The sequence below is a fragment of the Bos taurus genome, chromosome 6, assembly GCF_002263795.3.
Source record: "Bos taurus isolate L1 Dominette 01449 registration number 42190680 breed Hereford chromosome 6, ARS-UCD2.0, whole genome shotgun sequence".
Taxonomy (NCBI): domain Eukaryota; kingdom Metazoa; phylum Chordata; class Mammalia; order Artiodactyla; family Bovidae; genus Bos; species Bos taurus.
This window is the reverse complement of record NC_037333.1, coordinates 25,257,174-25,318,121: the sequence shown is the minus strand read 5'-3', so window position 1 is coordinate 25,318,121 and position 60,948 is coordinate 25,257,174. Positions and strand designations below refer to the sequence as shown.

At 39.8% G+C, this 60,948-nt stretch overlaps 1 protein-coding gene across 1 annotated transcript; it reads right to left on the bottom strand.

The window, feature by feature from the left end:
• Nucleotides 1-16,077: 16,077 nt before the first annotated feature.
• ADH1C (alcohol dehydrogenase 1C (class I), gamma polypeptide) lies at nt 16,078-36,720 on the bottom strand (the record flags this gene model as incomplete). The annotated part of the gene is given in 9 exon segments (NM_001206387.1): nt 16,078-16,350; nt 18,577-18,715; nt 19,439-19,574; nt 25,265-25,525; nt 28,111-28,330; nt 28,427-28,514; nt 31,098-31,236; nt 32,012-32,113; nt 36,630-36,720. Coding segments are annotated over 9 exon segments (1,128 nt in total). The 5' UTR covers nt 36,648-36,720.
• Between the last annotated feature and the right edge of the window lie 24,228 nt (nt 36,721-60,948).

Below are 60,948 nucleotides of genomic sequence, written 5' to 3'. Positions count from 1 at the left end.
TAACAAATTTATTTATTTATTTTTTAAATTTTATTTTATTTAACTTTACAATATTGTATTGGTTTTGCCATATATCAAAATGAATCTGCCACAGGTATACATGTGTTCCCCATCCTGAACCTTCCTCCCTCCTCCCTCTCCATACCATCCCTCTGGGTCGTCCCAGTGCACCAGCCCCAAGCATCCAGTATTGTGTATCGAACCTGGGCTGGTGACTCGTTTCATATATGATATTATACATATTTCAATGCCATTCTCCCAAATCATCCCACCTTCTCCCTCTCCCACAGAGTCCAAAAGACTGTTCTATACATCAGTGTCTCTTTTGCTGTCTCATATACAGGGTTATTGTTACCATCTTTCTTAATTCCATATATATGCACTAGTATACTGTATTGGTGTTTTTCTTTCTGGCTTACTTCACTCTGTATAATAGGCTCCAGTTTCATCCACCTCATTAGAACTGATTCAAATGTATTCTTTTTAATGGCTGAGTAATACTCCATTGTGTATATATACCACAGCTTTCTTATCCATTCATCTGCTGATGGACATCTAGGTTGCTTCCATGTCCTGGCTATTATAAACAGTGCTGCGATGAACATTGGGGTACACGTGTCTCTTTCAATTCTTGTTTCCTCAGTGTGTATGCCCAGCAGTGGGATTGCTGGATCATAATCTAACAAATTTAAAAAGAGGTTTCTCTTAAAATACTGTGTTGCTGTGACACCTGGTTCCTCCTGAACTTAACTAGTCTCAAACCTTGAGCTCAAACCTTGAGCTAACCAATGCATTTTTCTTATAGAAATGTTTATCTTAAGCTATGTTAATGTGCTATGCATTTACCCCAGGCTCTGTCTTCAAGTCGGTTGTGCCTAATGGCTCAGAACCAACTTGAGATACTAGTATGTTATACTCAGACATTGTTCCCCTAATCTATGTAAATGAAACTATTTTTAATCTGTAATTACTATTTGGTAATCTGCCTTTCTACAAGATTCAGGTCAATTGTTTTATGGCCAGGGATGACTCGTCTGGTGCCAAGATTATCCCAAAATACATCTTATGGGTGAGGGGCCTCGTGCCATTCTTTGAGTTTTAAGACATTCCTTTCTTTCATTAACAGACTGCTAGTAACTATATAGGAGAAGGCAATGGCAACCCACTCCAGTACTCTTGCCTGGAAAATCCCATGGATGGAGGAGCCTGGTGGGCTGCAGTCCATGGGGCCACGACTGAGCGAGTTCACTTTCACTTTTCACTTTCATGCCTTGGAGAAGGAAATGGCAACCCACTCCAGTGTTCTTACCTGGAGAATCCCAGGGACAGCGGAGCCTGGTGGGCTGCCATCTATGGGGTCACACAGAGTTGGACACGCCTGAAGCGACTTAGCAGCAGCAGCAGCGCAGTAACTATAGAGCATCCAGCTAAAAACTAGCAGGTGGGTATTCTTTCTGCCCCCTTCTGATGTCTATGTCAGAAGCTTTATCTCTTTTATACTTTAATAAAACTTTATTACACAAAGCTCTGAGCGATCAAGCCTCACCTCGGGCCCCAGATTGAATTCTCCTCCTCCGGTGTCAAGAATCCTGGAGTCTTCTGTGGTTCAGCAACAACCTTTCACTAACAAGGGTTTTTGTTTGTGTAATTCATTTGGAACTTACCACATACTCTCTTTTTTGTGGTCTGTTTTATGGGTGGAGACTACTCTCTGGATTAGATTTGAGTCAAGAAATTCAGAAGTCAAAACTGTAGAGTAAAACTTTTCTTCTTCTTCTCTTTTTCTTCCTCCTCTTCCTCTTCTTTTAGGAGAACTGGGTTTGAATCTTTATCCAGGACAGTTTAATGATGGTTATTTTTAGGGATTAAATTTGCTTAGATATTTTTAATCTTGAACATCAGTATTAAGTTGATTTCTATTCAATTCAATCATTATCAATCTTTCTTTTATATCAATCTCTATTTCACCTTGTAGAGCTGCTATCTGTCAAAACATATCTGTAGAGAGACTGGCGTTTGTTCCAGCACTCTCCTCCTCTTCATAGCACAGCAGTCAGACACCAATCAGTCAGCAAAGATGCTCACCTCCCCCAGTATTTCTTTCACTTTTAAAAATATTAATTAATTAATTAGGCTGCATCGGGTCTCAGATGTGGCACCGGGGGTCTTCACTGTGTCATGCCAGATCTTTCGTTGCAGCGTGCTCTCTCTAGTTGTGGTACCTGGGCTTCATAGTTGCTCTGGAGCATGTGGGATCTTAGACCAGGGACTGAACCCATGTCCCCTGCATTGCAAGTTGTATTCTTAACCACTGAACCACCAGGGAGGTCCCATCGTCCCTGGCATTTCTCCTCCACTCAATACCAATCAGCACTGACTGAACACCTCCTCATTCCAGGCACTTGGGTGGGTTCAGCAGAGTAACAAAGATGGGTAAGAGTTGGCCTCTACCTATGCCAGGAGGAAGTATGGGCCAGTGGTTATAACACGGATATAGATTTGGGAAGATCCTATCCTTACTATCAATGTGAACTTGGAAGTATTAACTGTCTTTGTCCGTTTTTAATCTACAAAAAGAGGGTTGAACAAATGAGGTAATCCTTTTAAAGCACTTCTCAGGGAGGCTGACAGATAGGACAACCCTCAATAAACATTCACTACAGTGATTATCCATAAAAAGAAGCTTATAATCTATGGGAAGGAAGACAGGCAGACCAACAAGTCTTGTATGTATCAGCCTGTCTGGGAAGTGCTGTATCATGGGTATAAACTAGTGCTTTGGAAGCAGAGAAGGAGATGGCATTCTGAGTGGAGGGCTCAGGAAGCTTGGTAGAGGAGCCAATGTTTGAGGTAGACTTTAAATAATCTTGGAGAACAGAGAATACTCACTGGGTCATTTCTATTGCCCTTTGTTCAGTGTAAGCAGTATGTGTATGGTTTCCAGAGAATAGGACTTTGATTTTTCTTCTGTCCACGTTTGGAGGCCTCATACAATCCATCATACAGTCAGCTATTTAATCGAGGTTGTCTGTCAATGTGGATAAATCAACAAAAAAGACATATTTCCCTAGAATTGTTGAGGAAACTTCCACGCTGGCTCAGACAGTAAAGAATCGCCTGCAATACAGGAGACCTGGGTTCAATCCCTGGGTTGGGAAGACTCTAGAGGAGGGCATGGCAACCCACTCCAGTATTCTTGCCTGGAGAATCCACATGGACAGAGGAGCCTGGTGGGCTACAGTCCATGGGGTCGCAAAGATTCGGACATGACTGAGCGACTAAGCACAGCACAGCACATTCTGTCAATGTGGATAAATCAATGAAAAGAACACATTTCCCTAGAATCACTGAGGGAATTATTTCATGACTAGTTCTTTGCCATATAAATAAGCTTTAATTATGTAGTTGCTGAGAAAGGACTGAGGAACATTCATCCACTAGAGAGGCAAGGGTGGTCATACAATTTCAAGTTGCTTCTAGTTTGGAAGGGTCTGAAGGAAAGAAGAAAGTCCAGATCTTGTGTTCGCTGTACAAGGTCCTTCACAATCTGATGCTAACCTTCTCATCCACCTGACCCCTTCCTACTCTCCAATACAGCACCTATGTTCTTTATAAAGCTTTTATTATTGTACCCCAAACAGAAACCCATCCCTCATTTAACCGTTACCCATCATTTTCCTTATTCTCTTTTCTGTCCTCTTAGTCTATTCAAAGTGAAAGTCACTCAGTCGTGTCCAATTCTTTGTAACCACATGGACTATAGCCCCCCAGGCTTCTCTGTCCATGGGGATTCTCCAGGCAGGGATACTGGAATGGGTTGCCATGCCCTCCTCTAGAGGATCTCCCAGTTCAGGAATCGAATCCAGGTCTCCTGCATTGCAGGCGGATTCTTTACCAACTGAGCCACCATGGAAACCATTCAAATCCTACCCAGATCTTGAGACTGAGGTCAAAGGGGCCTTCTATGAAGATTTGTTAGCTCTGTTTCATAGTCATCTTGTCAGCACCAGCAATACTTTTGTGTCATATGGGACACATTTTTTGCTTTGAACTTTTAATTTTGTGTTGGGGTATAGCCGATTAACACAGGTTTGATCCTTGGTTCAGGAAGATCCCCTAGAGAAGGAAATAGCAACTCATGCCTATATTCTTGCCTGGAGAATCCCATGGACAGTGGAGCCGGGCAGGCTACAATCCACAGGTCACAAAGAGTCGGTCAAAGAGATTGAAGTGACTTAGCATGCATAGCCAATTAACAATGTTGTGATAATTTTAGGTGAACATCTAAGGGACTCAGCCATGCATATGCATGTATCCATTCTCCCCCAAACCCTTCTCCTATCCAGGATGCCACATAAGAGCAGAGCTCTTGTGCTATACAGGGGACCTATTTTTTTTTTTTTTTTTCCTGTTGTTTTCTATATTTGACATAGAGATCAATTACTTACTCTACTGGAAATTTCTGGTCTGGGGCCTTCTTAAATTTCATTTATGTTCTCAATGACATTTAGTAGCATGTATGCAATAGGTGTTTAATAAATAATTATTGGGTTCTTGTGCTTAGTTACCTTAGAGCAAGCTTGTGCTAACCATGCGATATCCAAGGAAGTCACTACTACCTGGCCTTAGACATCTCCCAGTGTGAAGTCTGTAGGTTAGCAACACTATTAAATGCTCACATGACTGAAAATGCTTACATTCTGCTCTTTAATGCTGAACCCTCTGTCTGGGAAGTCCAGTTTTCTGTCTATCAAACTCTCTGCCCATTTTTGGATTGGGTAATTTTTTTTTTTTTTTTTTTAGTTGTATGAGCTCTTTGTATATTTTAGAGTAAGCCCTTCTTGGCTGTATCATTTGCACATATTTTCTCCCAGTCAGTGGGCTATCTTTTTGTTTTGTTATGGTTTCCTTTGCTGTCCAAAAGACAGTAAGTTTGATTAGGTCCCATTTGTTTATTTTTGGTTTTTGTCTCGGGAGGCTGAAGAAAGAAAACATTGGTATGATTTGTGTCGGAGATTGTTTCACCTACATTCTATTTTAGGAGTTTGTGGGATCTTGTCTTATATTTAGATATCCTTTAAACCATTTTGAGTTTATTTTTGTGTATAGTGTGAAGATGTGCATGCAGCTGTCCAGCTTTGCCAACACCACTTGCTGAAGAGACTGTCTTTCCCCATTGTATATTCTTGCCTCCTTTGTCAAAAATTAATTGTCCATAGGTGTGTGGGTTTATTTCTGGGCTCTCTGTTCTGTTCCATTGATCTGTATGTCTATTTTTGTACCAATACCATGCTCTTTTGACTACTGTAGCCTTGTGGTATTGTCTGAAGTCTGGAAGGGTTATACCTCATGCTTTGCTCTTTTTCCTCAAGGTTGCTTTGGTAAATCTGGCTCTTTTTATGGGTCTAAATAAATTTTAGTATTATTTGTTCTATTTCTGTGAAAAATGTCTTGGGTAATTTAATAGAGATCACATTTAATTTGTAGATTGCTTTGGGAAGTATGGCCATTTGAAAAACATTAATTCTTTCAATCCAAGAGCATAGGATAGTTTTCCATTTCTTTGAACCATCTTTAATTTCCTTTATTGATGTTTTGTAGTTCTCAGCATATAATTCTTTCATCTCCCTTGTGAGGTTTATTCCTAAATATTTTATTTTGGGGGGTGCAATTTTAAAAGACTGCTTATATTCCTTTCTGATATTTCATCATTAGCGTAAAGAAATACAACTGATTTCTGTATGTTAATTGTGTATCCTGCTACCTTTCTGAGTTTATCAGTTCTAGTAGCTTTTGTGTGGAGTCTTTAGGGTTTTCTGTATATATTATCATGTCATCTGCTGATGATAAAATTTTACCTCTTCTCTACTAATTTGAATGCCTTTTAGACCTTTTTCTTGTCTGATTGCTGTGGCTAGGACTTCCAATACTATGTTGAAGAGAAGTGGTGAAAGTAGGCATCCTTGTCTTGTTCCAGATTTTAGCAGGAAGGCTTTCAGCTTTTCACTGTTGAGTATTGTATTGGCTGTGGGTTTGTCATAAATAAATTTTGTTATGTTGAGATATGTTCCATCTACCCACTTTCATAATGGTTTTTATCATGAATGGATGTTTAGTTTGGTCAAATGCTTTTTTCTGTATCTATTGAGATGACCATGTGGTTTTTGTCCTTTTTTAATTTAGGTAGTGTATCACATTGATGGATTTGCATATGTTGAGCCATTTTTGAGACCCTAGGATTAATTCAGCTTGGTCATGGTGTAAGACCTTACTTATCCGTCATTGGATTTGGTTGCTAATATTTTGTTGAGAATTTTTGCACCTATATTTATCAAAGATATTGGCCTGTAGTTTTCTTTTTGGTAGTGTCTTTGTCTAGTTTTAGTATCAGAGTGACGGTGGCTTTGTAGAACGTCTTTGGGAATATTCCTTCCTCTTCAATCTTTTGGAAGAGTTTGAGAAGGATTGGTATAAGTTCCTCTTTGACATTTGGTAGAATTTCCCAGTGAAGCTATCAGGTCCTGGAATTTAGTTTGTAGGGAGTTTTAAAATTACAATCTTTTTTCACTTCTACTGATTAGGCTGTTCAAATTACCTATTTGTTCTTTATTTAGTTTTGGTGGGCTATATGTTTCTAGGAGGTTGTCCATTTCTTTGAGGTTGCCAAATTTGTTAGCATATAATTGTTATAACTGTTCATAGTATTCTCTCACAATTTTTTGTTATTTCTACAGTATCTATTATTATTTCTCCTCTTTGTTTTTTATTTTGTTCAATTGGATCTTCTCTTTCTTGATCTTGGTGAGCCTGGCCAGAGGTTTGTCAATTTTTTTTACCCTTTCAAAGAACCAGTTCTTGGTTTTATTGATTATTTCTATTTAAAAAAAAAAATCACTATTTTATTTACTTATTACCTCTCTGACCTTTTGTACCTCCTTCTTTCTGTTGACTTTAGGTTTTGTTTGTTCTTTTTTCTAATTCCTTTATGTACTGGGTTAGGTTGTTTATTTGAGACTCTTCTTGTTTGTTTTAAAGACACTGAATCAATATGAATGTCTTTATAAGAACTGCTTTTGTTGCATTCTGTAGATTTTGTTTGATTGTGTTTTCACTGGCATTTGCTTCAAGGTATTCTTTAATTTCTTCTTTGAGTTCATGTTTGACCCATTGATTTTTTTTAGTCTCCATGTACTTGTTTTTCTCATTTCTTTTTCTGTGTTTGATTTTCTGTGGCATGTAATTTCATGCCATTGTGGTCAGAAAAGATGCTTGAAATAATTTCTATACTCTTAAATTTGTCAAGGCCTGTTTTGTGCCCTAGTATGTGGTTAATACTTGAGAATGTTCCATATGCACTTGAAAAGAATCTGTATCTGGCAAGAGCTGGTACTTTGAGAAGATACGCAAAATTGACAAACCTTTAGCTAGACTTTACAAAAAACAAGAAAGGGCTCAAATAAATAAAAGAGGAGAAGTTAGAACCAATAACATAGAAATACAAAGGATAATGAGAGACTACTAAGAATACTCATATACCAACCAAATTATCAACCTAGAAGAAATGGGTAAATTTTGGGAGACATACTATCTCCCAGGACTAAATCAGGAAGAAATAGAAAATCTGAACAGACTGATTATAGTAAAGAGGTTGAATCAATAATCACAAGCCTCCTGGAGTCTGGGGAGAATGGATACATGTATATGTATGTTGAGCACTTTGCTGTCTACCTGAAACTATCACAGCACTGTTGATTGGCTATACTCCAATATAAAATGAAAAGTTAAAAAAACTGATGAGGAGGGAACACTTTTAAACTCATTTTCTGAGACCAACATTACCCTGATACCAAAACCAGATAAAGACACTACAAGGAAAAAAAAAAGAAAGAAAGAAAACAGGCCAATATACCTGATGAAAAAGAATACAAAAATTCTCAACAGAATATTAGCAAACCGAATTGAACTGTACATTAAAGGAATCATATACCGAGAAAAAAGAAATAATCACAAATCTCCCTATGAGAAAAGTCCAGGACCAGACAACTACATTGATGAATTCTACCAAACACTCAAGCATTAATACCAATCCTTCTCAAACTCCCCCTAAAAATAGCAGGGGACACTTCCAAGCTCATTCTAGGAGGCCAGCATTACTCTGATACCAAAATCAGGAAAGGATACCACAAGAAAAGGAAATTACAGGCCAATATCCCTGGTAAACATAGATGCAAAAATCCTCAGCAAAATAGTCATAAACTGAATTCAACAATATATAAAAGGATCATATACCACAATCAAATCAAATTTATTCCAGAGGTGCAAGGATGGTTCAACACTCAAAAATCAATCAATGTGACATACTACATTAACAAAATGCAAGATAAAAATTATATAAACATCTTAACAGATGCAGAAAAAACATTAATAAAATTCAACATCTAATTATGATTAAAAAAAAAAAAAAACTTTCAACAGAGTGGGTATAGAGAGAATGTACCTCAATAAAGGCCACAAATGACAAACCCAGTGACACAATACTCAGCAGTGAAACTCTGAAAACATTTCCTTGGAGATGAGAAACAGGACAAGGATGCCTACTCCTGCCACTTTTATTCAACATAGTATTGGAAGACCTAGCCAGAGCAATTAGGCAAGAAAAAGAAAAGTCATCTAAATTATAAAGGGAGAAGTAAAACTGTCACTATTTGCAAATGAGATGATAGTCTATGGAGAAAACCCTAATGACTCCATCATAAAACTGTTAGAATAAATACAGTAAATTTGTAGGATATAAAATCAATATACCTAAATCTGTTACATTTACATACAGTTATAATGAACTAACAGAAAGAAAAAGAAAACAGTATCCTTTACCTGAAACCATAAAAATAGAAGAAAACATAGGCAGTAATCTCCTTGACATTGAACTTGGTGATGATTTGTATGTGTGTGTTTGACACCAAAAGAAAAAGTAATAAAATTAAAAATAAACAAGTAGGACTACATCAAACTATAAACCCTCCACAACAAAGAGACTAATAATAAAATGAAAAAAAAAAAAAAAACAACTTGCTGTATGGAAGGAAATATTTGCAAATCTATCTAATGAGGCTTTACTATCCAAGTAAATATATAAAGAACACATACAATTCAATAGCAAAAAACCAAACAACTGGATTAAAAATGTTCAGAGAACCTAAAGAAATATTTTTCCAAAGAAGACATTCAAATGCCCAACAGACACATGAAAAGGAGCTTGATATTACTAATCATCAGGTAAATGCAAATCAAAACCACAGTAAGATATCACCTCACACTTGTTAGAATGACTATTATCAAAAAGACAAGAAATAAAAGAGCAGGCTTAAGATCCAGCTTTCAAAAAACTAAGATCATCACATCTAGTCCTTTCATTTCATGGCAAATAGATGGGGAAAAAAATGGAAACAGTGACAGGCTTTATTTTCCTGGGCTTCAAAATCATGGTGGACAGTGACTGCAGTCATAAAATTAAAATACTCTTGCTCATTGGAAGAAAAGCTATGACAAAGCTAGACAGTGTATTAAAAAGCAGTGACATCACTTTGCTGATAAAGTTCCATATAGTCAAAGCTATGGTTTTTCCAGTAGTCATGTACAGATATGAGAGTTGGACCATAAAGAAGGCTGAGCACCAAAGAATTGATGCTTTTGAACTGTGGTACTGGAGAAGACTCTAGAGAGTCCCTTGGACAGCAAGGAGATCAAACCAGTCAATCCTAAAGGAAATCAACCCTGAAGAGTCATTGGAAGGACTGATGCTGAAGCTGAAGCTCTAATACTTTGGACACCTGATGCAAAGAGCCAACTCATCAGAAAAGACCCTGATGCTGGGAAAGACTGAGGGCAGGAGGAGAAGGGGAAAACAGAGGATGGCATCACCAACTCAATGGACATGAGTTTAAGCACGCTCAGGGAGATGGTGAAGGACAAGGAAGTCTGCATGCTGCAGTCCTTGGGATTGGAAAGAGTCAGACACAACTGAGTGACTGAACAACAACAGCAAAAACAAGTATTGGCAAGGATATGGAGAAAAAGGAATGCTTGCACAATGTTGATGGGAATGTAGAAATTGATGCAGCCACTATGAAAATAGTATGGAGGTTCCTCAGAAATTTAAAATAGAGCTATCATATGATCCAGTGATTCTAATTCTAGGTATTTAGGCAAAGAAAACAAAAGCACTAACTGGAAAAGATACATCCACCTACATGTTCATTGCAGTACTATTTATAATAGCCAAGCATAGGAAAAAACCTAAGTGTCCAGGTGAATCGATAATATATACTCTACTATGTATATATTGTGGAATTTTATTCAGCTATAAAGAAACTATAAAGAAGAATGAATACTTGCCACTTGTGACAACATGGATGGACAACAAGGATGTTAACCTAGGTGAAATAAGTCAGACAGAGAAAGGCAGATACTAAAAGTCTCCTAATTGGCAAGTTTAGACTTAAATTGAAGAAAGTAGGGAAACCACTAGACCATTCAGGTATGACCTAAATCAAATCCCTTATGATTCTACAGTGGAAGTGACAAATAGATTCAAGGGATTAGATCTGACAAAGTGCCTGAGAACTATGGATGGAGGTTCGTGACATTGTATAGGAGTGATCGAGACCATCCACAAGAAAAAGAAATGCAAAAAGGAAAAATGGTTGTCTGAGGAAGCCTTACAAATAGCTGAGAAAAGAAGAGACGCTTAAGGCAAAGGAGAAGAGGAAAGATATACCCATTTGAACGCAGAGTTCCAAAGAAGAGCAAGAAGAGATAAGAAAGCCTTCCTCAGTGATCAATGCAAAGAAATAGAGGGAAAAAAATAGAATGGAAAGACTAGAGATCTCTTTAAGAAAATTAGAGATACCAAGGGAACATTTCATGCAAAGATGGGCTCGATAAAGGACAGAGATTGTATGGACCTAACAGAAGCAGGAGATATTAAGAAGAGGTGGCAAGAACACACAGAAGAACTGCACACAAAAATATCTTCATGACCCAGATAACCACAATGGTGTGATAATTCACCTAGAGCCAGACATCCTGGAATGTGAACTCAAGTGGACCTTAGGAAGCATCACTACGAGCAAGGCTAGTGGAGGTTATGGAATCCAGTTGAGCTATTTCAAATCCTAAGAGATGATGCTGTGAAAGTGCTGCACTCAATATACCAGCAAATGGAAAACTCAGCAGTGGCCACAGACCTGGAAAAGGTCAGTTTTCATTTCAATCCCAAAGAAGGGCAACACCAAAGAATGTTCAAACTACCACACAATTTGCACTCATCTCACATGTTAGCAAAGTAATGCTCAAAATTCTCCGAGTCAGGCTTCAACAGTTCGTGAACCTCCAGATGAACCTCATAAACTTCCAGATGTTCAAGCTGGATTTAGAAAAGGCAGAAGGACCAGAGATCAAATTGCTAACATCTGCTGGATCATTGAAAAAGCAAGAAATTTCCAGAGAAACATCTATTTCTGCTTTATTGATCACACTAAAGCCTTGGTCTGTGTAGATCACAACAAACTGGAAAATTCTGAAAGAGATGGGAATACCAGACCACCTTACCTGCCTCTTGAGAAATCTGTATGCAAGTCAAGAAGCAATAGTTAGAACTGGACATGTAACAACAGACTGGTGCCAAATTGGGAAAGGAGTATGTCAAGGCTGTATATTGTCATCCTGCTTGTTTAACTTATATGCAGAGTACATCACACAAAATGGTGGGCTGGAGGAAACACAAGCTGGAATCAAGATTGCCGGGAGAAATATCAATAACCTCAGATATGCAGATGACACCACCCTAATGGCAGAAAGTGAAGAGGAACTCAAGAGCCTCCTGATGAAAGTAAAAGAGGAGAGTGAAAAAGTTGACTTAAAATTCAACATTCAAAAAATGAAGATCATGGCATCCAGTCATATCACTTCATGGCAAATAGATGGGGAAACAATGGAAACAGTGACAGACTTTGTTTTGGGGGGCTCCAAAATCACTGCAGATGGTGACTGCAGCCATGAAATTAAAAGATGTTTGCTCCTTGGAAGAAAAGCTATGACCAATCTCAACAGCATATTAAAAAGCAGAGATATTACTTTGCCTCTAAAGGTCCATCTAGTCAAAGCTATGGTTTTTCCAGTAGTCATGTATGCATGTGATAGTTGGGCAATAAAGAAAGCTGATCCCTGAAGAAGTTGATGTTTTTGAACTGTGGGTATTGGAGAAAACTCTGGAGAGTCCCTTGGACTGCAAGGAGATCAAACCAGTTAATCCTAAAGGATTCAGTCCTAAATATTCATTGGAAGGACTGATGCTAAAGCTGAAACTCAGTACTTGGGTCACCTGATGAGAAAAGTTGACTCATTGGAAAAGATCCTGATGCTGGAAAAGATTGAAGGCAGGAGGATTAGGGGACAATGTAGGATGAGATGATTGGATGGTATCACCAACTTGATGGACATGAGTTTGAGCAAGCTCCGGGAGACAGTGAAGGACAGGGAAGCCTGGGTGTGCTGCAGTCCATGAGGTCATAGAGAGTTGAACACAACTGAGCAACTGAACTGACTGAAATAGTCTCATTTGCATATGGAAATTCAAAAAACTAAACGCAAAGATATGAAGAACAGAATGTTTACCATAGGTGGAGGTTGGGGGTGAGTGAAATAGGTATACGGGTAAAAAGTACAAGCTTTCAGTTTATTATTATTTTTTTTTGATTTCTTTTTTTTTATTTTATTTTATTTTTAAACTTTACATAATTGTATTAGTTTTGCCAAATATCAAAATGAATCTGCCACAGGTATACATGTGTTCCCCATCCTGAACCCTCCTCCCTCCACCCTCCCCATACCATCCCTCTGGGTCGTCCCAGTGCACTAGCCCCAAGCATCCAGTATCGTGCATTGAACCTGGACTGGCAACTCGTTTCTTACATGATATTTTACATGTTTCAATGCCATTCTCCCAAATCTTCCCACCCTCTCCCTCTCCCACAGAGTCCATAAGACTGTTCTATACATCAGTGTCTCTTTTGCTGTCTTGTACACCGGGTTATTGTTACCATCTAAATATCCCAAGGATGTAGTATATAGCATAGAGAATATAGCTGATAATATTGTAATGCATTTTTGAAAGTTGCTAGGAGAATAAGCCATAAAGGTACTCATCACAAGTAAAAAACCAATAACAAAAGAAATATTCAGTCCTCAAGTTATTTCTCAATCTCTCTCTCACCCATTCTAAAATTTGGAATTAGCTAGGAAACACTCATTATTTAAACTTAGAAAGTACTAAATTTCTCTTCACTTCAAAGTTGTAGTTATAACCCTTTAAGGCGATTAGGCATCTCCCAAACACTGGAAATTATTGGTTTGTTGGTGAATGGTAGTCTTTAAATATCATTTTTAGGTAAGAATTGTCTGATGACTTCTGACTTGTTCATAATAAACCTACTAAATTATTTGCTGACATGGCAAATACTTCAAAGAGCAAGACTGGACAAGGAAACCTCTGTAATTTCTTTGTTGTGAGTTATTTATTACCTTGTGAGTTATTCAGCAACCTCCAGGTTCTTTTGATGACTGAGATAAGATTATACAGATGATCTTCTGGACCTTGGATCCAAAGTGGATGAAATGAGCAGAACAAGGACACATGCATGATCATTAATTTCATCAAAATGGTGCTTGGCCTTGAGTGCGTATAGTGCTTTCATTCTAGTTTTATTCTTGCCACACTGAGTTTGGTTTCTCTTCCTATGCAATGTCCCGTTTCCTGAACATTGCTGCGTATTTTTTCAGATAAACGTAATTTAATTTATTTCAATAAAATTGTCCATTTAACATTTTTGGGGGACTACTTGGTAGAGGTTATTTGTTCAATAATCATTTGCTAATGGAATTAAGTATTAGGGTGTCTAAGAATATAATTATTAAATACATACTTGCTCTTACTCTACTTTAACTTTTGAGTAATTTTTGAATGCTTCTGTTAAAATGACTTTCTAATTCTAGAGTAGCTTGTATGATTTGTAAAGTAGCAAAGGATTAATTTAATTATATTATTATATAATATAATTTAATTATATTACTTCTTTTTATTTACTATTTTTGGAGGAGCTAAGTCACTGTATCAATGCTATTAAACCATCAACATGCAATTACTCCTCTACAAATTTTGAAAATTTTCTTCATTTTGACTAAGCTTTTTGTGGTTGGCTGAAAGTGAGTGCAAGCTATATATATTCATAGTTAACACTTTTTAAAGGAAACCAGCAAATATGGAACCCACTCCAGTGTTCTTGCCTGGAGAATCCCAGGGATGTGGGAGCCTGGTGGGCTGCCGTCTATGGGGACGCACAGAGTCGGACACGACTGAAGCAACTTAGCAGCAGCAGCAAATTTGGAAATTCTTGATTCTAGAGTCAAAATTATCGCTGAAGGCCAGCAGGACACACTGACCGTGTGCACCATTACAGCATACCAGCCACTCTGTGGTTCCATTTTTCTACTTTGATTTCAATGTCCCCTTCCCTGCCAATGTCAATGTGAATAAAGAGGAAGTTTTGGGTGCAGAAGGCACCCCCACCTCCCTCTCATACACCTCATGGAGCATTGTGCCCCTCTGTGAGAACACTAATATGCTCACCAACCCCGCTCTCCACCTGCTCTCCACGCCTGGGGGGAAGGAACTGGATGCAGACCTCTGTGCAACCAGTAGGATTTTATGCCCACTATGTGACATGGGCCTTTAGAACCATCTCTTTGTCCTCAGTATCTCACATTATCAGCACCAAGATAAAAGCGCTGGAGCACCCATCAAAATGAGAACGTAGTGTTCCATGATGTTAGGACATTCTGAAAACCTAGGGATATTCTGAAAGCTCCCCCAACCCTAAATATCTGCTTCAGTGTCTTTGAGAAGACCATGACACTGTTCCCTACATTTACATGGCAGTTCATAGTTGACAAAGCCTTTTCACTGGCATCATTCCATCTAATTTTCTATGAACCTGTAATCAGTTCATGACTTCTTAAAACAAAGGATAAAATGGGCTTAGAGAGGTTGAGTAATTTACTGAAGGTCACAAAGAAGTGGTAGATTACTTGCTCTGAGTCTAGAGTCCTTTCTACAATATCGAAGCAAGTCACATGTAAACTAAACTAAACTAAGCTAAAACTCTTTACATGAATAAGTTTTCATTACACATTTAGAGATGAAGCTCAAAATGTAAATCTTCCTTAGAGAAAGGATTAACAAGTGGGTACCATAGGCTTTCACAAGTTCAAAACGATTAAATATTTCGGGGTTGCAGACTTAAGCCATGGTAGTTAATAGAAAAGTTCTCGTTCAAAAATACTTTTGCAAAAACATACATCTATATGTGTATGTGCATAGAAAATCCATTGCTTTGGATGTTTGTGCCATTTCTTAGTTACCCATTTTACATGCTGTGTCCACAGCTGCTTTATTCCCATCCCTAGACTTCAAGTTGCCATATTACTTTTTAGCTACCTTATGGCTCATTTTCAGTTAACTACAGTTGCAATGATAATAATTAAGATCTTTTAACCAATAAACTTCTTTCTTGAGTAAAAATTAGGCTTTTTGGAATATGATTCTAAGAATAGTTCAGTTTTCAGATTTAGTATTCAAACTTCACATTTATCACATGTAGTGTGAAATGTAGGATAAAAACACTTCCCTTCACCTTAAACATGTGTGATATTTACCTTAAAAATTTTCCTTCATTTAGAATTTCTGGACCTTCTCCACTTATAAATCAGAGTGTATTCTTTTTCAAACTATAGTTTTTACTGTAGGGTTTTGCTACATTTCCTAAAGAGGAAAATACAGACAGTGGACATACAGGTAGACAATTTTGAGTACAATACACCATCACATGTATGTTGAGGGGAAGTATAATAAGGTCCTTCTCAATGACTACGGCTAAAAGACTAAGGGTGGCAAAGACACAAAAAGTACAAGAAGTCAAAAGAAATACCATTCCTTAGTCTGAAAGGTGACATGATTCAACATGAGCAGAATGATTAAGAAGACTTTATTAGACTCAATTACACATATGATGGTTTATCTAGCTCTCACTTAAATTTTTAAAATTTGCTTGAAAAATGATTTCACATTGATTTTTATTTCTTTTGGAAAGCTCCCATGTGCAATTTATTGGTAGTACCTCTGAAGGACAGAATTATTGATGATGTTTGGCTGATGTTTCAGATGATAGAGGAGGCAGAAGACTGCCAGAAGTGAAGGTGTGTGTATGGTCTCAAAATGTCAGGATGGTACGGACACTGAAACCGAAAATAAAAGATAGAAATTGTTTTAGTGTTTAGATAATATACACTCTTCCATGGGAGAGTACAAAGAGCATTCAGTTTGTCTCTTTGAAAAGCTGTGTTTGTTTCCTGCTATTCCATTCCCATTCCTAATGCACTCAAGTCAAGTAAAAGGTCAGCTCATCTTTTCTTTCTGTTGTCTTTCTCCAACCTGAATCTCAATTATAACGTTCTGAGTGTGACTATCATTTAGGCTTCATTGTGTATTAGATTTTCAAAATATCATTTTTGAGAGTCTACATTCCTTATACAATAACAAATACAAAATAACAATTGATAATTACATGTAATAAGTTCATGCTATCTGTCACTCTGTAGAGCCTCATCATGTATTTAATCATTTAAACCTCTATTTAAACAACACTATGTGGCAGGTTCTAATATTATTTCCATTGTAGAGATGATAGATGCAGGATTTAGAGAGACTTGTACCTTACTTTAAAACATACATCTCGTGTGGGCTCCTGGGATTTAAATCCAAATAGAAAGTTGCACAAATTATAAGATGATAGATAATGTGCCTAAAAGTGCTGATAATGTAATAAAGTTAAGACCATGCTAAAATTTTAACAAAGCTTAGATAAAGAAATGCTTAAGAAAACTTAAAAGTAGAAAAAAAGTTGATTTGTGTTTGGAGAGACTTTATTCTTTGGAAGATCAGAAATGTAACATTTTACTGGAACTAATGTCCTTTCTAAAAACCATCTTCTGATGGACAAATGGTTTAGAAAAAGATGATCTATGTATCTTAAAAAATTATTAGTATATATGTATATATGTGTGTGTATATATATACATATATATGAAAAAATGTATATAGATAATTTAGGAACTAAAGAACAATATAAAGAAGAAAGTAAAAATAACCTGTAATCCCACAACTTAGAAATAATCAATGTTAATATTTTCTTGAATTTTGATTATCTTTTTTCTAAACATATGTTAAGTTTTTATTGCTCTGATTGAAAACTTGGAACAGTATTATATATATAAGTTCTGTATTCTCTACTCTATAACCTAAAATTACATCAGGAGAATTTCCCAATTTAATGAAATCATTTCCTTTTAAATGGCTTAATTAATTTCTAGTAATGTTTGGAATTTATTTAATATTCTTTTAATGTTCAACTTTTAGGATGTTTCCAATTTTTGCTGTTATAGATAATAAACATGCTTAAAGATATGTTCATTTGCATATCTCATAATGTCTGTAGAATAGATTCTGAGAAATGTAACTGTTGGGACATAGGATCTACGTTTCTTTTTTTGAGGTTTCTTATACATATGACCAAACTGCTTTTTAGAAAGGATGTGATCTGGTACTGTTTGGATGCTAGTTTCTTTCCTTCTTCAATTATATTTATCAGACTAAGTGTCTAGTATATATTATGTGTATAGCTGCTTAAGAAATAGTGTTTAAAACCAAAAAACCTGATGAGCAGAAGTGTGAAGTCACAGAGAAAGCAGAGACTGTGGAACAAGAAGGTGGGAGTTAGGTAAAACTACCTATAACTAACTGTGTCTCATTTATAAATGCAAGTGATGAAATTCTTTTTAGGTGTTTGTAAAAGATTAATATTAAAGGTAGAAAATGAAACTGACTTTGTTTTGTAAGTTTTGAAGAAAATGTAGATTTAAACTTTTAAAATAGTATTTTGTACCCTTCCTCTTTGCAATAATTTTTATTTGTGAAAAATCCATTGTAGATGGAAAAATAAGAGTAAAAATAATAGTCAGCATTTTTTGAAAAAAGTAATATATGCATAGAAAATGATGCCTGTATAGCTCCACTGACTTCCATAATGAGTTTTTTGGATGTCTGGAATGTAATTTAAATTTGTAGCTATTAATAGTCAACCATTTTAAGTGGCCAGGCAGGGACTGGGATAACTCCATGTTATATGACTATATGTCTCTGATTCTTTTTCCTTGCAAAGCAGAGAATATTCTTGTGAAGATGGCAGAGGGTCTGATCATTCAGATTTGCTGTGACCAACATAATTTAGCTTCAGCAGAACAAGAAATACAAAGCATTTTAGTTTCTTGCAATATAATCTTATGTGTTCTACACGCAGAGACTGAACTGGGAATGGAAAACCAAGGCAATCCATCCTTGCCTTTCTCTCATCCTTCAACCTCTTTTTCTCTGTTAGTCAAACCCCACCAAAACTTAAAATCTACCTCATTCCAGAGCGAAGCAGGTCAAATCCTTCGTTTATTTTTTCAAGTGGTAAAACATGGGTAATTAACTGATCCAGTGAAAACTTCTTAGCCATGAAATCAGTCACAAGTTTGGGGACAGATTCTTTACTTTTGAAGCCTGAAAAGAAAGTGACATCAATGTTAGATTCATCCAGATATAAGCAGAGGTTTAGAGACAAGACTTTCTACATAAAATTTAAATGAAAGTTTATAAAGTGTCCACAGACTACTGTTGCTGAGGTTAATAAGAGTGTATGTTTCAATATCTTTTTGAAGTGATTTGACTTTTAAAAAAATCTCCCCGCCCAACAAACCAGAGCCTTTGGTTATTAGTTCCCTCATAGAGAAGTTATAGTGTAGATGGTTGTTCTCAGAGTCAAGAAGAGATTCAATAGTTGTCGACATCTGGGCAGTGAGTGCAGACATAAATTGTTGCCATGGGTTTCCTGGATCCTCCTAGGCATCTCAGTGCATTATGCAGTCACCAGTGTCAAAAGAGATGATGCTGAAAGATCCTAGTCAGTTTATGGGGACACCACTAAAGTCTACCTTGGGACTTTTTGGGTACATTAGTTCCACATCTAGTTGATTTGGAGCCTCTAGATACAAAGGAATCTTAGTGCATTTTTAACTACATTGCATTTTAAACCCTTGCCTTGTCGCTTGCAAAAGGGAAGAATTCCTGACCTTAGTAAGAATTTAGCGCTCAAGCCTAACTGCTGCTGCTGCTAAGTCGCTTCAGTCGTGTCGGACTCTGTGCGACCCCATAGACAGCAGCCCACTAGGCTCCTCTGTCCCTGGGATTCTCCAGGCAAGAATACTGGAGTAGGTTGCCACGTACCACCAAAAATAGCTCCTTTCCAGGTACGTCCAGTCAACAGCAACATGGGGTTCATAGAGATATTTTGGGCATGAGGAGGTACTCCTACAATGACGCTTACACCATATGCTTCTTGACAGCACAGCAAGGCAGACATCTGGAATAAAATTAATATGTAGCATCATTAAAGTGGATTCTCTGGTAGTCCCCATTTGTGAAACACAGTATCATGTGCTATGGATCTAGTTAAATTGTGAGTGTGTGGCTGGAAGAGATTGGCTTTTTCTTCACTTCCCATTATTTCCTAAAGCCACTACATGTGGCTTTAGAAGATGCCCAGAAAATATTTTGAATGAAACGGTAGATGAATGAAATTGTATGTTTTATGTACATAAATCTTCTTTAGAAAATAATAAAGATGAAAATACCATTACACATATATAATCTGATTCTTCAAATAAAGGTAACGTTTATCATCATGTGACCCCAGAGCAATCTGAAATGGTTAGTTCATTTAATTATTAAGTAGATATCTTGCACTAAGTACTTTGAACCAGGTATTTTGATGGTGAACCAGATATATGGTCAGTTATATCATCAATATTTCTCTCTTCTCCTCTTGATGGTCTTCCTTTTTAATGGATCCATATTTCTACTGCCCATTTAAATGGGCACCATTTTCCTAATTTATATACATTTACCCTAAAGACCATCTCCAAGAAAAAGAAATGCAAAAAGGCAAAATGGCTGTCTGAGGAGGCCTTACAAATAGCTGTGTAAAGAAGAGAAATGAAAAGCAAAGGAGAAAAGGAAACATATAAACATCTGATCAATGCAAAGACATAGAGGAAAACAATAGAATGGGAAAGACTAGAGTTCTCTTCAAGAATTTTAGAGATACCAAAGGAATATTTCATGCAAAGATGGGCTCAATAAAGAACAGAAATGATATGGACCTAACAGAAGTAGAAGATATTAAGAAGAGGTGGCAAGAATACACAGAAGAACTGTACAAAAAAAATCTTCATGACCCAGATAATCACGGTGGTGTAATCACTCACCTAGAGCCAGACATCCTGGAATATGAAGTCAAGTGGGACTTAAGAAGCATCCCTATGAACAAAGCTAGTGGAAGTGATGGAATCTGGTTGAGCTATTTCAAATCCTAAAAGATGATGCTGTGAAAGTGCTGCACTCAAGATATCAGCAAATTTGGAAAACTCAGCAGTGGCCACAGGACTGGAAAAGGTCCGTTTTCATTCCAATCCCAAAGAAAGGCAATGCCAAAGAATGCTCAAACTACCGCACAATTGCACTCATCTCACTCGCTAGTAAAGTAATGCTCAAAATTCTCCAAGCCAGGCTTCAGCAATACGTGAACTGTGAACTTCCAGATGTTCAAGCTGCTTTTAGAAAAGGCAGAGGAACCAGAGATCAAATTGCTAGCATTTGCTGGATCACGGAAAAAGCAAGAGAGTTCCAGAAAAACATCTGTTTCTGCTTTATTGACTATGGCAAAGCCTTTGACTGTGTAGATCACAACAAACTGTAGAAAATTCTGAAAGAGATGGGAATACCAGACCACCTGACCTGACTCTTGAGAAACCTGTATGCATGTCAGGAAGCAACAGTTACAACTGGACATGGAACAACAGACTGGCTCCAGATAGGAAAGGGAGTACATCAAGGCTGTATATTGTCACCCTGCTTATTTAACTTATATGCAGAGTACATTGGAGAAGGCAATGGCAACCCATTCCAGTACTCTTGCCTGGAAAATCCCATGGACAGAGGAGCCTGGTAGGCTGCTGTCTATGGGGTCGCATAGAGTCGGACACAACTGAGTGACTTCACTTTCACTATTCACTTTTCATGCATTGGAGAAGGAAATGGCAACCCACTCCAGTGTTCTTGCCTGGAGAATCCCAGGAATGGCGTAGCCTGGTGGGCTGCCGTCTCTGGGTTTGCACAGAGTCGGACACGACTGAAGCGCCTTAGCAGCAGCAGCAGCAGCAGCAGAGTACATTATGAGAAACGCTGGGCTGGAAGAAGCATAAGGTATCAAGATTGCCAGGAGAAATATCAATAACCTCAGATATGCAGATGACACCACCCTTATGGCAGAAAGTGAAGAGGAACTAAAGAGCCTCTTGATGAAAGTGAAAGAGGAGAGTGAAAAAGTTGGCTTAAAGCTCAACATTCAGAAAACTAAGATCATGGCATTTGGTCCTGTCACTTCATGGCAAATAGATGAGGAAACAGTGAAAACAGTGTCAGACTTTATTTTTTTGGGCTCCAAAATCACTGCAGATGGTGATTGCAGCCATGAAATTAAAAGACGCTTACTCCTTGAAAGGAAAGTTATGACCAACGTAGACAGCATATTAAAAAGCAGAGACATTACTTTGTCAACAAAGGTCCATCTCGTCAAGGCTATGGTTTTTCCAGTAGTCATGTATGGATGTGAGAGTTGGACTGTGAAGAAAGCTGAGTGCAGAAGAATTGACGCTTTTGAACTGTGGTGTTGGAGAAGACTCTTGAGAGTCCCTTAGACTGAAAGGAGATCCAACCAGTCCATCCTAAAGGAGATCAGTCCTGGGTGTTCACTTGGAAGGACTGATGTTGAAGCTGAAACTCCAATACTTTAGGGCCACCTGATACGAAGAGCTGACTCATTTGAAAAGACCCTGAATCTGGGAAAGATTGAAGGCAGGAGGAGAAGGGCATGACAGAGGATGAGATGGCTGGATGGCATCACTATCTCAGTGGATATGAGTTTGGGTGAACACCAGGAGTTGGTGATGGACAGGGAGGCCTGGTGTGCTGCAGTCATGGGGTTGCCAAGAGTTGGACATGACTGAGCACTGAACTGAACTCCCGTTTTTTTGAAGTATGATTGACAAAAATCGTTTATTTTTAGGTTGTACGCCATGAGTTTTTAGGATGTATAGTGTGATGATTTAATATACATATGCCATGTGAAATAATTACCACAATTAAGTGAACACATTTATAATCTCACACAGTTACTAGTTTTTTTTTGCAGTGAGACCATTTAAGATCTTCCTTCTCAGCAAATTGGAGTTATATAAAACAGTATTATTAACAGTATTATTAACTATAGTTAATAATACTATAGTAACCATGCTGTACATGGATGTCTCCAGAACTTGCTCATAACTGAGAGTTTGTACTGTCTGACATCTACCCATTATTCCTCCTCTACTTCCTCCAGCCCCTGGCCACCACTGTTCTACTCAATGGTTCTAAGAATTTGAATTTTTTTAGACTTCACATATAGGAAAGATCATACAATAATTGTCTTTCTGTGTCTGGCTTATTTCACTTTGCATAATGTCCTCCAGATTTTTCCAAGTTTTTGCAAATGTCAGTACTTCTTTTCTATGGCTGAATAATATTCATTCATATATATACATATATACAGTTCACAAATGTATATTATACACACACACACACCTCACAATTTCTCTATCTATTCATCCATATGGACATTTAGGTTGTTTCCATATCTTGGCTATTATGAATAATGCTGCAATGAGCATGGGGATGCACATGTCTAAGATAGTTTATTTTCTTTGTATATATTTCCAGAAGTGGGATTGCTGGATCACATGATAAAAGATCTATCTTAAATCTTTTGAGGAGCATTTACACTGCTTTTCATAATGGCTGTTTTATATTCCCACCAACTGTGCACAAAATTCCCTTTTTTCCACACCCTCTTCAACACTTGCTATTGCTTTTTTTTTTTTTTTTTATAATATTCATTCGAAGAGGTATGAGGTAATAATCCCTTTGTGATTTTGATCTGCTTTGCCTTCTAATTAATGATGTTTAATTCAGTTCAGTTGCTCAGTTGTTTCTGACTCTTTGTGACCCCATGGACTGCAGCATGCCAATCCATCACCAACTCCCGGAGCCTACTCAAACTCATGTCTATTGAGTCGGTGATGCCATCCAACCATCTCATCCTCTGTCGTCCCCTTCTCCTCCTGCCTTCAATCTTTCCCAGCATCATGGTCTTTTCTAATGAGTCGGTTCTTCACATCAGCTTCAGCATCAGTCCTTCCAATGAATATTCAGGACTGATTTCCTTTAGGATGGAGTGGTTGGATCTCCTTGTACTCCAAGAGACTCTCAAGAGTCTTCTCCAACGTCACAGTTCAAAAGCATCTATTCTTCGTCGCTCAGCTTTCTTTATAGTCCCACTCTCACATCCATACATGACTACTGGAAAAACCATAGTTTTGACTAGATGGACCTTTGTTGGCAAAGTAATGTCTCTGCTTTTTAAGAAGCTGTCTAGGTTGGTCATAGCTTTTCTTCCAAGGAGCAAGCTGTTGGCCAAAAAAGCCATATAGGTGTTGGTGAAAATGGGCATATTTTAAATGTGCTTTGACCTTCTGTGAGCTTTTATTTATTTTTACTCTGTAACTTAAAAAGAAAGCCTTTTCCCTCCAGTCAGGTTTTTAGACATGTGTGTAGTAAGAAAGTTGTTTAGGAAAACACCCCCCACCCCAGAAATATATAGTAGTTGACCCTTTGATTTTGGAGTATGACACTTGGACGATCAGAGAACCTCAGGACATGTGGCTATCAGATACTTAAAATAATCCAATTCCACAAGAGAAAATGGAGGAAAAACCATATTAAAAATGGCATAAGGAGCAAGTGACAGCCTTGGAAAGTGACAGCCTTGGAACATCAGTCGTCTATGGAATAACTGTTCCTGGTCAAGGCTGCAAAGAGCTTTACTCTTAAGGTGCTGCTTCCTGTTAGCAGCACTGCTGGGACTTACTGGAGAACCTAAAGAGAGTGATTGTGTTGGTCTCTGGGGGTTTATTCACTAGGATTCTAGAGAATTCTGCTTAGGGCGAATGTAGCTAGAGATGTGTTCTCTGTTGCAATTGATGATATCTGTAATTATTTGAAAGTAGTATCATGTATGGGGTTTCCCTGATGGTCACACAGTAAAGAAAGCCTGCAGTGCAGGAGACCTGGGTTCGATCCTTGGGTTGGGAAGATCCCCTGGAGGAGGGAAATATCATGTATATTTTAAAGATGATGTAAGTTTTGCACAGTTGGAAATGGTACTTCCTTTTGACAACACCAGATAACATTTATTAAGAGCTTACCACTGACAGGTGGCAGTTGCTAAATATATTACATGTGTCATCTCATGTAATCCGCAAACAACACTACAAGATACATACCACTTAAAATTTTTTGGTGGGAAAACCTGTTGACCTTTTAAATTATTCAGTTCAGCACACAGATTTGGATGCTTTTTATGTACCAGGCACTGTGCTGTCTGCTGTGATAAACGGGGCATATTTTCTGTTAATAAAATGATAAGGAGCCTAAAGTTTCTCATTGGTTTTTTTTTTTTGGTCCAAGTATGGTCTTGAAAAAAGAGAATTCATTAAAACATACAAATATTGTTAAATCATTTTTTGTTAAGAATGTGTTGAAAAATCAAACTTGCCAACTTGAGAACAGAATTTATATTCTTTATATGTACTTGAGTTTGAATTTTTAAAACTAAAAATTAAATTTATGACGGCTCAGTAAACCCCCCCCCCTCTCTAAACAGGACATGATACTCGTACTCGTGACAGTTTTTTTTTGTTTTTTTGTTTGTTTGTTTTTGACTGATGGAATGAGATTCCTCATCATAATAAATTAAGCAACCCAGGTAACAAATAGGAAATGGAAAATCATCATAGTTTTAAAAATATTCTTTCTATATAATGCTTATATTCTGCCACATTAAAGAAAACTCTAGAATGCAGAAGCTTATGTCTTGACACATTTCAAAATACATACCATGGTGTCAAGCCGACCGATGACTTCAAATGAAAAATCTACACCTCCACCACTCACTTCTTTCAGCACCTCCTCGATGGGTTTCTCGTAGTCCTGAGGGTTGATGCACTCCGTGGCACCCACCTGTTTGGCCCTTGCAAATTTGTCTTTGTTGATGTCCACTGCAATGATCCTGGCTGCTCCAGCTGCTTTGCAGCCCATGATAACAGACAGGCCAACTCCTCCAAGGCCAAACACGGCACAGGTGGAGCCCTGGGTGACCTGTGTTTTCAGAAAATGTGAAAATGGATTAAGTAATGATTGTTAAGGGCTTTCCAGGTGCCTCAGTGGTAAAGAATCCGCCTGCCAATGCAAGAGATGCAGGCGCAATCCCTGGGTCAGAAGATCTCCTGGAGAAGGAAATGGCAACCCACTCCAGTATTCTTGCCTGGGAAATCCCATGGACAGAGGAGCCTGGTGGGCTACAGTCCATGGGCTAACAAAGAATTGGACATGACTTAGCAACTCAACAACCACCACCACCAACAACAATTGTTAGAAAGGGCCTAAATTGTATAAAACGCCATGCTTTGTTTTTTTCAGAAGTTACTCAAATTATGTCCAACCTTTTGTAAAAACCTTTTTTGACTTTAGCTGTCTCACACTTGAAATGACGGGTTTGAATTAGATTAGTGTTTCTCTAATGTTCCTGGACATTAGACTCACCTGCTGCTGCTGCTGCTGCTGCTGCTAAGGCGCTTCAGTCGTGTCCGACCCTGTGCAACCCCATAGACGGGTGGCCATCAGGCTCCCCCATCCCTGGGATTCTCCAGGCAAGAACACTGGAGTGGGTTGCCATTTCCTTCTCCAATGCATGAAAGTGAAAAGTGAAAGTGAAGTCACTCAGTCGTGTCTGACTCTTAGCGACCTCATGGACTTCAGCCTACCAGGCTCCTCCGCCCATGGGATTTTCCAGGCGAGAGTACTGGAGTGGGGTGCCATTGCCTTCTCCGTTAGACTCACCTAGGAAGCTTTAAAAAAAATCTCAATACCCAGGTCACAGCCCATAAGCAATTAAATCAGACTCTGTGCCGGTAAGTGGAAAAAGATATGCAACCCACTCCAGTATTCTTGCCTGGGAATTCCCATGGACAGAGGAGCCTGGTAAGCTTCAGTCCATAGGATCACAGAGGGTAGGACACGACTTAGCAACTAAACAACGACAACAACTCTGCAGGCAAGACCAAGTCTCCAAGTGACTCCAGCGGGAAACCCAGGCTGGGAGCCAGCGGACTGGATGACCATTGAGCTCTAGATGCTAGTAACTCCCCTCTTGAAGAAAATCTAGTGCCTCAAATCTGTTGATGCCAGCTTCAGTCCATCACACATACACAAACACAATTCTAGGGAAATTAATAATAAATGGAAGAGAGGAGACTGAGAAAATAATCCAACTGAACCCTCAATAATTAACACCTTGGTTCAAAAACTTTCAGTAGTCATGATGTATAATGAGAGCAGAAAGAAGCTGTGAAGTAGAGAAGAGTTATCCCCAGCTTAAGCAAACTTAACAACAGGGGAAATTTAACAGGTAATTTTAAGATAATACAGCTTGAGATCAATGTGTTCTTAATGGGTCTTTATCTCTGCTTTAAAAAATACACAAATGAAAAATAATGCAATGAAAAGCTGGTTTATATTTTAATAATGGATGAAATCCATTATCACAAGTACCCTTGGCTTCCACTCTGTGCGCAGGTTCAATTAGACAATCTGTTCAGATGATGCAATTGCACAAGGGACTTAGTGCTAAGGTCACAGAAATTTGGAAAACACGCACTCACAATAGCTTAACTTACCTAAGGGACTGTTTAATAAACCTAGTCTGTTATAGTCAGACTTCACTGTGGATAAAATGTTCCTCCTGTACCAAGAAAACATTCTGTGGGGGTATGACACCACTTTTTTACCTTAGAAAAAGATGAGGCTTGTGATTGTGATTTAAAAGTGTTGGTAAATATCTACTGTGGTTTGTCATTCAGCAGGAGTTTTGAGGAGGCTAGTCGCAGTTGTCATGTTAACTACCTGTAAGATGTAGGGCAAATGGCTTTATGTCTCTGGGTGTCAGTCCATAAAACAAAAGGATACTACTAGATTTCCAACCTTTTAGGAAGAGAAGACTTTAAAGAATTTCTTCTTAAAACCTGCCACATTGAAGTTTGGGTGTGTGTGTGTGTTCATGGCTGGGGAGGAAGTATAGCAGTGGAATAAATGCTTCATGCATCATCGAAGCCTTATTGCTTTCCTCGTAGAGATACAGAGAGTGGGCATGTTGGTGACCCTCAGTTTGGAGGTATATCAGGATATCAGGTCAGGCTCTGGAATCTCCTGTTGATCCTAATTCTGGGAGTAGAGGATCCATGAACTAAACTCATAGTCAGCCCCTTCATTTTGTTTACTTTTGCTTCCTCAAAACTTAGCAGAACCTATTGTTCATGGCTCATGTAGGCACTAAATGAATGATAAAATGAACTCCTAGGTCTAAAACTTAGTAATACCACAAAGAACACATACAGAAGAATAATTATGGAAAACACCTTTACTTGTTCTTAACTAATTATCAATAGCTTTTCATTTGTGGTAACAGATACATTTTCTAGGACATGCCCTGAATTCCTTCTGAGGGTATCTTCTACTTTTAATCAACATCCTCAATTCTGTGGAGCATAGCAATGCTATTATGGTAGAAGAGGGGAAAGCTTCCAATAAATGTGAAGAATGATCTCAGATTCCTGTGAGAAATTGCTTTGCTTTTAGCTCGTGACAGTCTGAGTGTAGCTGGTTTTATCACTCATTGTTATTCCTACCTTGGCAATTTTGACTGCAGACCCATAACCAGTAGAAAATCCGCAGCCAATGAGACAGACTTTCTCCAGTGGTGAGTCTGCATGGATCTTGGCCACTGACATCTCATCCACCACTGTGTACTGGGTGAAGGTGCTGGTGCCGAGGAAGTGGTGGATGGGCTTCCCCCTGCAGGTGAACCTGCAGGTACCATCATTAAGGGTCCCCCGAGGCTCCTTCAGCCTGGTCAGTGCAACACACAAACACAAGCGGGTATAAGACAGGAGCAAAACTAGCGTGCAGCTTCCTTCACTGCCAAGGAGAGTAACAGATACTCACTGGAATTTCAGGCAAAGGTTGGCTTCTGGGTGTTTACAAACATTGCACTTTCCACACTGGGGAATAAAGAGTGGGATGACTTTATCACCTGGGGATGAGGATAAAACAGATTCTTCTTAAATTTCTACACAGGAATTAAGAAATTAAGTAAGAACTTAAAGCTTCAGTTCGGTCAGTTCAGTTGCTCAGTTGTGTCCAACTCTTTGCGACCCCATGAATTGCAGCACGCCAGGCCTCCCTGTCCATCACCAACTCCCGGAGTTCACTCAGACTCACGTCCATGTCCATCGAGTCAGTGATGCCATCCAGCCATCTCATATCCTGTCGTCCCCTTCTCCTCCTGCTCCCAATCCCTCCCAGCATCAGAGTCTTTTCCAATGAGTCAACTCTTCACATGAGGTGGCCAAAGTACTGGAGTTTCAACTTTAGCATCATTCCTTCCAAAGAAATCCCAGGGCTGATCTCCTACAGAATGGACTGGTTAACTTAAAGCTTATACATATGTATTAGAGGCACTTGACTTTGAGAAGTCTCCAAGAATAGGGTCCTGTCAGCATTATGTCTTGGTCATTGGCTGTCAGTATTGTTATCGGTTTGAGTTTATATATGCTGAAGACGCCCAAAGAAATTGCAAATGTGGAAAACATGATTTTTAAAAGTAGTTCCACTGTGTTGATAGTTCTCTTTTACTGTGTGCCCTTTCTCTTAGGGATTTTATAGATATGATCTCATTTAATATTTAGTAATTAAACCTTAAATAGTCTTACTACTAATATAAATATATATTTCAGTTGTGAGCAGTCTGCCATAGTTCCACTAGATAATCTGTTAATAGTTTATAGTAATAGTACAGTAATAGTAATAGTAATAATACAGTAAAAATAAGAACCTCAACATCCATTTCCTGGCTTTTCAAAGTGATTATCCTTATCTCTATTATGAAATGAATCCTTCTTTTAAAAAATTAATTCTTTTTTAAGGAAAACAAACAAAAAAAGGACAAGTAAGAATTTAAGACAGTCTTCTGAAAACCTCAACCGTCAATAATGAGTTAGATACTTTCTTTTAGGATAGGAACTGACTTTCAAATGTTTGTAGCTGATGATTTGTAGATAATTTATTTTTACTGGTGGAGGGAGCAGGGGTGAAAAGTAGGGGTGTCATTTGTTATTAATAGATTTCTAACTAAAGGAAATATTAAGAGCTGAAACTCAAACCAGACAACTTATTTTATTGTTTTTGGTTTACAGGTCAATTAAGTGTTTTGTAAGTCGGGAGGTCAAATCTACTAGCTAAAGTGATTTTTTAGAATTAAACATAATTTTTATTTTTAATCATCTATGCTACTTATCCAAAAGACTCAGAAAAATAACATTTAAGAGATTATATGCAATGATGGCATGGAAATTTTCTGTTTATTCACTGTTTACCTCTAAAAATATTTGTATTAATATATAATAATAGGATACAGTAAATATTCAAGAAAATTGGTAACCAGTCACGTTTAATCATGGTTTAAGGAAAAGTGGGGAAACAGTGGAAACAATGTCAGACTATTTTTTGGGCTCCAAAATCACTGCAGATGGTGACTGCGGCCATGAAATTAAAAGACGCTTACTCCTTGGAAGAAAAGTTATGACCAACCTAGATAGCATATTCAGAAGCAGAGACATTACTTTGCCAACAAAGGTCTGTCTAGTAGAGGCTTTGGTTTTTCCAGTGGTCATGTATGGATGTGAGAGTTGGACTGTGAAGAAGGCTGAGTGCTGAAGAATTGATGCTTTTGAACTGTGGTGTTGAAGACTCTTGAGAGTCCCTTGGACTGCAAGGAGATCCAACCAGTCCATTCTGAACCCTGGGATTTCTTTGGAGGGAATGATGCTGAAGCTGAAACTCCAGTACTTTGGCCACCTCATGTGAAGAGTTGACTCATTGGAAAAGACTCCTGGGGGGGATTGGGAGCAGGAGGAGAAGGGGACGCCAGAGGATGAGATGGCTGGATGGCATCACTGACTCGATGGATGTGAGTCTGAGTGAACCCCGGGAGTTGGTGATGAATAGGGAGGCCTGGTGTGCTGTGATTCATGGGGTCGCAGAGTCGGACACAACTGAGCGACTTAACTGAACTGAAGGAAAAGTGGCCATATATTCAAAGGGGAAACCTGTGAATGGGCTCCACGTCCCACCTGAGAAGAGATTATGTTGATTCAGTCCAGAGCTCACAATCCCCACTGTGTGAAGTCAGCCCTGAACAGGTTCAAAACACTGATTATGTTTGTCCCCACTATGTCTAGACATGTTTTTTCTGTCTCATCAGTAGTTTTCTTTGGACCTGGTAGAAGACAGTGCTTGGCAACACTAACATGGGAATTAACTGATAATGAACTCTACCCTGGCAGACACTGGGTCTCTTTCAATCCTCATGTATTCCCAGGATCTAACGTGGTGCCTGACATCTAGTAGGTCCTCAAGAAATACTTGCTGATGTAGAGAATACAGTAGTGCATGGATGCATATATGCCTGAGTCAGGCAGGAAGCGGGTAAAGAAAGAGACCTCTGTCCCAGCTCAGCCTTAAATACGTCATCTCTCATTGCTTCAGTGTCATTATCCAGGCTACATCATCTTAGGGCCCTGAGCCAAGGCACATTTCCTAAGTGTGAATTCTGTACCTGGTCTTACTGTAGTCACCCCTTCTCCAATGCTCTCCACAATGCCGGCTCCCTCATGACCTAAGACCACAGGAAGACGTGTGACCAGAGATCCATTAACCACATGGTCATCTGAGCGACAGATTCCTGTGGCCACCATCTATAGGGTAAAGGGGGGTTGATTAGATTCAGATAAGACTATGACCCTCAGATTGACTTAACATACTCATTTTCCTGAAGTTGCATTGAAGAATTTTAAAGCGTTTTGCTAATAATTCCTACTCTTCCAAATACAGTTTCAAATTATACCTGAAGTTATTCAGCCTGGTAATGCTCCACTTTCCTTTTATGCAGAGTAATCTGTGAAATAATTGTTTCTGAACTATTGAAGTCATATAATATGCAGCCTTTTTGATAGAAATAGAAAATGCAGATAAGAAAATAAAGTTACCTAAGTGCCACCACATAATGCTAATTGATTTTAAATGATATATATTCGTTTGCACTTTTTTTTGTTGTTGTTGTTGTTATTTAGTTGCTAAGTCGTATCTGACTCTTGGCGATTCCACGGACTGTAGTCCACCAGGCTCCTGTGTCCGTGGGATTTTCCAGGCAAGAATACTGGAGTGGGTTGCCATTTTCTTCTGCAGGAGATATTCCCAATGCAAGGATCGAACCCACGTTTCCTGTGTTGGCAGGCAGATTCTTTACTGCTGAGCCACCACATAAATTCTTCTTCGTTTCACTAGGATTATACTGTACATACTCTTTGGTCTCTTTTTAAAAAATTTAACAATTTTGATTTACAGCTTCCCTTGACAACAAATGTAATTCCACTATCTGGATGACTGTATTACAAGTGCTTTGGTTACTTTCATTGTTACATTCTGAAAAATTTAAACCTAAGATTAAATAGAAATGGAAAAAAATTTTACCTTAATACGAACTTCATGGGCCTTAGGGGGTGCAACCTCCACCTCCTCAATGGAAAATGGTTTATTGAGCTCCCACAGCACAGCTGCTTTGCATTTTATTACCTGAAAATTGAGCAGAGAGATGACACCATTGTCCCCCCAGCCTCGAATTCAGGGAATGTGCCTTTAATCTTTTTACATGTACCATCTAGCCCCATGTCTGAAACTTAATATTGTTCCATGAACGTGAACAACCTCTGATTTGCAAAAAGAATAATAGTGACTTTTTATAAAAATGTGTAAGGCAGTAACACAAGGAAAGAGAAACAGAATTAACTGTAGGGAGACATTGAGATAAAAATGTAATATATTCTTCTATGAAGAAAGATCATCATTGTTTTTCCCTCTGAAGGTTCTATTTCCTAATGTGGTTCTGCAATTGGTTGTTTATCCAAAGCTGTTGTCTTGTCCATGAAGTTCTAAATCACTATCATATTACTACCAGATTCAGTGTCTGTTGACATGAAATTCATTTCCCTCTTGCTCAATTCTCCACTTAAGCCAAAATGATTTGACTTTAGAATTCCTAAGCCTCCCAGCCTAGAATTTCTTTCTCTATGTGCCTGCTCTTTTGATTTCTCTCTCTATTTCTTCTATGGGCTCCTTGTTTGCATCACTCATTTGGAAGTTAGATTTGGCAGCTCTGTTTTGTTATATAATTTATGAATAGAGATTTCTTTCAGATTGGATTTGAGCCTAAAATTGTAGAGATTAAAACTACACACACACATAAACACACACACACACACACACTTAAAAATGGGAGAACTGTGTTTGACTTTCTAGCTAGCATAGCTTACCTACAGATGTTCTTACAAATAACAGTTAAGCATATATGTTTAGTGCTTGGGAATGTAACATAAGGGTTGTCCTCACTTTTGCAAAGCTGGTGTAATTGAGAGTTTTTTCTAAAGAGAATTAACAACATACTACAAACATGATAAAAATTCAATTGAAATTTATCTGATAATTTATTTTTACTATATATACACCAAATCCTTCCACTTTGCAAAGTGTTCATCATGGCCAATGCCACAAGAAATATAAGAGTGCTTGGATATAATACACTAATGGTAGAGAGGTATTGAATTTTGGGGTGCCAATGATGTAGCAGGCACAAGTGGCTGTGTTGGGTGAAATACGAGTTTGACTTTTAAACTTCACAGGGTAGTATTACTGAATCATTAGTCTTATTTTTCAGATGAAAAGCTTGAGGCTCAACTGACTCAATAGTTGAGAGTACTTTTCCCAAAGTTACAAACCTGGGTGTCTGAAGAATGAATACCATTTTATCTTTCACTACTTGATGATAGTAAAAGATTAACAAAAGATTAGAAGTTAGATAACAATAATAGCAGTGATTAATATTTAGTGAGTTATTTCTATGTACCAGGCACTATTTTAAATGCTTTCCAGTATTAGTTTATTAAATTCTCACAACCACCTTACAAAAGTAGGTATTATTACTATTGTCATTTAGCATTTGAAGAAAATATAATGCCAGAAGGTTAAACATAAGTGAAGTGTTATCATATAGCTAGCAGTTATTGACATTGTACCTGAGGAGGGGGGATTGATTGCCTGTAATTCATAAATTTAATTAATGCATTTGGCCTACCCTTTTGATCTCTGAACTCTGAGTTTTGAAAAATTAAAATTTTCTTTTTCTTAAGTATTCTTCATTTGAAATGTAATATGCTACTGTAAATGCCAATCAGCAACGCATGAAAATAAAGTTAAAATAAGAAAACTGCCAACTGATCATCTGTATGGTTTCCAACCAGTCTTATTCATATAGGCCTGATATATATATAGGCCTGATATAGGCCACACTATACAGGCCTGCCATTATAGCAAGATATTATATTGCACAATTCACTCCTTACACAGCAAGCCTACTAGAAACAATTGCACAGGCTTTTGCCATTAAGCAGTTAAACAACATGAATTGATTGTATTGAACAACCACGTGTATTTCTCTGTACCTGTAAGCACATTGAACAAATAAACATGAGTCTGTGGAAGGCTTAGAACCAAATATATCTGTTCTCAGTGTAAATAGTGGTTCCAACAGTATCAGTATTATTATTATTTTTTTTGTTTTGTAAAATCACGTTGGCTTTTGCATGAAGATAACATTTCTACGGGAATTCCCTAAATTGTGCCATAATAGGACACTTTAAAATCACAATTTGCATGTTGATTCTGGTTTGCTTTATCTTTAAATTTTTTTTGTTTTTTGATTGGAGTATAATTGCTTTACAGTGTTGTATTAGTTTCTGCTGTACAACTGTGAATCAGCTACACGTATACATATATCCTATCCCTCTTGAATCTCCCTCTTACTACGCATTTCCCCCGCCATCCCACCCATTTAGGTCACCACGGAGCACTGAGCTCGGCTTCCTGCGCTTTACGGCAGCGTCGCACCAGCTGTCTGTGTGGTGTCGCACCAGCTGTCTGTTTCACACACGATAGTGTATATGCGTCAGTGCTCCTCTCTCAAGTCACCCCACCCTCTCCCTCCCCTGCTGTGTCCACAAGTCCATTCTCAACGTCTGCATCTCAGTCGGTTTGCTTAGCCTTGATGATTCTAATGCTTTGAGGTCAATAAAAGTTTTGTCACATTTAACTTTCCTATATTCATAAAAAGAATGATTATGATCAAAGAGAATAACATTTATATTATAAAGAATAATATTAAGTTATATTATAAAGAATAACACATTTATATTATGATATCTTAATATAGACATAACTTCTTGATAAAAACATTTCATTTCTAACATTAGACTTGAAAATTACTCATGACTGGCTATAACTATTTCACATTTACTTAATATAGGAAATATAGATTTTAATATATATAGATGCTCTACATACTTCTTAAAGATATTTAGGTATTGCCCTTCTCAATTGTAGTTTAGTATACTTTGTATATTGAAGCATATATCTTAAGTTGTATTTCACTATAAATTATTTCTAATTTATATATGAATTCTGTTATTCATTAAATAGTGTATCTCTATATATTGCATGGTTGATTCCCAGGTGGCTCAGTGGTAAAGGATCTGCCCACCAATTCAGGAGATGCAGGAGACATGGGTTCAATTTCTGGGTCGGGAAGATCCTCTGGAGAAGGAAATGGCAAACCACGCCAATATTCTTGCCTGGGAATTTCCATGGACAGAGGAGCCTGGCAAGCTATAGTCCATGGGGTTGCAAAAGAGTCAGACACGACTGACCGACTAACACACAGGTTGCTGGCTGCCGGGGTCCAGCCCCGGTGGATCCAGGGAATTCGAAGCGGGGACGGCGTCGGCGAGGATCAGGAAACAATTGCTTAATTAAACGTTAATTAAGGATATAAAGAGTAATAGAATGAGGATAGCTCAGTGAGGAAATTTAGTGGAGAAAAGCGGCTGAAATAAGGATAGCTCAGTGAGGAAATTCAGTGGAGAAAAGAGGCTGAATAATTCAGCCAGAAGGTAAGAGAAAGAACGACATGGTGAGACCAAGTTTTGGTGAACAAGGCCCGCACTTTATTTTCCAAAGTAGTTTTTATACCTTAAGTTATGCATAGAGGATAATGGGGGAAGGGGTAGAGTCATGCAGCAAGCCAGGCTTTCTTCCTGCAAACTTATCATATGCAAAAGCTTAGGTGATTTGCATCATCTTCTGGCCCAGAGGCCTGTTTCTCTAAAGGTGATTATTCTAAAGTCAGGCGCCAGCCTCCAAAAAGCATTAGATAAAGTTGCATTCCTACAGAGCAAAGGTGTGGTGGGCTATAACAAGAAAAAGAATTAACTCAAGGGTCCCAGGTTACAAACATTAAAGCTACTACTTACACCAATTATATTAATCAATACACTGCCAGGGACACAGCAGATAAGGGATATGGAAACTTAGCAGCAAATATTGGCCCAACAAGTGAAAATCCCTTCACCAATACAATTTCTAATCCATCTTTTAACTGCTCAAAGGAATCTGTATTTAGACAGTTTAGAACATCTCATGCCTCTCACAGTTGGGAGGCTCTGAACAATCACGTGTGGCCGGAAAAACCTATTCAGGCAGGCTAGAGGACTTTCAAAGGAGTTTGTAGGTTAAACACTGTCACACTCAGGAATTATTAACTGGAGCTGTAAGCTAACTCTTTTTTTCAGAGAGAGGTAGTGGGGGACAGCCCCCCATAAAGTCAGAGGTGTAGGTGAAAGCACAAAGCAGAAAGTAGGCAGACTCTGGTTTTGGGGGTAGATGGGGGACTCCTGAGGCTTGATCCCGCCTTTGCGTATGCCGAGCCTCCTTCCTCATGACCTTTGTCATGGGCGGAGTTCCTCACACTGGCTATGGGCAGTGATAGAATTCCAGTTGAGCTATTCCAGATCCTGAAAGATGATGCTGTGGAAAGTGCTGCACTCAATATGCAATATGCACTCAAAATGCAATATGCTGGCTCCCGGCAGCTGGCCTCCTGAATAAAGGAAACTTTCCTTTCTAGCCAATGCTTGTCTCTCGAGCAGTCAAACATGAGTATTACATTAATTAGAATAATTCTAAAAAAAAAAAATTGCCTTACTTTTCCTGCCGTGCTCATGTTTCTTCTTTTCTCTGCTGGCAGGAGATGTGAATTACAGACTTACAGGCTCTTCCCTGTTCAAGTACATACAAGAGATAGATTGCACAGATTCTTATATGCTTGAACACCATCCTGTTACCCACATGTGATCTGGGATCTTTAAGCCCTGCCCATCAGCTTATTCTTAGACCTAGTAAAACCAACAGTAACAGGGCACTGAACCAGCACTCAAATATTAACTTTGTTTGCAATATGCTAATTTCAAATAACATCTTGACTTCATTAGTTAAATATTTTCTTACATGTACCTTTTTTTTTTTTTCTGGATTACATATTTCTCCTCTCTCATTCCCACATAGGATGTTCAGAGTTCTGTTTTCCCTTTGTATAAACTGAGCTCCGACTTCAAATCAACATAACACAGTTAGCAAGGAGGAGTAAGAAAGCAGCACAAAAGGCATAGGACAGAGAGAGCTACAAGCCCGAGCGATGTGTTTGCTCCAGCACGCTCCCACTCTTCACAACAGAGAAATCAGACACCAGTCAGTGACAGCAAAAGTGGCATTTCTGCTCCATACAGTATCAATCGAAACTGACTGAGACCCTCCCTGTTCCAGATATTCAAGTGGTACTATGGGGTGACAGTGATGGATAAGAAATGACGTCTACCCGTGCCAAGAGGCAGTATGAGGCCGTGGTTGTAGCATGACCTTGGAGTCGAGCCGACCCTGTCCTTACTAGCTGTATGAATTGGACTTGTTGTTAAACTGTCCTTGGCCTTAGTTTCCTTATCTATAAAATGAAGATGAAGAGTATTGTCACCTGGAAAGGTTGTTTGATGAACAAATGAGTTAATCTTTTTAAAGCACTTAGGGATCCTGACAAATAGGATGGCCTTTAATAAATATTAGCTACAATGATCGTCCAAAAAGTAAACTCATAATCTATGGGGGGAAAGGCACAGCAAACCAAGTCAGACGATCTGTAACGTTCTATATCAGAGAGAGAGCATCCTGTCTGAAGAACTCAGAGGAGGCTTTGTAGACCTTTCAGTTAGAAACTAAATAATGATCATTTTGGCAATTATTCAAGAAAACTCACTGTGAACTTCCATTGTTATTTGTTCAGTGCAGTGAGTATGAGAAAGAGAATATGAGCTTGATTTTTAATAAATCTCAAGTCTTTTACCAACAATTGGAGGATATGGTTCATTCAACTACTTAATTAGACTTAGTCTGTCAACATATGTTAACAAACAGGGTATATTTCTCTAGAATTGTCAAGGGAACAACACCACTGTCTGTTGTCAACTTTACATATGCAGACATGGAAAGCCATACTACAGCTACACTGTCCACCCAGCAGAGAGGGTCGAAAGGTCTTCTGTCTCACTGTGGTCTTATAAACATTGACTAGACACCACTTCTACTGAATGGCTACCATACTGCTCTCACTCACCTTGACTCGTGAAGGACAGCAGTGCAAAAAAAGGGAGTCTGACCACTTCTCAGAGATTCTGGGTGGTATCAAAGGGCTGATATGTCCCAAGCAATTCAAAAGACTCGTTGGGTTGACTTGTTTATAGGATAACGGAAGGATAAGGTATTGGCAATACTGTAAATTCTTAATAAATTGTTGGTTTATTTATGAGATATAAATTTGCAAGAAGCTAAAGGCCACAATTAACTGAGCATCTACTATATTTCTAGAACTCCACTGGGAGTTTTTCATGCATTCTCACCTACTATCCTCAGAGCAATCCTACAAGGAAGATACTCTTATTATTCCCATTTCATAGATTGAGTAAGAGAAGCTCAGAAATTATAGGTCCCTAAGTATCCTTTCTAGATCAGAGATATTGGCTTCAAGAACATCAAGATACTCAGGCTGATGTTAGTAAGAATGAATGCATGCTAAGTCCCTTCAGTTGTACCCGACTCTTTGTGACCCTATCTACGGACCGTAGCCCACCAGGCTCCTCTGTCCATGGGATTCCCCAGGCAAGAATACTGGACTGGGTTGCCATGCCCTCCTCCAGGGGATCTTCCAAAGCCAGGGATTAAACCCACATCTCTTACATCTCCTGCATTGGCAGGCAGGTTCTTTACCACTAGCAGTGCTTGGGAAGCCCATTAATAAGAGTGTTAGGGTGTAAATATAATAGACAATCACATAAGCATCAAAGGGCTTGCATATGGAAGTGAACTGCATATGGAATATCAGGGCTAACTGACTATTTCACATCTTTGATTCTCCCTCTCTGTTTGAACATAGCCTGGCCTTGGCTTCTGTCTTTTAATTAAAGTCTCTCTGTCAAGCAGTTGGGTCAGATATTATTTTATTCTGTCTCAGCTGCTATTAATATATAAAAAATATCATAGACTGGGTAGTTTAAACAGAAAATGTTAATTTTTTACAGTTCTGGAGGCTGGAGACTCCAAAGTCAAGGTGCTGGCAGATTCGGTGTCAGGTGAGAGCCTACTTCCTGTTCATAGATGACCATCTTTTCACTGTGTCCTCACATGGGTTAAGGAGCAAGGAAATCTCTAGGGCCTCTTTTATAAGAGCACTAATCTCACTCATGATAGCTCTACCCTCCTGACCTTATCACGTCCCAAAGGCCCTGCCTCTAAATACCAGCTACTGGGGACTAGGTTCAAACTTATGAATTTTGGGAAATGCAAACATCAGTCTATATCAGGTGCCCAGTCATGAAATAATTAGTATAAAACAGAGGGTTGAGGTTTAGCAGGTGTAGAGTTATACCATCTCTAATGGTATCATGAAGTTGGAAAGTGGCAGTGGCAGAATTCTAGCCAGGTCTGCTCAATTCAGAAGCCTATATTCTCCCCATTACTTTATAAAAATAAATCAGGGCAGAACAGGGTTTGAGTAAGATATTTATCTGTCCACAAAGGTAGGCCCCACATTATATAAGGCTTGACAAAGAATACTTTATCTAGCAAGGAGATTAGAAATCCAATTCAAATTCCTTATTTTATAGGCCAAATGACTTGGCAAAGCAATGTGGTCAATATTTACTTAAAAGATATTCGGAAAGGAAAAAGATACCAATACTTCCCATGGTTAAATAAATAATCTAACAGCTTCAACTATTGTGTGGTTTGGGCAGATAAACAGAAAGATTAGTAATAGCCAAACATTTAAGTTGCTATGGCAATATGTTTAATCTGCTCAAATCCAATACCATAAATCAAGTATTTACTTAATACTTTACTTTGACATTGAAGCCTAAGTTAGTGAAGGAGTTAAAGTTATCTCTTTTTCCCCTAAATTAGAAAATATTTTGGCAACTTTGACTCTTGACCATGACCTAAAAAAACATGTAGAGAATGTTTAAAATATTTGTTTGTAGATCTTGTGAAAGGTGCTAGGAAATAATCTCAGAGAAGTGTTAAGGCAAAGCCATGCAGATTTTCTTGACAGTTTTCCCTGAGTTCCAAACTTGAATGATCTTAATATGTACGTGAAAGGCTTTGGCATAGTCAATAAAGCAGAAATAGATGTTTTTCTGGAGCTCTCTTGCTTTTTCCATGATCCAGCGGATCTTGGCAATTTGATCTCTGGTTCCTCTGCCTTTTCTAAAACCAGCTTGAACATCAGGAAGTTCACGGTTCACATATTGCTGACGCCTGGCTTGGAGAATTTTGAGCATTACTTTACTAGCGTGTGAGATGAGTGCAATTGTGCAGTAGTTTGAGCATTCTTTGGCATTGCCTTTCTTTGGGATTGGAACGAAAACTGACCTTTTCCAGTCCTGTGGCCACTGCTGAGCTTTCCAAATTTGCTGGCATATTGAGTGCAGCACTTTCACAGCATCATCTTTCAGGATTTGAAATAGCTTAACTGGAATTCCATCACCTCCACTAGCTTTGTTCGTACTGATGCTTTCTAAACCCACTTGACTTCACATTCCAGGATGTCTGGCAAGTCAGGGAGCAACAGTTAGAACTGGACATGGAGCAACAGACTGGTTCCAAATAGTAAAAGGAGAACATCAAGGCTGTATATTGTCACCCTGCTTATTTAACTTATATGCAGAGTGCATCATGAGAAATGCTGGACTGGAAGAAACACAAGCTGGAATCAAGATTGCCGGGAGAAATATCAATAACCTCAGATATGCAGATGACACCACCCTTATGGCAGAAAGTGAAGAGTAACTAAAAAGCCTCTTGATGAAAGTGAAAGTGGAGAGTGAAAAAGTTGGCTTAAAGCTCAACATTCAGAAAACGAAAATCATGGCATCCGGTCCCATCACTTCATGGGAAATAGATGGGGAAACAGTGGAAACAGTGTCAGACTTTATTTTTCTGGGCTCCAAAATCACTGCAGATGGTGATTGCAGCCATGAAATTAAAAGACGCTTACTCCTTGGAAGGAAAGTTAGGACCAACCTAGATAGCATATTGAAAAGCAGAGACATTACTTTGCCAACAGAGGTCCATCTAGTCAAGGCTATGGTTTTTCCAGTGGTCATGTATGGATGTAAGAGTTGGACTGTGAAGAAGGCTGAGTGCCGAAGAATTGATGCTTTTGAACTGTGGTGTTGGAGAAGACTCTTGAGAGTCTCTTGGACTGCAAGGAGATCCAACCAGTCCATTCTGAAGGAGATCAGCCCTGGGACTTATTTGGAAGTAATAATTAAAGGTGAAACTCCAGTACTTTGGCCACCTCATGCGAAGAGTTGACTCATTGGAAAAGACTCTGATGCTGGGAGGGATTGGGGGCAGGAGGAGAAGGGGACGGCAGAGGATGAGATGGCTGGATGGCATCACTGACTAGATGGACGTGAGTCTGTGTGAACTCTGGGAGTTGGTGATGGACAGGGGGGCCTGGTGTGCTGCGATTCATGGGGTCGCAAAGAGTAGGACACGACTGAGGGAATGAACTGAACTTAACTGAATATAGGTGTTTTAGTGAAATATTGTGGTTCAGTGTGGTGAAATGCTATGTAAATATAATTTTTGAGATGATACAGACACAAAAATATTAAGTAATGATTTTTGAAAAATTAAGTATAGTTGATTTACAATGTTGTGTTAATTTCAGGTATACAGCAAAGTGGCTCAGTTATACATATCTATCTATCTTTTCTTTTTTGGATTCTTTTCCCTTGTAAGTTATTACAAAATATTGAGTAGGTCCTCGTTGGTTACCTACTTTATATATAGTAGTGTGTATCTATTAATCCCAAACTCCTAATTTATCCCTTTCCCCATTCCCCTTTGGTAACCATGTTTATTTTCTATGTCTGTGGGTCTATTTCTGTTTTGTGAATAAGTTCATTTGTATCATGTTTTTAGATTCTGCATTTAAGAGATATCATATACAATGTTTAAAGTAATGCAAAATGGCATGAATTCCACACTTCAATAATATGAAAGTATGTACCAAGGAAAGATGTGATCTACACACTGAAAACTGTTGTTTAATGATGAAGAAGACTATGGTGATTTTCCACAGGATAGAATTATTTTTATTGATCATCACATTACATAACAACTTTTCTTGAGTAATTACTTTATTAGTGCTTTATTTACATTGGTTTAATTTTTATTAGTGCAATATTATCATACATCACCTTTTGTAGATGGGTAACTGAAGATACTAGATTAAAAAACAGATTGTGATAAGTTTCTAAGAAGTTTTCTCCAAAGTTCTTTTTTTTAAAGTGTTTATTGAGGTTGTTACAGTATTTTTTCTGTTTTCTCTTTTGGGTTTTCGGCCAAGAGGCATGTGGGATCTTAGCTTCCCAACCAGGGATGGAAAGGGAACTCTTAACCCTCACCCCCAGCATTGGAAGGACCTCTAGCAAGTCCCCAAAGTTTTTAATAAAGAATAATAATGATAATACTAGTAGTTAACAATTATGTATATTTTGTATCTGCCAGGCACTGTTCTAAGTGCTTTATATTTACCAAAAATTCTCAAATCAATCTGATGCAGTAGTGTATTCCTTTTTACAGATGAGGAAATGGAGGCCCAAAACCAAGTTCTTCAGCCAGCATGGGGCAGAATCAGGATTTGAACAATTGAGCTCCAAAGCCCACACTCATCTGTTTACTGCTCTAGTCCCAGGACTTAGTGAAAGTAGCAAAGGACAAAAAGAGAAATTACAAAGGAAAAATTAAAGTACATGTGATAAAATCTGAAAAACTCCAGTGTTTCAGTGCAAATGAGTGGGAGAAAGCAGTTTTATTGACTAACAGGAGAAGTTGATTTGAACATGTTGAATTCTAGATAACCTTGAAATATTCTGAGAGGAATGTCCAGTTGGGAATGTAATAAGCAATATAAAAGGACTCAATGTATAGATTTAAAGAGTATGCAAAGAGAGGTCAGAGAACTTCTGGTTTTCAGTCTGTCATGCAAGAAGCTTGGAAGTCACCACACCATCCTAACAGCAAGTGAAATGTTGAATAAACTGAGAAATCAACTCTTCATAGATCCATAAGAGAAATGAGGTCTCAGGGCAGAATGGTTCCCCCAAATTGGAGAAGTCAACAGGTGAATACAAAGCATCACAACTTACTGGTGTAGCAACGTCTGCAGGAACCAGCCTTGAATAAGAAGACCTGAATTGTAACTGATGAATTGCTGAGGCTCAGTTAAAAACTGAGGGAGTTAAACAACTTCAGGGGGATCCAGTCAGAAGGAAACCCCCACACTTTTGTGAGTTTTGTCTCCTGGATCTTGACCAAATTCTCAGTTATTGGAGAAAAATCCCCTCCTGCTTCTTGCAAGGGGAGAAGAGCCTTTTGGAAATAGGCCAGTATATTTTGTTCTTCTTAACAGGCCTCTGATCGTTCCACTAGTCATGTACTGATATGAAACCCAGACCATACAGAAGGCAGAGTGCCGAAGACTTGATGCTTGCGAACTGGTGCTGGAAAAGACTGTTGAGAGTCCCTTGGACAGTAAGGAGATCAAACCCATCAGTCTTAAAGGAAATAAACCCTAAATCCTCATTAGAAAGACTGATGCTGAAGCTAACTTTGGTCACCTGGTGCAAAGAGCCAACTCATTGGAAATGAGTTCAATACTTTGGCCTCCTGATGTGAAGAACTGACTCATTGGAAAAGACCATAGTGCTGGAAAAATTGAAGGTGTGAGAAGGGCAACAGAGGATGAGATGATTGGATGGCATGACCGACTCAGTGGACATGAACTTGGGCAAACTCTGGGAGACAGTGAGGCATAGGGAAGCTTGGTGTGCTGCAGTCCATGGGGTTACAAAGAGACAACTTGGCAACTGAACAACAACAATGCCTTCCCTCAGAGAAGCTAGTTCACCAAAGCCTAACCTTCTGGGGTTTTCATGAGAGCCTAGATTATCTGGGCAAAGGGAAACACCCAACCCCAGCCAGCTCTAGCCCTCTTGTCCCACCTAAGGGGGCTTGAGAGGTGGGCTGAGAAGCCCTGATGAAGTGCACGGTGCAGGGGCCCAAGCTCACTGAAAGACTGTAGAACCATAGAATCTTCCCCTCTCTCACACCTCGCCACTGCATTCCTATTTTCAGCAGTTCCTTTTTGCCCAATATAACATGTCCAGATATCAAGAAAAAATTACAAACTATACTAAAAGCAACAGTTCAGTTCAGTCGCTCAGTCATGTCCGACTCTTTGTGACCCCATGAATCGCAGCATGCCAGGCCTCCCTGTCCATCACCATCTCCCAGAGTTCACTCAAACTCATGTCCATCGAGTCAGTGATGCCATCCAGCCATCTCATCCTCTGTCGTCCCCTTCTCCTCTTGCCCCCAATCCCTCCCAGCATCAGATTGACTTTTCCAATGAGTCAACTCTTCGCATAAGGAAAAACAACAGAGTAAGCCTCAAAAGCAGACTCAGATATGGCAAAGATACTGGAATTACTGGACCGGGAATTTAAAACAGCTATGATTAAGATGCTAAGGTCTCTCCTGGATAAAGCACACAGCACGCAAGAGCAGATGGACAGTGACAGAGCAGATGCAGAGAGATGCCCTGTCCTTTCCTAGAAGGAAGTCGGGGTGAGTGGAGCTTGGCATTAAATAGGTGTAAATGTTTTGTGCTGAGACCAGCCCAACAATGAACTGACCTGAGGGAGTTGTGCTGCAGAAGAATAAAGAAAAATAAGACTCAGAAAGAAACTGGGGATCATGGGGCTGATGCCATTCACAGGCAAAAGCTCGGATCCTAATCCTAGCATGCCTTTTCTTGTTAACATCTACTTCCTGTACATGCTCTAGAGATATCTGTTCTTTACAATCTTAGATTGGGGATAAAGATACACAATGCACAGCCCTCAGTGTCAAAGCTTCAGGCCTTTCATAACTTTGTAGCCCTTCGGCTAGTGATTCCTGTCTCAGCAACTCCCTCAAGGCTCTGGTTATGGGAACAGTCAGTAATGGTTTTCTGTCACTCACATCAGTATTTCAACATCTTGTTTTCAAGATGTCTTTCCAAGATGTCCCTTTTATTGCTCCCAGCCCTTCGCTTGGGGGTGATAAGAAAGTCATTCTTATTTTTCAAGGAAGCCATGTTAATTATAGTACAGGTCTGTGCATAGCATATTCCCTACAGTTTTGCTCTTAATATTGATCTGTTGTCATGGTTTACACTTTCATAGTCTGCTCTGTGATGTTGGGACTGTGCCTTTGCAAATTCAGTTTCTCCAAGTCCCTTGATATGTAGCTTCCCTAAAGTTTCTGTCACAGAAATCTGAACACAGGAAAAAGGGAGGAGCCTTTCTTTGCAGTTCTCATTACTGTTATGCGTGTCACACAGTTGGCTCCACTGGCCAGGTGCTTATAGGCGCTCGGGGCTCCAGGCTTGCTTCATGCGTCAGAGGAAGCAACGGTGGCAGCAGTTGAGCGCTCTCTTGGCAGAGTGAGTGTGAGCTTTGGCTTCTGAGCAACCACTGTGCTGTACCCTGTCCTCAGAGGCCTAAGTCACAACCCTGGGGGGCTCTTTTGCTCAGGCTTCCGTTTTGGCTAGCCTGCCGCATTTTTTTCACTCTCCCAGCCCTTTTGAGGCTTAATGCTCTTTGTGATCTCAGTATGCCCTTGCGGCTCCCGACTATCCTATAACCCATTTTCCGAATTAAATCCATTTTATTTGAAACGTAGAGTTTTCTGCTTTCCTAACTGGACACATTGATACAGCTTTGGCACCAGGATTGGTTCCAGAAGCAGACCCTCAAATAAATGTTAATGCCAATTGAGTTGATACCATGTTTATGGTCTTAATTTGTTGAAACAGAAAGCACTGGGATGAGTGTGTTTAAGGGATGTGAGAAGAAAGGCGAAGATCTAGAATTGTCAACAGAGAAGCCCCTAGAGCAACTGGGTTAACAAGGCCTAGTTGCTCTTTCCCATGACAGATTTATACGGGCCTGACTTACAGTGTTCTGTGCACCCTCCATGTGCCTACAAGTAGAAGTTTTCCAGAACACTTCTGTCAGGGGAGTTTGTAGTTTCTTTGGTTCTGTCTTGCAACAGCAAAAATTTGAAGCAATGGATAGACCAGTGTTTTAGCTCAGTTTTACTTGGCAAGCGAAGGAAAACACATCCTCGAGGTGTGAGGGTGGGCCTCCACCCCCCACCCAAAAGACACAAAAAGAAGAGGGGCCTGAAGCTCAGTGCTGGCTCCTCTTTTATATGTTTTTTTCTCCTCCCCTTGAGCCTTCCCTGTGTAAATTGGGCTAGCCAGGAGGGCTGTTGCTTCACCTGAGGTTCTCACTCTGGTCCTTGGACCTTCCTTTATTCCTTTTTTGTGGGCTTTTCACTGCATTGTCTTTTAGCTACCACCATTCAGGACTTCCTTTTCCTATTCTAACTACCTGACATCCCCCCCTCAAGAGATGGGAGGTCTAATTCTTTGGGAATAGGGGCATCGAGGTCTCTCTGGCTACTTCCTGCTGAACTCGGGTGGCAAGGGGCCTTGAGCCGCCCCCTCTTGCTAGTCTCAGGCCTCAGAGTCCGTATAGTGGTGTCCATAATAAGTAATGCCCAATGCTTTCGAATCTATGGGGCTGCACAGAGTCTGACATGACTGAAGTGACTTAGCAGCAATGCTTTCAAGACCCCTTGGGTGACCTTAGAAGTAAATGATGTCCCATTGTCACTTTGTAATGACCTGGGGAGACCAAATCTCAGAATGATTTCATGGAGCAGTTTTTTTTTTTTTTTTTTTAACCACCTCCTCAGCCTTCTCAGTCCTGGTGGGAAAGCCTTCAATCCATCCTGTGAATGTGTCTATCATGACCAATCGGTATTTACACCCTTGAGAAACTGACATCTGGGTGAAGTCCATCTGCCAGCCCTCTCCTAGGTATGTCCCACGTCGTTGGATGGGCTGGGCCAGCTGGGTCTTTGAACTCCTTGGGAGTTGTTTAACTGGCAAGTGGGACAAGAGAAGACCACTTGCCTTATAGTCATTTGGAGGCCTGTTCTTCTGAAGGACCTTTTTAGTAATCTTTGGAGGACCTTCTTCTCTAAATGGTGTCATGTAAGGAGTTAACCAACTTCCATTGGAGGTTCTCAGACAGAAAAAGGAGTCCCTCCTTTAGGAACCACCCCTAAAAAAGGGGTGGTTCTTGAAAGCCCTCACTCTTAGCTTTAAGAGTCTCAACTTCAGTATATGAAGGAGTTTCTGGAAAAGTAGTCTGTGGAACTAAGATGGCAACTCCTATTAAGTCATTGTTCTATAATGCTGCTCTCTTAGCTGCCTGATCAGCTGCCTGGTACCCTCAGACCCCTTCCATGCTCACTTTTTGGTGTCCTTTACAATGGGAGACTGAAACCTCAGTAGGCAGATAGACTGCCTCCAAGAGCCTAAGGATATGATTGATGGAACCCTCGGGTGGTCAAGTGGTCTGTTTCTTTCCAAATAGCAGCATGTGCATGTAGCACCAGAAAGGCATACTTGGAGTCAGTGTAAATGGCTACTTTTTTTCCTTTTCCCAGCTCTAAATCTCGAGTCGGGGCTATGTCAGCTAACTGGGCGGAAGTAGCTAGCGGCAAAGGTTTAGCCTCTAGGGTCTCAAAATTTGAGACTACTGCATATCCAGCTCTTCTTTTCCCATCCAAGACAAAGCTGCTTCCATCAGTATACCAGATTTCCTCAGGATTGGTCAGAGGATCTTCTGACAATACCCCTCGGGGTTTTGTCTAGTGGTCCAAAGTTTTTAGGCAAGATTGAAAGGGGAGAGAGCCCTTGGAGGTAGGCAGAGGGTGGCGGGTTAAGAACCTTACAAGGAGATATAGTAAGGCCTGGATTTTCCATCAGCCCTACTTTATATCTGAGGACTCTTTGATCAGACATCCATAAATGGCCTTTCCCATTCAGGAGTTGTTTCACTTGATGACTGGTAAAAATAGTTAGTTTGCCCCTGAGAGAGTTTTAAACCATCTTCTATCAGGACTGCAATAGCTGCAACATTTCAAAGGCAGGGTGAGATCTCTTCCCAATAAGGGAGTAGGACACTCAGAGGCCACCAGAACCCGGTGGGAAAATATTTGTCCATCCCAGCAACATAGAAGTACTCAGGTGAATCTTTTTGTAATTTTTTTTCCTGTAGCAAAATGGTACTGCCTTGGGAGGAGAAGCTTCCAGAGTAGAAGTTCAGGTCAGGAGCCCCTGTGTCAACCAAGAAATTCTCAGACCCACCTGCCACATCCAGTTGTACCCTTGGCTCCAGCCCTGTAATGGTTACCTGTGACAGGCGGGCTGGCTGAAGCAGGCTGCTTCAGTTCTGTTGAACCCATCGTGAGGGAAGGCTTGGTGCTTGACCTCAAGGCTCTTGGGTCCCAAGGGAAGAGTGCCACCCAATGTCCCAATTGATGGCATTTGTAGCAAGCCATTCTAGGAGACTTGTCACAGTTTGGACACTCTTTGGCCCAATGTCCTGCCTGTCTACATGCTAGGCATTTGCCTTGTGCCCTGTCTTCAAGGAGTTGGGGTTTGTGATAGGGCTTTCCTGGAGGGCAGACAGCATCTGAGCATGCCTTGTCTCTTTTCTTTTCTCCCTTTCCTGGGCCTTGGCTTTTCCTGTTCTCTGTTATAAAAGGTATGGGAGGCTGTCTGAACCATCTCATCTAAAGAGGCAGCGGGATCCTGCTGCTGTAGCTGTTGTAACTTTATCCTGATGTCTGATGCACATTGGGACAGAAATTTGTCCTTTAAAATCACCTGTCCCTCATAAGAGTCTAAATCCAGATTGGTAAACTTGTGGAGGGCCTCTTTTAGCCTTTCCAGAAAGGCGGTGGTGTTCTGGTTGGATTCCAAAGCTGTTGCTGAGACCAGGCACAGCCCCACAACTAACATGCTTCCTTCTATTTCCATGGGTGGACTTCCTTAGGGGTGAGTCTTTCTGAAGCTTATCCTACCCAATACTGTTGCAAGAGTATTGCAACTGAGAGCCAGGCGTCCCAGGGTTAGGATGCAGATGCCCAGGCAGGCTGAAGCATGACAGCCTCCTAGAGATCAACTCCCCGGGTAGGTCGAGGCAGGTAGGCCTCACGAGAATTGGATCCCTGGGCAGGTTGAGGCATGTAGACCTTCTGGGCCCCCCAGACTGGTTGATCCCTGAGCACATTGAGGCATGATAACCTCCAAGGACAAGATCCCTAGGCAAGTCAAGGCAGGTTGACTTCCTGGGACCCCTGGACTGGAGTTGGGCATCCCCAAGATCTCCAGCATGATTAATGCTGGGTAGAATTAAGGGGTTGTAATCTTAACTCATTGCTGATTTGTCAACCGCAGATAGCAATAGATATCATGATGTAAAGCAATCCAAGTCTTTGTCCTGAGATTGGGAACCTAGCGAAACAGTGATAAGCCTTATTCTCTTATTGCTCTGAGGGAAAGCAAGTCACTGATTTCCTTCCAGGTCCTCCATAAGAACAGCTTAGGGTGTTTCCATTGGTAAACCTTTCACTGTCATCAGTTCAGTTCAGTTCAGTCACTCAGTAGTGTCTGACTCTTTGCGACTCCATGGACTGCAGTACACCAGGCCTCCCTGTCCATCATAAACTCCTAGAGCTTACTCAAACTCATGTCCATTGAGTTGGTGATGCCATCCAACCATCTCATCCTCTGCTATCCACTTTTCCTCCCACCTTAATTTTTCCCACCATCAGGATCTTTTCAAATGAGTCAGTTCTTCGCATTAGGTGGCAAAAGTATTGGAGTTTCAGCTTCAAGATCAGTCCTTCCAATGAATATTCAGGACTGATTTCCTTTAGGATGGACTGGTGAAATCTCCTTGCAGTCCAAGGGACTCTCGAGAGTCTTCTCCAACACCACAGTTCAAAAGCATCAATTCTTCAGCTCACTCAGCTTTCTTTATAGTCCAACTCTCACATCCATACATGATTACTGGAAAAACCATAGCTTTGACTAGATGGACTTTGTTGGCAAAGTGATGTCTCTGCTTTTAAATAAGCTGTCTAATTTGGTCATAACTTTTCTTCCAAGGAGCAAGCATCTTTTAATTTCATGGCTGCAGTCACCATCTGCAGTGATTTTGGAGCCCAAGAAAATGAAGTCTCACAGTTTCCACTGTTTCCTCATCAATTTGCCATGAAGTGATGGGACCAGATGCCATGATCTGAATTTTTTGAATGCTGAACTTTTTGCTAATCTTTTCACTCTCCTCTTTCACTTTCATCAAGAGGCTTTTGACCTCTTCACTTTCTGCCATAAGAGTGGTGTCATCTGCGTCTCTGAGGTTATTGATATTTCTCCTGGCAATCTTGATTCCAGCTTGTGCTTCATCGAGTCTAGCGTTTCTCATAATGTACTCTGCATATAAGTTAAATAAGCAGGGTGACAACATACAGCCTTGACATACTTCTTTCCCGATTCGAAACCATTCCATTGTTCCATGTCCAGTTCTACCTGTTGCTTCCTGACCTTCATACAGATTTCTCAAGAGGCTGGTAAGGTGGTCTGCTATTCCTGTCTCTTGAAGAATTTTCCACAGTCAAAGGCTTTGGCGTAATCAATAAAGCAGAAATAGATGTTTTTCTGGAACTCTCTTGCTTTTTTGATGATCCAACAGATGCTGGCAATTTCATCTCTGGTTTCTCTGCCTTTTCTAAACCCAGCTTGAACATCTAGAAGGTCATGGTTCATGTACTGTTGAAGCGTCATAGACCCACTCTATGTTACCATGTCATAACAGAAGTAATGACAAAGGAGTGGGTTATCTGGTTCTGTCAGGGGCATTAAGAGTATTTTAATAATAAGCAGGGTGGAGCGATATTGCCTAGAGGGGGGCAGGGTCCTGGTTGTAGGAGTTAGTAAATGGCTTAAGAACAAATTGATAAGAAGGAACAGACCAGATGTTCCATAAAAGTGGAGTGGAGATTTGATCTGGGGGTGTGTTTGTAACTTTAGGAGAAGGATGGCAAGAGTTTGTGCCCAAACAGCCTGCAGGGCTAACTCCTGCAGTGGCAAACATTATCCCTGGAAGCCCAATTGCCCTTGAAGGAGGCCACCAATAGATGGACTTCTAGCAGGCATTGTGTGCCTGTCATCTACCCTAGGAGGTTCACTGAGAAATGCTATTGTTGCACACGTTGCAGAAAGCTTATCTAGAGAGATTGGAGTTTGCTTCTCTCTGAATCTGAACAAATCTACCTCTTTTACCTATCACTGTTTTTTTCACTGAATTTTTTTCAATGAGACATCAAGAGCCTGAGCTTCGTTACTTCCTGAAAACAGGCACCATGGGTTTTGGCCAGGTTCAAGCCCCAGTTGGATACAACTGAGTGACTAAGCATAACACAGAGTCCCTGCCATATGGATATGAGTCCCAAACTTAGGTAAATGATTTCAAGCACAACTTTCAGAAATGGAAAGATGATGACCTAACCAATACTTTGTAAGCAGTAGCATAGATGGAGAGAGGAGCTGAAGGATGGGAGGAAAAAGCAGTGGGGAAAATGTGCTGAGGAATCCCCTTCATAACCTGCCAGAAAATCTGCTAAATACCTGACCTGTGCTCACAGTTTTCATTGGCCTGATCCTTGGCACAAAGAAGATTAAGGAAAGAAGAATCCCCACCCACTTGGGCAACAGCTACTAAGGCACAGCAAATAGTAGAGCCTTTGGGACACCCTAGGGCACCCACTGCCACTTGCCTGTTTGCAGGGGGTTTGAGGAAAGAAGAAATGAGAGATTGTAAGGAATTAAGATTTTGTTAGACATATGTCCTTCCAGCCATGGCAGCAAGGTCTTCCTACCCCAACCAGAGATTTTCTGGAATCTGAGACTGAGCTGTGTGAGCTTATACCTCTTTTGTTTTTGCTGTTCCAGTTTCCAGCACTCTGGGCTTCTTGTCACTTCCACTGCACTGGATTTTCTTTGCATTCAGATTCCACCGTGGGAGCTTTTGCTGAGTTGGGCTTCTGTTGTTCTTGGCCTCTGCCTTGCAGGGGTGTCATGTGGTTGTTTCAGCCAAGCAAAATCTGAGAAATGGCACCATATGTGTCAGGGGAGTTTGTAATTTCTTCAGTTCTCTCTCGTTGCAGTAAAAATTTGAAGCAACGGACAGACCAGTATTACAGTTCAGTTTTATTTGGCAAGCAAAGGAAAATACACCCTCGAGGTGTGAGGGTGGACCCCCACCCCCACCCCCAACCCCCACCCAGAAGATGCGAAGAGAAGAGGGGCCCAAGGCTTAATTTTGGCTCCTCTTTTTATATCCCTTTTCTCCTCCCCTTGAGCCTGCCCTATGTAAACTGGGCTAGGAGGGCTATTTTTTTCACCTGAGATTCTCACTCTGGTCCTTGGACCTTCCTTTGTCCTATTTTTGTGGGCTTTTCCCTTCTTTGTCTTTTAGCCACCACCATTCTGGACTCTTTTTTCTTATTCTAACTACCCCGTCCTGGGTGTTTTTTGGAAGGAATGATGCTAAAGCTGAAACTCCAGTACTTTGGCCACCTCATGTGAAGAGTTGACTCATTGGAAAAGACTCTGATGCTGGAGGGATTGGGGGCAGGAGGGAAAGGGGACGACAGAGGATGAGATGGCTGGATGGCATCACGGACTCGATGGATGTGAGTTTGAATGAACTCCAGGAGTTGGTGATGGACAGGGAGGCCTGGCGTGCTGCAATTCATGGAGTCACTAAGAGTTTGACACGACTGAGTGACTGAACTGAACTGAACTGAATACTTCCAAGGTGTTGCAACATAGTGCCTTTTGAATTCTTATTTGATGCAGTCACTGAAAACATAACATTCAGCTACATATACCTATTTTTGTACATGCTATGAAATTGGTTTTAAAACATTCATTTTATGCTTTATGAATTTTGGAATGTAACCAATTCTTCCTGTCTTCAGCATTTTTCCAGTTTTTTATTTTTATTTTACCAAAGTGATACAGGAATATACAAATGCAAAAATGTTTCCTGCAAAGCCTAACCACAGCATTCACTTTACCACTTCTTCCTACATTTACTCCTCCCTAGAAGCCACTGCTTTCAACTTTTGAAACTTACTATTTTGTGTTTTCTCTCTGCATCTCTAAGGAGCGTGCATATATTCCTAACTTGGTTTTTCTTTGGGCTTTTGTTGTTCCCATTTTGATGGATGAGAATTTGGGGCCATCATTACCACAAAAGGACTATACTTCCCCCCATTTCCCAACAAAATAATAGATGTTAGGGTAATTTATATTATAACGGCTATGTAAAGGCTACTTACACATGAGTCATGTAGTTTGCACTGCCTTTTTTCTTTTTACCTGAACAGTTTTGCTTTTTCCTAGGACTAAATACTGACTTTAAAAAACTATTTTGTTTTTGTCTTTATACTTAACTAACTCAAAGCCCAAAGCATCACCAGCTGCCTAATTCTCCACTCAAGACATACAGATGCATCAGGAATCCCATGAATTTTGTCTTGATGGGAAGTCTCTCCTGCAGTGGTTGACTTGCTCCAGGATGGCCTGGGTGTGCTCTGCATCTGGGGTCAGGTCTATCTGTTGGGTTGCTTTCTTGTGTCTGCTGTAACAAATTATAGTGTGTGCATGTGTGCTCAGTTGCGTCAGTCGTGTCTGACTCTTTGTGACCCTAGGGACCACATAGCCCACCAGGGTCCTCTGTCCATGGGATTCTCCAGGCAAGAATACTGGAGTGGGTTGCCATGCCCTCATTTCCCTCTATTTCAGGTGCATTCAGTGACTACTAAAAATATGAAGATTAACTTCCTCAGTTCCATAACACTGAGTTATGTTGCTTTGTTAATGTTCTTCCCTCTCTGCCCCCTCTCACTCTGCTTTGTCTGTTCTTTGATTCTGAAACTCCTACTACTCAGACATTGAATGTCTTGATTTGGTACTTTAATTTTCTCTCTCCCTGTCCTTCTCTCCATTTTTCTCTTTGTGTATTCACTCCCTCTAGCTTCAAATCCCCTCTTAAAATGAAGGTGCAGGTGGCAGTGTCAGGGTTTGCAGAGCATGGTACTATCTTCTTAGGGGTTGGGGGCATTTACAAGCCTAATGCTGGCACTTGGTTCTTAGTTCTAGTGGTGAGGACACAGACGGGTTGGAACAGAGCCTTAGTAACGTCATGCAGTAGGGTACCAGCTCAGAGCACCCTCCTAGCTTCCAGCAATGACAAATTTGATTTCCAAGATCAAGAAATTCTATTGATTTCCTCCAAATGGTTACAACTTATATTCAAGGAAATAGGGGCCCTAACTTTTTGCTTACCATCCTAGCTAGTCCCCTGATACATTGTGAATGATATTTATATGATGATTGATAAATTTATGGTTCACTTAAGACTTGTGTTACTGCTTGAACATTTATAGCTGGGTAATAAAAGATCTCAGTTTGCCAGAGACAGTTACTGTTGTCCCAGTGTTATTACTGATAGCTCATTTTTCACTTTCAGGAGTGTTCTAGTGTCATTGTACTTATGCCTAGATATAATTTAGGTTTCAGTTCAGTTCGGTTGCTCAGTCGTGTCAGACTCCTCAGGATCCCATGAATCGCAGTATGCCAGGCCTCCCTGTCCATCACCAACTCCCGGAGTTCACTCAGACTCACGTCCATCGAGTCAGTGATGCCATCCAGCCATCTCATCCCCTGTCGTCCCCTTCTTCTCCTGCCCCCAATCCCTACCAGCAACTCTTTTCCAATGAGTCAACTCTTTGCATGAGGTGGCCAAAGTACTGGAATTTCAGCTTCAGCATCATTCCCTCCAAAGAAATCCCAGGGTTGATCTCCTTCAGAATGGACTGGTTGGATCTCCTTGCAGTCCAAGGGACTCTGAAGAGTCTTCTCCAACACCACAGTTCAAAAGCATCAATTCTTCGGCGCTCAGCCTTCTTCACAGTCCAACTCTCACATCCATACATGACCACAGGAAAACCATAGCCTTGACTGGACAAAGCTTTGTTGGCAAAGTAATGTCTCTGCTTTTGAATATGCTATCTAGGTTGGTCATAACTTTCCTTCCAAGGAGTAAGCATCTGTTAATTTCATGGCTGCAGTCACCATCTGCAGTGATTTTGGAGCCCAAAAAAGTAAATTTAGGTTTAGTCAGTTACAAAAGGCTTCCTTGGGATAAAGAAAACTTTTCAAGTTTCAAGAGTTAGAGGTTTATGTTAATTATTTGAGCAATATTTTCTACAGTGGTGACCTATTCCAATAATATTGTAAAAATTGAAAAAAAAAAAAAAAAGAGTAATGTGGAAGAACACTTAACTAATTTTTACTATTTTATGAGTCATACAACTAAGTAGGATTAGAAAGAGCAAAGGTTAATGTAGCTTAAAAAATTAGATAGACTCATAAGGAAACTATTCTCAGAAGCTGTGTTAGAATGAGTCAAAGTCTATATTAATTAACTACAAAATATTCAATTTTGATAGGAACTGATTATTACAAAACCTCTGTTAAATATTCACTGAAAGATTTGAAAGTCATGATTGTGTTGAAGTATGTCAATTTTATTTGTGTAAAAGTTGCAATAACCTGGAAATGGGCCATTGCATGAGAATAGATAAAATTATTGAAGTTAAAATGTGTGAGAAGTACAATAGTTATATTGTAGCTTTATCACATTGGTGTGTGAATTTGAGATTAACTCAATGAGATTAATGGTCTTATGTGTGGACTTGATTTTCTTTTTTTAACTTACAGTCCAGAAGATGTTCTGTGTGCTGCTGGCACACACAACCCTACAAAACCAGAACTTATTTATTAGCCTAAGCTGCATGCTAAGGGGAATTAAAAAAAAATCCTAGTGTGCACATATGTGTTAAATATTATCTAGATAGGATATTTAACATATTATGCTGCTACTGCTGCTAAGTCGCTTCAGTCGTGTCCTACTCTATGCGACACCTGAGACAGCAGCCCACCAGGCCTCCCCGTCCCTGGGATTCTCCAGGCAAGAACACTGGAGTGGGTTGCCATTTCCTTCTCCAATGCATGAAAGTGAAAAGTGAAAGTGAAGTCACTCAGTCATGTCCGACTCTAGCGACCCCATGGACTGCAGCTTACCAGGCTTCTCCGTCCATGGGATTTTCCAGGCAAGAGTACTGGAGTGGGGTGCCATGTTCTTTTCAATGAAAGCAAACCAGAAAAAGAACAAGATCTTTCTTATGTAAGCATTCTGTTTTTGTTCCACCACTCCCCAGGAATTGCAGGTAACCTTGGTGGTATCCAATTACCTTAAGGTAGATTGCTGGAGTCTCAAAACAGAATTAGTATTTGTTTATTCTAATGTCAAAAATAAATATCCTCCTAGAATGCTTTGTCTGTAATGTGAATTGCAGGGAGGGCAACCAAAGAATGTCAAAAAATATCTTAAGGACTAGTTCTGCAGTCTAAATTCAGGCCCTGGGAAAGTAGAAGTTAAAAGAAAGCTAGAGTGAAGTCTATTCCTCTATTTATGAAAGAGAGTTAAAAGCAACCGCCCAGCCCCCACCAAAGCTCAAACAAAAATAAATAGCAGGAAGGGTTTGGAGGAATCATGACCTATTTGTGTGACACACAGAACCTTCCTCTCTTATAGAGATGTTCCAGGGTACATAATACTCAAGTCACCGATTATTTCCAAGTATGAGGATTTTTAAGCCATTTTTATTTATTTATTTCATTATTTATTATGACATTAACTTTATTGATATAAACTTTTTATACAAAAAATGCACCCATTTCAAGTTTACACATTGATAGGTCTTGCTCAATTAATATTCCTCTAAATCTACCACCACAAACAAAGTATGGAAAATTTCCTAAAAAATTCCCTCATGCCCCTTTGCAGCCAGTCTACCTACACACACCCAGCCCCAGGTAACCACTGATCTTTCTATCTTTAGCTCAGTTCAGTTCAGTGGCTCAGTCGTGTCAGACTCCTCAGGATCCCATGAATCACAGCACGCCAGGCCTCCCTGTCCATCACCAACTCCCGGAGTTCACTCAGACTCACGTCCATCGAGTCAGTGATGCCATCCAGCCATCTCATCCTCTGTCGTCCCCTTCTCCTCCTGCCCCCAATCCCTCCCAGCATCAGAGTCTTTTCCAATGAGTCAACTCTTCGCATGAGGTGGCCAAAGTACTGGAGTTTCAGCTTCAGCATCATTCCCTCCAAAGAAATCCCAGGGTTAATCTTCAGAATGGACTGGACTGGTTGGAACTTTTGCAGTCCAAGGGACTCTCAAGAGTCTTCTCCAACACCACACTTCAAAAGCATCAATTCTTTGGTGCTCAGCCTTCTTCACAGTCCAACTCTCACAGCCATACATGACCACAGGAAAAACCATAGCCTTGACTAGATGGACCTTTGTTGGCAAAGTAATGTCTCTGCTTTTCAATATGCTATCTAGGTTGGTCATAACTTTCCTTCCAAGGAGTAAGCGTCTTTTAATTTCATGGCTGCAATCACCATCTGCAGTGATTTTGGAGCCCAAAAAAATAAAGTCTGACACTGTTTTCACTGTTTCCCCATCTATTTCCCATGAAGTGGTGGGACCGGATGCCATGATCTTCGTTTTCTGAATGTTGAACTTTAAGCCAACTTTTTCACTCTCCACTTTCACTTTCATCAAAAGGCTTTTTAGTTCCTCTTCACTTTCTGCCATAAGGGTGGTGTCATTTGCATATCTGAGGTTATTGATATTTCTCTCGGCAATCTTGATTCCAGCTTGTGTTTCTTCTAGTCCAGCGTTTCTCATGATGTACTCTGCATATAAGTTAAATAAGCAGGGTGACAATATACAGCTTTGACGTACTCCTTTTCCTATTTGGAACCAGTCTGTTGTTCCATATCCAGTTCTAACTGTTGCTTCCTGACCTGCATACAGGTTTCTCAAGAGGCAGGTCAGGTGGTCTGGTATCCCATCTCTTTCAGAATTTTCCACAGTTTATCGTGATCCACACAGTCAAAGGCTTTGGCATAGTCAGTAAAACAGAAATAGATGTTTTTCTGGAACTCTCTTGCTTTTTCCATGATCCAGCAGATGTTGGCAATTTGATCTCTGGTTCCTCTGCCTTTTCTAAAGCCAGCTTGAACATCAGAAAGTTCACGGTTGACGTATTGCTGAAGCCTGGCTTGGAGAATTTTGAGCATTACTTTAATAGCATGTGAGATGAGTGCAATTGTGTGGTAGTTTGCGCATTCTTTGGCATTGCCTTTCTTTGGGATTGGAATGAAAACTGACCTTTTCCAGTCCTGTGGCCACTGCTGAGTTTTCCAAATTTGCTGGCATATTGAGTGCAGCACTTTCACAGCATCATCTTTCAGGATTTGGAATAGCTCAACTGGAATTCCATCACCTCCACTAGCTTTGTTCGAAGTGATGCTTTCTAAGGCCCATTTGACTTCACATTCTAGGATGTCTGGCTCTAGGTCAGTGATCACACCATCATGATTATCTGGGTCGTGAAAATCTTTTTTGTACAGTTCTTCTGTGTATTCTTGCCATCTCTTCTTAATATCTTCTGCTTCTGTTAGGTCCATACCATTTCTGTCCTTTATCGAGCCCATCTTGGCATGAAATGTTCCCTTTGTATCTCTAATTTTCTTGAAGAGATCTCTAGTCTTTCCCATTCTGTTGTTTTCCTCTATTTCTTTGCAATGATCACTGAGGAAGGCTTTCTTATCTCTTCTTGCTATTCTTTGGAACTCTGCATTCAGATGCTTATATCTTTCCTTTTCTCCTTTCCTTTTCGCTTCTCTTCTTTTCACAGCTATTTGTAAGGCCTCCCCAGACAGCCATTTTGCTTTTTTGCATTTCTTTTCTATGGGAATGGTCTTGATCCCTGTCTCCTGTACAATGTCACGAACCTCATTCCATAGTTCATCAGGCACTCTATCTATCAGATCTAGGCCCTTAAATCTATTTCTCACTTCCACCATATAATCATAAGGGATTTGATTTAGGTCATACCCCTATGGTCTAGTGGTTTTCCCTACTTTCTTCAATTTAAGTCTGAATTTGGTAATAAGGAGTGCATGATCTGAGCCAAAGTCAGCTCCTGATCTTGTTTTTGTTGACTGTATAGAGCTTCTCCATATTTGGCTGCAAAGAATATAATCAATCTGATTTCGGTGTTGACCATCTGATGATGTCCATATGTAGAGTCTTCTCTTGTGTTGATGGAAGAGGGTGTTTGCTATGACCAGTGCATTTTCTTGGCAAAACTCTGTTAGTCTTTGCCCTGCTTCATTCTGTATTCCAAGGTCAAATTTGCCTGTTACTGCAGGTGTTTCTTGATTTCCTACTTTTGCATTCCAGTCCCCTATAACGAAAAGGATATCTTTATTGGGTGTTAGTTCTAAAAGGTCTTGTAGGTCTTCATAGAACCGTTCAACTTCAGCTTCTTCAGCATTACTGGTTGGGGCATAGACTTGGATTACTGTGATATTGAATGGTTTGCCTTGGAAACGAACAGAGATCATTCTGTTGTTTTTGAGATTGCATCCAAGTACTGCATTATGGACTCTTTTGTTGACCATGATGGCTACTCTGTTTCTTCTGAGGGATTCCTGCCCGCAGTAGTAGATATAATGGTCATCTGAGTTAAATTCACCCATTGCAGTCCATTTTAGTTCACTGATTCCTAGAATGTCTGTATTCACTCTTGCCATTTCTTGTTTGACCACTTCCAATTTGCCTTGATTCATGGACCTGACATTCCAGGTTCCTATGCAATATTACTCTTACAGCATCGGACCTTGCTTCTATCACCAGTCACATCCACAGCTGGGTATTGTTTTTGCTTTGGCTCCATCCCTTCATTTTTCTGGAGTTATTTCTCCACTGATCTCCAATAGCATATTGGGCACCTACCGACCTGAGGAGTTCCTCTTTCAGTAGCCTATCATTTTGCCTTTTCATACTGTTCATGGGGTTCTCAAGGCAAGAATACTGAAGTGGTTTGCCATTCCCTTCTCCAGTGGACCACATTCTTTCAGATCTCTCCACCATGACACAGCCATCTTGGGTTGCCTCAGGGGCATGGCTTAGTTTCATTGAGTTAGACAAGGCTGTTGTCCTAGTGTGATTAGATTGACTAGTTTTCTGTGAGTATGGTTTCAGTGTGTCTGCCCTCTGATGCCCTCTTGCAACACCTACCGTCTTTCTTGGGTTTTTCTTACCTTGGGGGTGGGGTATCTCTTCACGGCTGCTCCAGCAAAACTCAGCTGCTGTTCTCTATCTTGGATGAGGGGTATCTTCTCACCACCACCCTTCCTGATCTTGAATGTGGGATAGCTCCTCTAGGCCCTCCTGACCTGCGCAGCCACCACTTTCTCTCTTAGTATAGATTGTTTAGCTTGTTCTGTACACGTATATACATAAAATCAAGCCAGGACAAACTCTCACACATTTAGCTTCTTTCTTCATCATCATGTTTTTGAGATGTGAACATGTTGTGTATATTTGTACTCTGTTCCTTTTTATTGTGAGATAGTAGCTCACTGTATGGATTTACTGGATTTGTTTACCCATCCATTAGGGGATGGACATTTCAGTTGCAATTTTGGCTAGTGTGAAAATAGCCACTATAAACACTTGTAGACAAGTGTTTTTGAAGACATATGTTTTCTTTCTTTTGGATAAATATCCAGGACTGGAATCACCGTGTCATATGGTGGAGAGATGTTGAATTTCATAAAGAAATAGCCACACTGTTTTCCAAAGTACATTTTACATTCCCACTAACCGTGTACATGAATTCCAATTGTTCCACATCCTCATCAACACTTGCTATTGACAGTCTTTTAAATGTAAGCCAATCTAGTTAAGTTCAGTGTTATTCCAATGTAGTTTAAATTTTCACA